This window comes from Salmo salar, chromosome ssa05 (assembly GCF_905237065.1).
Source record: "Salmo salar chromosome ssa05, Ssal_v3.1, whole genome shotgun sequence".
NCBI classification, from domain to species: domain Eukaryota; kingdom Metazoa; phylum Chordata; class Actinopteri; order Salmoniformes; family Salmonidae; genus Salmo; species Salmo salar.
The window spans coordinates 1,231,051-1,303,139 of record NC_059446.1 but is presented as its reverse complement, the minus strand read 5'-3'; the positions used below and the strand labels follow the sequence as shown (position 1 = coordinate 1,303,139).

The following is a 72,089-nucleotide window of genomic DNA, read 5'->3' as shown; positions in this document are numbered from 1 at the left end:
TAGTTCATACTCTCCCCAGTTTATGGTTCATATTCTCCCCATATTCTCCCCAGTTTATAGTTCATATTCTCCCCAGTTTATAGTTTATATTCTCCCCATAGTCTCCCCATATTCTCCCCAGTTTACAGTTCATATTCTCCCCATAGTCTCCCCATATTCTCCCCAGTTTATAGTTCATACTCTCCCCAGTTTATAGTTCATATTCTCCCCAGTTTATAGTTCATATTCTCCCCATAGTCTCCCCAGTTTATAGTTCATATTCTCCCCTGTTTATTGTTCATATTCTCCTCAGTTTATAGTTCATATTCTCCAAAGTTTATAGTTCATAGTCTCCCCAGTTTATAGTTCATAGTCTCCCCAGTTTATAGTTAATATTCTCCCCAGTTTATAGTTCATATTCTCCCCAGTTTATAGTTCATATTCTCCCCATAGTCTCCCCAGTTTATAGTTCATATTCTCCCCAGTTTATAGTTCATAGTCTCCCCAGTTTATAGTTCATATTGTCCCCAGTTTATAGTTCATATTCTCCCCAGTTAATAGTTCATATTCCCTCCAGTTTATAGTTCATATTCTCCCCAGTTTATATTTCATATTCTCCCCATATTCTCCCCAGTTTATAGTTCATATTCTCCCCAGTTTATAGTTCATATTCTCCCCATAGTCTCCTCATATTCTCCCCAGTTTATAGTTCATATTCTCCCCATGGTCTCCCCATATTCTCCCCAGTTTATAGTTCATATTCTCCCTATATTCTCCTCAGTTTATAGTTCATAGTCTCCCCAGTTTTTAGTTCATATTCTCCCCAGTTTATAGTTCATATTCTCCCCAGTTTATAGTTCATATTCTCCCCAGTTCATAGTTCATAGTCTCCCCAGTTTATAGTTCATATTCTCCCCATAGTCTCCCCAGTTTATAGTTCATATTCTCCCCAGTTAATAGTTCATATTCTCCCCAGTTTATAGTTCAAAGTCTCCCCAGTTTATAGTTCATATTCTCCCCAGTTTATAGTTCATATTCTCCTCAGTTTATAGTTCATATTCTCCCCAGTTTATAGTTCATTTTCTCCCCATAGTCTCCCCAGGTTATAGTTCATATTCTCCCAAGTTTATAGTTCATACTCTCCCCAGTTTATGGTTCATATTCTCCCCATATTCTCCCCAGTTTATAGTTCATATTCTCCCCAGTTTATAGTTTATATTCTCCCCATAGTCTCCCCATATTCTCCCCAGTTTACAGTTCATATTCTCCCCATTGTCTCCCCATATTCTCCCCAGTTTATAGTTCATACTCTCCCCAGTTTATAGTTCATATTCTCCCCAGTTTATAGTTCATATTCTCCCCATAGTCTCCCCAGTTTATAGTTCATATTCTCCCCTGTTTATTGTTCATATTCTCCCCAGTTTATAGTTCATATTCTCCAAAGTTTATAGTTCATAGTCTCCCCAGTTTATAGTTCATAGTCTCCCCAGTTTATAGTTAATATTCTCCCCAGTTTATAGTTCATATTCTCCCCAGTTTATAGTTCATATTCTCCCCATAGTCTCCCCAGTTTATAGTTCATATTCTCCCCAGTTTATAGTTCATAGTCTCCCCAGTTTATAGTTCATATTGTCCCCAGTTTATAGTTCATATTCTCCCCAGTTAATAGTTCATATTCCCTCCAGTTTATAGTTCATATTCTCCCCAGTTTATAGTTCATATTCTCCCCATATTCTCCCCAGTATATAGTTCATATTCTCCCCAGTTTATAGTTCATATTCTCCCCATAGTCTCCTCATATTCTCCCCAGTTTATAGTTCATATTCTCCCCATGGTCTCCCCATATTCTCCCCAGTTTATAGTTCATATTCTCCCTATATTCTCCTCAGTTTATAGTTCATAGTCTCCCCAGTTTTTAGTTCATATTCTCCCCATAGTCTCCGCAGTTTATAGTTCATATTCTCCCCAGTTTATAGTTCATATTCTCCCCAGTTTATAGTTCATATTCTCCCCAGTTTATAGTTCATAGTCTCCCCAGTTCATAGTTCATAGTCTCCCCAGTTTATAGTTCATATTCTCCCCAATTTATAGTTCATATTCTCCCAAGTTTATAGTTCATATTCTCCCCATAGTCTCCCCGGTTTATAATTCATATTCTCCCCAGTTTATAGTTCATATTCTATCCAGTTTATAGTTCATAGTCTCCCCAGTTTATAGTTCATATTCTCCCCAGTTTATAGTTCATATTCTCCCCATATTCTCCCCAGTTTATAGTTCATATTCTCCCCAGTTCATAGTTCATATTCTCCCCATAGTCTCCCCATATTCTGCCCAGTTTATAGTTCATATTCTCCCCATAGTCTCCCCAGTTTATAGTTCAAATTGTCCCCAGTTTATAGTTCATATTCTCCCCAGTTTATAGTTCATAGTCTCCCCAGTTTATAGTTCATATTCTCCCCAGTTTATAGTTCATATTCTCCTCAGTTTATAGTTCATATTCTCCCCAGTTTATAGTTCATTTTCTCCCCATAGTCTCCCCAGGTTATAGTTCATATTCTCCCAAGTTTATAGTTCATACTCTCCCCAGTTTATAGTTCATATTCTCCCCATATTCTCCCCAGTTTATAGTTCATATTCTCCCCAGTTTATAGTTTATATTCTCCCCATAGTCTCCCCATATTCTCCCCAGTTTATAGTTCATATTCTCCCCAGTTTATAGTTCATTTTCTCCCCATAGTCTCCCCAGTTTATAGTTCATATTCTCCCCAGTTTATAGTTCATAGTCTCCCCAGTTTATAGTTCATATTCTCCCAGTTATAGTTCATATTCTCCCAGTTTAAAGTTCAATTCCCAGTTTATAGTTCATATTCTCCCCCAGTTTATAGTTCATATTCTCCCCAGTTTATAGTTCATATTCTCCCCAGTTTATAGTTCATATTCTCCCCAGGTTATAGTTCATATTCTCCCAAGTTTATAGTTCATACTCTCCCCAGTTTATGGTTCATATTCTCCCCATATTCTCCCCAGTTTATAGTTCATATTCTCCCCAGTTTATAGTTTATATTCTCCCCATAGTCTCCCCATATTCTCCCCAGTTTACAGTTCATATTCTCCCAATAGTCTCCCCGGTTTATAATTCATATTCTCCCCAGTTTATAGTTCATATTCTATCCAGTTTATAGTTCATAGTCTCCCCAGTTTATAGTTCATATTCTCCCCAGTTTATAGTTCATATTCTCCCCATATTCTCCCGTTTATAGTTCATATTCTCCCCAGTTCATAGTTCATATTCTCCCCATAGTCTCCCCATATTCTCCCCAGTTTATAGTTCATATTCTCCCCATATTCTCCCCAGTTTATAGTTCATAGTCTCCCCAGTTTATAGTTCATATTCTCCCCATAGTCTCCCCAGTTTATAGTTCAAATTCTCCCCAGTTTATAGTTCATATTCTCCCCAGTTTATAGTTCATAGTCTCCCCAGTTTATAGTTCATATTCTCCCCAGTTTATAGTTCATATTCTCCTCAGTTTATAGTTCATAGTCTCCCCAGTTCATAGTTCATAGTCTCCCCAGTTTATAGTTCATATTCTCCCCAATTCATAGTTCATATTCTCCCAAGTTTATAGTTCATATTCTCCCAATAGTCTCCCCGGTTTATAATTCATATTCTCCCCAGTTTATAGTTCATATTCTATCCAGTTTATAGTTCATAGTCTCCCCAGTTTATAGTTCATATTCTCCCCAGTTTATAGTTCATATTCTCCCCATATTCTCCCCAGTTTATAGTTCATATTCTCCCCAGTTCATAGTTCATATTCTCCCCATAGTCTCCCCATATTCTCCCCAGTTTATAGTTCATATTCTCCCCATATTCTCCCCAGTTTATAGTTCATAGTCTCCCCAGTTAATAGTTCATATTCTCCCCATAGTCTCCCCAGTTTATAGTTCAAATTCTCCCCAGTTTATAGTTCATATTCTCCCCAGTTTATAGTTCATAGTCTCCCCAGTTTATAGTTCATATTCTCCCCAGTTTATAGTTCATATTCTCCTCAGTTTATAGTTCATATTCTCCCCAGTTTATAGTTCATTTTCTCCCCATAGTCTCCCCAGGTTATAGTTCATATTCTCCCCAGTTTATAGTTCATATTCTCCCCATATTCTCCCCAGTTTATAGTTCATATTCTCCCCAGTTTATAGTTTATATTCTCCCCATAGTCTCCCCATATTCTCCCCAGTTTACAGTTCATATTCTCCCCATAGTCTCCCAATATTCTCCCCAGTTTATAGTTCATATTCTCACCAGTTTATAGTTCATATTCTCCCCAGTTTATAGTTCATATTCTCCCCAGTTTATAGTTCATAGTCTCCCCAGTTTATAGTTCATATTCTCCCCAGTTTATAGTTCATATTCTCCCCAGTTTATAGTTCATAGTCTCCCCAGTTTATAGTTCATAGTCTCCCCAGTTTATAGTTCATATTTTCCCAAGTTTATAGTTCATATTCTCCCCAGTTTATAGTTCATATTCTCCCCATAGTCTCCCCAGTTTATAGTTCATATTCTCCCCAGTTTATAGTTCATAGTCTCCCCAGTTTATAGTTCATATTCTCCGCAGTTTATAGTTCATATTCTCCCCAGTTTAAAGTTCATATTCTCCCCAGTTTATAGTTCATATTCTCCCCAATTTATAGTTCATATTCTCCCCAGTTTATAGTTCATATTCTCCCCATATGCTCCCCAGTTTATAGTTCATATTCTCCCCAGTTCATAGTTCATATTCTCCCCATAGTCTCCCCATATTCTTCCCAGTTCATAGTTCATATTCTCCCCATAGTCTCCCCATATTCTCCCCAGTTTATAGTTCATATTCTCCCCATATTCTCCCCAGTTTATAGTTCATAGTCTCCCCAGTTTATAGTTCATATTCTCCCCATAGTCTCCCCATAGTCTCCCCAGTTTATAGTTCATATTCTCCCCAGTTTATAGTTCATATTCTCCCCAGTTTATATTTCAAAGTCTCCCCAGTTTATAGTTCATATTCTCCCCAGTTTATAGTTCATATTCTCCCCAGTTTATAGTTCATATTCTCCCCAGTTTATAGTTCATATTCTCCCCATAGTCTCCCCAGTTTATAGTTCATATTCTCCCCGGTTTATAGTTCATATTCTCCCCAGTTTATAGTTCATATTCTCCGCAGTTTATAGTTCATATTCTCCCCAGTTTAAAGTTCATATTCTCCCCAGTTTATAGTTCATATTCTCCCCAATTTATAGTTCATATTCTCCCCAGAATATAGTTCATATTCTCCCCATATTCTCCCCAGTTTATAGTTCATATTCTCCCCAGTTCATAGTTCATATTCTCCCCATAGTCTCCCCATATTCTCCCCAGTTCATAGTTCATATTCTCCCCATAGTCTCCCCATATTCTCCCCAGTTTATAGTTCATATTCTCCCCATATTCTCCCCAGTTTATAGTTCATAGTCTCCCCAGTTTATAGTTCATATTCTCCCCATAGTCTCCCCAGTTTATAGTTCATATTCTCCCCAGTTTATAGTTCATATTCTCCCCAGTTTATAGTTCAAAGTCTCCCCAGTTTATAGTTCATATTCTCCCCAGTTTATAGTTCATATTCTCCTCAGTTTATAGTTCATATTCTCCCCAGTTTATAGTTCGTTTTCTCCCCATAGTCTCCCCAGGTTATAGTTCATATTCTCCCAAGTTTATAGTTCATACTCTCCCCAGTTTATGGTTCATATTCTCCCCATATTCTCCCCAGTTTATAGTTCATATTCTCCCCAGTTTATAGTTTATATTCTCCCCATAGTCTCCCCATATTCTCCCCAGTTTACAGTTCATATTCTCCCCATAGTCTCCCCATATTCTCCCCAGTTTATAGTTCATACTCTCCCCAGTTTATAGTTCATATTCTCCCCAGTTTATAGTTCATATTCTCCCCATAGTCTCCCCAGTTTATAGTTCATATTCTCCCCTGTTTATTGTTCATATTCTCCTCAGTTTATAGTTCATATTCTCCAAAGTTTATAGTTCATAGTCTCCCCAGTTTATAGTTCATAGTCTCCCCAGTTTATAGTTAATATTCTCCCCAGTTTATAGTTCATATTCTCCCCAGTTTATAGTTCATATTCTCCCCATAGTCTCCCCAGTTTATAGTTCATATTCTCCCCAGTTTATAGTTCATAGTCTCCCCAGTTTATAGTTCATATTGTCCCCAGTTTATAGTTCATATTCTCCCCAGTTAATAGTTCATATTCCCTCCAGTTTATAGTTCATATTCTCCCCAGTTTATATTTCATATTCTCCCCATATTCTCCCCAGTTTATAGTTCATATTCTCCCCAGTTTATAGTTCATATTCTCCCCATAGTCTCCTCATATTCTCCCCAGTTTATAGTTCATATTCTCCCCATGGTCTCCCCATATTCTCCCCAGTTTATAGTTCATATTCTCCCTATATTCTCCTCAGTTTATAGTTCATAGTCTCCCCAGTTTTTAGTTCATATTCTCCCCAGTTTATAGTTCATATTCTCCCCAGTTTATAGTTCATATTCTCCCCAGTTCATAGTTCATAGTCTCCCCAGTTTATAGTTCATATTCTCCCCATAGTCTCCCCAGTTTATAGTTCATATTCTCCCCAGTTAATAGTTCATATTCTCCCCAGTTTATAGTTCAAAGTCTCCCCAGTTTATAGTTCATATTCTCCCCAGTTTATAGTTCATATTCTCCTCAGTTTATAGTTCATATTCTCCCCAGTTTATAGTTCATTTTCTCCCCATAGTCTCCCCAGGTTATAGTTCATATTCTCCCAAGTTTATAGTTCATACTCTCCCCAGTTTATGGTTCATATTCTCCCCATATTCTCCCCAGTTTATAGTTCATATTCTCCCCAGTTTATAGTTTATATTCTCCCCATAGTCTCCCCATATTCTCCCCAGTTTACAGTTCATATTCTCCCCATTGTCTCCCCATATTCTCCCCAGTTTATAGTTCATACTCTCCCCAGTTTATAGTTCATATTCTCCCCAGTTTATAGTTCATATTCTCCCCATAGTCTCCCCAGTTTATAGTTCATATTCTCCCCTGTTTATTGTTCATATTCTCCCCAGTTTATAGTTCATATTCTCCAAAGTTTATAGTTCATAGTCTCCCCAGTTTATAGTTCATAGTCTCCCCAGTTTATAGTTAATATTCTCCCCAGTTTATAGTTCATATTCTCCCCAGTTTATAGTTCATATTCTCCCCATAGTCTCCCCAGTTTATAGTTCATATTCTCCCCAGTTTATAGTTCATAGTCTCCCCAGTTTATAGTTCATATTGTCCCCAGTTTATAGTTCATATTCTCCCCAGTTAATAGTTCATATTCCCTCCAGTTTATAGTTCATATTCTCCCCAGTTTATAGTTCATATTCTCCCCATATTCTCCCCAGTTTATAGTTCATATTCTCCCCAGTTTATAGTTCATATTCTCCCCATAGTCTCCTCATATTCTCCCCAGTTTATAGTTCATATTCTCCCCATGGTCTCCCCATATTCTCCCCAGTTTATAGTTCATATTCTCCCTATATTCTCCTCAGTTTATAGTTCATAGTCTCCCCAGTTTTTAGTTCATATTCTCCCCATAGTCTCCGCAGTTTATAGTTCATATTCTCCCCAGTTTATAGTTCATATTCTCCCCAGTTTATAGTTCATATTCTCCCCAGTTTATAGTTCATAGTCTCCCCAGTTCATAGTTCATAGTCTCCCCAGTTTATAGTTCATATTCTCCCCAATTTATAGTTCATATTCTCCCAAGTTTATAGTTCATATTCTCCCCATAGTCTCCCCGGTTTATAATTCATATTCTCCCCAGTTTATAGTTCATATTCTATCCAGTTTATAGTTCATAGTCTCCCCAGTTTATAGTTCATATTCTCCCCAGTTTATAGTTCATATTCTCCCCATATTCTCCCCAGTTTATAGTTCATATTCTCCCCAGTTCATAGTTCATATTCTCCCCATAGTCTCCCCATATTCTGCCCAGTTTATAGTTCATATTCTCCCCATAGTCTCCCCAGTTTATAGTTCAAATTGTCCCCGGTTTATAGTTCATATTCTCCCCAGTTTATAGTTCATAGTCTCCCCAGTTTATAGTTCATATTCTCCCCAGTTTATAGTTCATATTCTCCTCAGTTTATAGTTCATATTCTCCCCAGTTTATAGTTCATTTTCTCCCCATAGTCTCCCCAGGTTATAGTTCATATTCTCCCAAGTTTATAGTTCATACTCTCCCCAGTTTATAGTTCATATTCTCCCCATATTCTCCCCAGTTTATAGTTCATATTCTCCCCAGTTTATAGTTTATATTCTCCCCATAGTCTCCCCATATTCTCCCCAGTTTATAGTTCATATTCTCCCCAGTTTATAGTTCATTTTCTCCCCATAGTCTCCCCAGTTTATAGTTCATATTCTCCCCAGTTTATAGTTCATAGTCTCCCCAGTTTATAGTTCATATTCTCCGCAGTTTATAGTTCATATTCTCCCCAGTTTAAAGTTCATATTCTCCCCAGTTTATAGTTCATATTCTCCCCAGTTCATAGTTCAAAGTCTCCCCAGTTTATAGTTCATATTCTCCCCAGTTTATAGTTCATATTCTCCTCAGTTTATAGTTCATATTCTCCCCAGTTTATAGTTCATTTTATCCCCATAGTCTCCCCAGGTTATAGTTCATATTCTCCCAAGTTTATAGTTCATACTCTCCCCAGTTTATGGTTCATATTCTCCCCATATTCTCCCCAGTTTATAGTTCATATTCTCCCCAGTTTATAGTTTATATTCTCCCCATAGTCTCCCCATATTCTCCCCAGTTTACAGGTCATATTCTCCCCATAGTCTCCACATATTCTCCCCAGTTTATAGTTCATACTCTCCCCAGTTTATAGTTCATATTCTCCCCAGTTTATAGTTCATATTCTCCCCATAGTCTCCCCAGTTTATAGTTCATATTCTCCCCTGTTTATTGTTCATATTCTCCCCAGTTTATAGTTCATATTCTCCAAAGTTTATAGTTCATAGTCTCCCCAGTTTATAGTTCATAGTCTCCCCAGTTTATAGTTAATATTCTCCCCAGTTTATAGTTCATATTCTCCCCAGTTTATAGTTCATATTCTCCCCATAGTCTCCCCAGTTTATAGTTCATATTCTCCCCAGTTTATAGTTCATAGTCTCCCCAGTTTATAGTTCATATTGTCCCCAGTTTATAGTTCATATTCTCCCCAGTTAATAGTTCATATTCCCTCCAGTTTATAGTTCATATTCTCCCTAGTTTATAGTTCATATTCTCCCCATATTCTCCCCAGTTTATAGTTCATATTCTCCCCAGTTTATAGTTCATATTCTCCCCATAGTCTCCTCATATTCTCCCCAGTTTATAGTTCATATTCTCCCCATGGTCTCCCCATATTCTCCCCAGTTTATAGTTCATATTCTCCCTATATTCTCCTCAGTTTATAGTTCATAGTCTCCCCAGTTTTTAGTTCATATTCTCCCCATAGTCTCCGCAGTTTATAGTTCATATTCTCCCCAGTTTATAGTTCATATTCTCCCCAGTTTATAGTTCATATTCTCCCCAGTTTATAGTTCATAGTCTCCCCAGTTCATAGTTCATAGTCTCCCCAGTTTATAGTTCATATTCTCCCCAATTTATAGTTCATATTCTCCCAAGTTTATAGTTCATATTCTCCCCATAGTCTCCCCGGTTTATAATTCATATTCTCCCCAGTTTATAGTTCATATTCTATCCAGTTTATAGTTCATAGTCTCCCCAGTTTATAGTTCATATTCTCCCCAGTTTATAGTTCATATTCTCCCCATATTCTCCCCAGTTTATAGTTCATATTCTCCCCAGTTCATAGTTCATATTCTCCCCATAGTCTCCCCATATTCTGCCCAGTTTATAGTTCATATTCTCCCCATAGTCTCCCCAGTTTATAGTTCAAATTGTCCCCAGTTTATAGTTCATATTCTCCCCAGTTTATAGTTCATAGTCTCCCCAGTTTATAGTTCATATTCTCCCCAGTTTATAGTTCATATTCTCCTCAGTTTATAGTTCATATTCTCCCCAGTTTATAGTTCATTTTCTCCCCATAGTCTCCCCAGGTTATAGTTCATATTCTCCCAAGTTTATAGTTCATACTCTCCCCAGTTTATAGTTCATATTCTCCCCATATTCTCCCCAGTTTATAGTTCATATTCTCCCCAGTTTATAGTTTATATTCTCCCCATAGTCTCCCCATATTCTCCCCAGTTTATAGTTCATATTCTCCCCAGTTTATAGTTCATTTTCTCCCCATAGTCTCCCCAGTTTATAGTTCATATTCTCCCCAGTTTATAGTTCATAGTCTCCCCAGTTTATAGTTCATATTCTCCGCAGTTTATAGTTCATATTCTCCCCAGTTTAAAGTTCATATTCTCCCCAGTTTATAGTTCATATTCTCCCCAGGTTATAGTTCATATTCTCCCCCAGTTTATAGTTCATATTCTCCCCATATTCTCCCCAGTTTATAGTTCATATTCTCCCCAGTTTATAGTTCATATTCTCCCCATAGTCATATTCTCCCCAGTTTATAGTTCATATTCTCCCCTTCCCCAGTTTATAGTTCATAGTCTCCCCAGTTTATAGTTCATATTCTCCCCATAGTCTCCCCAGTTTATAGTTCATATTCTCCCCAGTTTATAGTTCATATTCTCCCCAGTTCATAGTTCATAGTCTCCCCAGTTTATAGTTCATATTCTCCCCAGTTTATAGTTCATACTCTCCCCAGCTTATAGTTCATATTCTCCCCAGTTTATAGTTCATATTATCCCCATAGTCTCCCCAGTTTATAGTTCATATTCTCCCAAGTTTATAGTTCATACTCTCCCCAGTTTATGGTTCATATTCTCCCCATATTCTCCCCAGTTTATAGTTCATATTCTCCCCAGTTTATAGTTTATAGTCTCCCCATAGTCTATAGTCCATATTCTCCCCAGTTTATAGTTCATATTCTCCCCTATAGTCTCCCCATATTCTCCCCAGTTTATAGTTACTCTCCCCAGTTTATAGTTCATATTCTCCCCAGTTTATAGTTCATAGTCTCCCCAGTTTATAGTTCATATTCTCCCCAGTTTATAGTTCATATTCTCCCCAGTTAATAGTTCATATTCCCTCCAGTTTATAGTTCATATTCTCCCCAGTTTATAGTTCATATTCTCCCCATATTCTCCCCAGTTTATAGTTCATATTCTCCCCAGTTTATAGTTCATATTCTCCCCATAGTCTCCTCATATTCTCCCCAGTTTGTAGTTCATATTCTCCCCATGGTCTCCCCATATTCTCCCCAGTTTATAGTTCATATTCTCCCTATATTCTCCTCAGTTTATAGTTCATAGTCTCCCCAGTTTTTAGTTCATATTCTCCCCATAGTCTCCGCAGTTTATAGTTCATATTCTCCCCAGTTTATAGTTCATATTCTCCCCAGTTTATAGTTCATATTCTCCCCAATTTATAGTTCATATTCTCCCAAGTTTATAGTTCATATTCTCCCCATAGTCTCCCCGGTTTATAATTCATATTCTCCCCAGTTTATAGTTCATATTCTATCCAGTTTATAGTTCATAGTCTCCCCAGTTTATAGTTCATATTCTCCCCAGTTTATAGTTCATATTCTCCCCATATTCTCCCCAGTTTATAGTTCATATTCTCCCCAGTTCATAGTTCATATTCTCCCCATAGTCTCCCCATATTCTGCCCAGTTTATAGTTCATATTCTCCCCATATTCTTCCCAGTTTATAGTTCATAGTCTCCCAGTTTATAGTTCATATTCTCCCCATAGTCTCCCCAGTTTATAGTTCAAATTGTCCCCAGTTTATAGTTCATATTCTCCCCAGTTTATAGTTCATAGTCTCCCCAGTTTATAGTTCATATTCTCCCCAGTTTATAGTTCATATTCTCCTCAGTTTATAGTTCATACTCTCCCCAGTTTATAGTTCATTTTCTCCCCATAGTCTCCCCAGGTTATAGTTCATATTCTCCCCAGTTTATAGTTCATATTCTCCCCATATTCTCCCCAGTTTATAGTTCATATTCTCCCCAGTTTATAGTTTATATTCTCCCCATAGTCTCCCCATATTCTCCCCAGTTTATAGTTCATATTCTCCCCGATAGTCTCCCCATATTCTCCCCAGTTTATAGTTCATATTCTCCCGTTTATAGTTCATATTCTCCCCAGTTTATAGTTCATATTCTCCCAAGCTCCCAGTTTATAGTTCATATTCTCCCCAGTTCATAGTTCAAAGTCTCCCCAGTTTATAGTTCATATTCTCCCCAGTTTATAGTTCATATTCTCCTCAGTTTATAGTTCATATTCTCCCCAGTTTATAGTTCATTTTATCCCCATAGTCTCCCCAGGTTATAGTTCATATTCTCCCAAGTTTATAGTTCATACTCTCCCCAGTTTATGGTTCATATTCTCCCCATATTCTCCCCAGTTTATAGTTCATATTCTCCCCAGTTTATAGTTTATATTCTCCCCATAGTCTCCCCATATTCTCCCCAGTTTACAGTTCATATTCTCCCCATAGTCTCCCCATATTCTCCCCAGTTTATAGTTCATACTCTCCCCAGTTTATAGTTCATATTCTCCCCTGTTTATAGTTCATATTCTCCCCATAGTCTCCCCAGTTTATAGTTCATATTCTCCCCTGTTTATTGTTCATATTCTCCCCAGTTTATAGTTCATATTCTCCAAAGTTTATAGTTCATAGTCTCCCCAGTTTATAGTTCATAGTCTCCCCAGTTTATAGTTAATATTCTCCCCAGTTTATAGTTCATATTCTCCCCAGTTTATAGTTCATATTCTCCCCATAGTCTCCCCAGTTTATAGTTCATATTCTCCCCAGTTTATAGTTCATAGTCTCCCCAGTTTATAGTTCATATTGTCCCCAGTTTATAGTTCATATTCTCCCCATATTCTCCCAGTTTATAGTTCATATTCTCCCCAGTTTATAGTTCATATTCTCCCCATAGTCTCCCCATATTCTCCCCAGTTTATAGTTCATATTCTCCCCATGGACTCCCCATATTCTCCCCAGTTTATAGTTCATATTCTCCCTATATTCTCCCCAGTTTATAGTTCATAGTCTCCCCAGTTTTTAGTTCATATTCTCCCCATAGTGTCCGCAGTTTATAGTTCATATTCTCCCCAGTTTATAGTTCATATTCTCCCCAGTTTATAGTTCATATTCTCCCCAGTTTATAGTTCATAGTCTCCCCAGTTCATAGTTCATAGTCTCCCCAGTTTATAGTTCATATTCTCCCCAATTTATAGTTCATATTCTCCCAAGTTTATAGTTCATATTCTCCCCATAGTCTCCCCGGTTTATAATTCATATTCTCCCCAGTTTATAGTTCATATTCTATCCAGTTTATAGTTCATAGTCTCCCCAGTTTATAGTTCATATTCTCCCAGTTTATGTTCATATTCTCCCCAGTTTATAGTTCATATTCTCCCCATATTCTCCCCAGTTTATAGTTCATATTCTCCCCAGTTCATAGTTCATATTCTCCCCATAGTCTCCCCATATTCTCCCCAGTTTATAGTTCATATTCTCCCCATAGTCTCCCCAGTTTATAGTTCAAAGTCTCCCCAGTTTATAGTTCATATTCTCTCCCCAGTTTATAGTTCATATTCTCCCCAGTTTATAGTTCATATTCTCCCCAGTTTATAGTTCATAGTCTCCCCAGTTTATAGTTCATATTCTCCCCAGTTTATAGTTCATATTCTCCCCAGTTTATAGTTCATATTCTCCCAAGTTTATAGTTCATACTCTCCCCAGTTTATAGTTCATATTCTCCCCATATTCTCCCCAGTTTATAGTTCATATTCTCCCCAGTTTATAGTTTATATTCTCCCCCATAGTCTCCCCATATTCTCCCCAGTTTATAGTTCATATTCTCCCCAGTTTATAGTTCATATTCTCCCCAGTTTATAGTTCATATTCTCCCCAGTTTATAGTTCATAGTCTCCCCAGTTTATAGTTCATTTCTGTTTATAGTTCATAGTCTCCCCAGTTTATAGTTCATATTCTCCCCAGTTTATAGTTCATATTCTCCCCAGTTCATAGTTCAAAGTCTCCCCAGTTTATAGTTCATATTCTCCCCAGTTTATAGTTCATATTCTCCTCAGTTTATAGTTCATATTCTCCCCAGTTTATAGTTCATATCTCTCCCCAGGTTATAGTTCATATTCTCCCAAGTTTATAGTTCATACTCTCCCCAGTTTATGGTTCATATTCTCCCCATATTCTCCCCAGTTTATAGTTCATATTCTCCCCAGTTTATAGTTTATATTCTCCCCATAGTCTCCCCATATTCTCCCCAGTTTACAGTTCATATTCTCCCCATAGTCTCCACATATTCTCCCCAGTTTATAGTTCATACTCTCCCCAGCTTATAGTTCATATTCTCCCCAGTTTATAGTTCATATTCTCCCCATAGTCTCCCCAGTTTATAGTTCATATTCTCCCCTGTTTATTGTTCATATTCTCCCCAGTTTATAGTTCATATTCTCCAAAGTTTATAGTTCATAGTCTCCCCAGTTTATAGTTCATAGTCTCCCCAGTTTATAGTTAATATTCTCCCCAGTTTATAGTTCATATTCTCCCCAGTTTATAGTTCATATTCTCCCCATAGTCTCCCCAGTTTATAGTTCATATTCTCCCCAGTTTATAGTTCATAGTCTCCCCAGTTTATAGTTCATATTGTCCCCAGTTTATAGTTCATATTCTCCCCAGTTAATAGTTCATATTCCCTCCAGTTTATAGTTCATATTCTCCCCAGTTTATAGTTCATATTCTCCCCATATTCTCCCCAGTTTATAGTTCATATTCTCCCCAGTTTATAGTTCATATTCTCCCCATAGTCTCCTCATATTCTCCCCAGTTTATAGTTCATATTCTCCCCATGGTCTCCCCATATTCTCCCCAGTTTATAGTTCATATTCTCCCTATATTCTCCTCAGTTTATAGTTCATAGTCTCCCCAGTTTTTAGTTCATATTCTCCCCATAGTCTCCGCAGTTTATAGTTCATATTCTCCCCAGTTTATAGTTCATATTCTCCCCAGTTTATAGTTCATATTCTCCCCAGTTTATAGTTCATAGTCTCCCCAGTTCATAGTTCATAGTCTCCCCAGTTTATAGTTCATATTCTCCCCAATTTATAGTTCATATTCTCCCAAGTTTATAGTTCATATTCTCCCCATAGTCTCCCCGGTTTATAATTCATATTCTCCCCAGTTTATAGTTCATATTCTATCCAGTTTATAGTTCATAGTCTCCCCAGTTTATAGTTCATATTCTCCCCAGTTTATAGTTCATATTCTCCCCATATTCTCCCCAGTTTATAGTTCATATTCTCCCCAGTTCATAGTTCATATTCTCCCCATAGTCTCCCCATATTCTGCCCAGTTTATAGTTCATATTCTCCCCATATTCTTCCCAGTTTATAGTTCATAGTCTCCCCAGTTTATAGTTCATATTCTCCCCATAGTCTCCCCAGTTTATAGTTCAAATTGTCCCCAGTTTATAGTTCATATTCTCCCCAGTTTATAGTTCATAGTCTCCCCAGTTTATAGTTCATATTCTCCCCAGTTTATAGTTCATATTCTCCTCAGTTTATAGTTCATATTCTCCCCAGTTTATAGTTCATTTTCTCCCCATAGTCTCCCCAGGTTATAGTTCATATTCTCCCCAGTTTATAGTTCATATTCTCCCCATATTCTCCCCAGTTTATAGTTCATATTCTCCCCAGTTTATAGTTTATATTCTCCCCATAGTCTCCCCATATTCTGCCCAGTTTACAGTTCATATTCTCCCCATAGTCTCCCCATATTCTCCCCAGTTTATAGTTCATATTCTCACGTTTATAGTTCATATTCTCCCCAGTTTATAGTTCATATTCTCCACATAGTCTCCCAAGTTTATAGTTCATATTCTCCCCAGTTTATAGTTCAAAGTCTCCCCAGTTTATAGTTCATATTCTCCCCAGTTTATAGTTCATATTCTCCTCAGTTTATAGTTCATATTCTCCCCAGTTTATAGTTCATTTTCTCCCCATAGTCTCCCCAGGTTATAGTTCATATTCTCCCAAGTTTATAGTTCATACTCTCCCCAGTTTATAGTTAATATTCTCCCCATATTCTCCCCAGTTTATAGTTCATATTCTCCCCAGTTTATAGTTTATATTCTCCCCATAGTCTCCCCATATTCTCCCCAGTTTACAGTTCATATTCTCCCCATAGTCTCCCCATATTCTCCCCAGTTTATAGTTCATACTCTCCCCAGTTTATAGTTCATATTCTCCCCTGTTTATAGTTCATATTCTCCCCATAGTCTCCCCAGTTTATAGTTCATATTCTCCCCTGTTTATTGTTCATATTCTCCCCAGTTTATAGTTCATATTCTCCAAAGTTTATAGTTCATAGTCTCCCCAGTTTATAGTTCATAGTCTCCCCAGTTTATAGTTAATATTCTCCCCAGTTTATAGTTCATATTCTCCCCAGTTTATAGTTCATATTCTCCCCATAGTCTCCCCAGTTTATAGTTCATATTCTCCCCAGTTTATAGTTCATAGTCTCCCCAGTTTATAGTTCATATTGTCCCCAGTTTATAGTTCATATTCTCCCCATATTCTCCCCAGTTTATAGTTCATATTCTCCCCAGTTTATAGTTCATATTCTCCCCATAGTCTCCCCATATTCTCCCCAGTTTATAGTTCATATTCTCCCCATAGCCATATCTCCCCAGTTTATAGTTCATATTCCTATATTCTCCCCAGTTTATAGTTCATATTCTCCCCAGTTTATAGTTCATAGTCTCCCCAGTTTATAGTTCATATTCTCCCCAGTTTATAGTTCATATTCTCCTCAGTTTATAGTTCATATTCTCCCCAGTTTATAGTTCATTTTCTCCCCAGTTTATAGTTCATATTCTCCCAAGTTTATAGTTCATACTCTCCCCAGTTTATAGTTCATATTCTCCCCATATTCTCCCCAGTTTATAGTTCATATTCTCCCCAGTTTATAGTTTATATTCTCCCCATAGTCTCCCCATATTCTCCCCAGTTTATAGTTCATATTCTCCCCAGTTTATAGTTCATTTTCTCCCCATAGTCTCCCCAGTTTATAGTTCATAGTCTCCCCAGTTTATAGTTCATATTCTCCGCAGTTTATAGTTCATATTCTCCCCAGTTTAAAGTTCATATTCTCCCCAGTTTATAGTTCATATTCTCCCCAATTTATAGTTCATATTCTCCCCAGAATATAGTTCATATTCTCCCCATATTCTCCCCAGTTTATAGTTCATATTCTCCCCAGTTCATAGTTCATATTCTCCCCATAGTCTCCCCATATTCTCCCCAGTTTATAGTTCATATTCTCCCCATATTCTCCCCAGTTTATAGTTCATAGTCTCCCCAGTTTATAGTTCATATTCTCCCCATAGTCTCCCCAGTTTATAGTTCATATTCTCCCCAGTTTATAGTTCATATTCTCCCCAGTTCATAGTTCAAAGTCTCCCCAGTTTATAGTTCATATTCTCCCCAGTTTATAGTTCATATTCTCCTCAGTTTATAGTTCATATTCTCCCCAGTTTATAGTTCATTTTATCCCCATAGTCTCCCCAGGTTATAGTTCATATTCTCCCAAGTTTATAGTTCATACTCTCCCCAGTTTATGGTTCATATTCTCCCCATATTCTCCCCAGTTTATAGTTCATATTCTCCCCAGTTTATAGTTTATATTCTCCCCATAGTCTCCCCATATTCTCCCCAGTTTACAGTTCATATTCTCCCCATAGTCTCCCCATATTCTCCCCAGTTTATAGTTCATACTCTCCCCAGTTTATAGTTCATATTCTCCCCAGTTTATAGTTCATATTCTCCCCATAGTCTCCCCAGTTTATAGTTCATATTCTCCCCAGTTTATAGTTCATATTCTCCCCAGTTAATAGTTCATATTCCCTCCAGTTTATAGTTCATATTCTCCCCATATTCTCCCCAGTTTATAGTTCATATTCTCCCCAGTTTATAGTTCATATTCTCCCCATAGTCTCCTCATATTCTCCCCAGTTTGTAGTTCATATTCTCCCCATGGTCTCCCCATATTCTCCCCAGTTTATAGTTCATATTCTCCCTATATTCTCCTCAGTTTATAGTTCATAGTCTCCCCAGTTTTTAGTTCATATTCTCCCCATAGTCTCCGCAGTTTATAGTTCATATTCTCCCCAGTTTATAGTTCATATTCTCCCCAGTTTATAGTTCATAGTCTCCCCAGTTCATAGTTCATAGTCTCCCCAGTTTATAGTTCATATTCTCCCCAATTTATAGTTCATATTCTCCCAAGTTTATAGTTCATATTCTCCCCATAGTCTCCCCGGTTTATAATTCATATTCTCCCCAGTTTATAGTTCATATTCTATCCAGTTTATAGTTCATAGTCTCCCCAGTTTATAGTTCATATTCTCCCCAGTTTATAGTTCATATTCTCCCCATATTCTCCCCAGTTTATAGTTCATATTCTCCCCAGTTCATAGTTCATATTCTCCCCATAGTCTCCCCATATTCTGCCCAGTTTATAGTTCATATTCTCCCCATATTCTTCACAGTTTATAGTTCATAGTCTCCCCAGTTTATAGTTCATATTCTCCCCATAGTCTCCCCAGTTTATAGTTCAAATTGTCCCCAGTTTATAGTTCATATTCTCCCCAGTTTATAGTTCATAGTCTCCCCAGTTTATAGTTCATATTCTCCCCAGTTTATAGTTCATATTCTCCTCAGTTTATAGTTCATATTCTCCCCAGTTTATAGTTCATTTTCTCCCCATAGTCTCCCCAGGTTATAGTTCATATTCTCCCCAGTTTATAGTTCATATTCTCCCCATATTCTCCCCAGTTTATAGTTCATATTCTCCCCAGTTTATAGTTTATATTCTCCCCATAGTCTCCCCATATTCTCCCCAGTTTACAGTTCATATTCTCCCCATAGTCTCCCCATATTCTCCCCAGTTTATAGTTCATATTCTCACGTTTATAGTTCATATTCTCCCCAGTTTATAGTTCATATTCTCCACATAGTCTCCCAAGTTTATAGTTCATATTCTCCCCAGTTTATAGTTCAAAGTCTCCCCAGTTTATAGTTCATATTCTCCCCAGTTTATAGTTCATATTCTCCTCAGTTTATAGTTCATATTCTCCCCAGTTTATAGTTCATTTTCTCCCCATAGTCTCCCCAGGTTATAGTTCATATTCTCCCAAGTTTATAGTTCATACTCTCCCCAGTTTATAGTTCATATTCTCCCCATATTCTCCCCAGTTTATAGTTCATATTCTCCCCAGTTTATAGTTTATATTCTCCCCATAGTCTCCCCATATTCTCCCCAGTTTACAGTTCATATTCTCCCCATAGTCTCCCCATATTCTCCCCAGTTTATAGTTCATACTCTCCCCAGTTTATAGTTCATATTCTCCCCTGTTTATAGTTCATATTCTCCCCATAGTCTCCCCAGTTTATAGTTCATATTCTCCCCTGTTTATTGTTCATATTCTCCCCAGTTTATAGTTCATATTCTCCAAAGTTTATAGTTCATAGTCTCCCCAGTTTATAGTTCATAGTCTCCCCAGTTTATAGTTAATATTCTCCCCAGTTTATAGTTCATATTCTCCCCAGTTTATAGTTCATATTCTCCCCATAGTCTCCCCAGTTTATAGTTCATATTCTCCCCAGTTTATAGTTCATAGTCTCCCCAGTTTATAGTTCATATTGTCCCCAGTTTATAGTTCATATTCTCCCCATATTCTCCCCAAGTTTATAGTTCATATTCTCCCCAGTTTATAGTTCATATTCTCCCCATAGTCTCCCCATATTCTCCCCAGTTTATAGTTCATATTCTCCCCATAGACTCCCCATATTCTCCCCAGTTTATAGTTCATATTCTCCCTATATTCTCCCCAGTTTATAGTTCATAGTCTCCCCAGTTTTTAGTTCATATTCTCCCCATAGTGTTCGCAGTTTATAGTTCATATTCTCCCCAGTTTATAGTTCATATTCTCCCCAGTTTATAGTTCATATTCTCCCCAGTTTATAGTTCATAGTCTCCCCAGTTCATAGTTCATAGTCTCCCCAGTTTATAGTTCATATTCTCCCCAATTTATAGTTCATATTCTCCCAAGTTTATAGTTCATATTCTCCCCATAGTCTCCCCGGTTTATAATTCATATTCTCCCCAGTTTATAGTTCATATTCTCCCCAGTTTATAGTTCATAGTCTCCCCAGTTTATAGTTCATATTCTCCCCAGTTTATAGTTCATATTCTCCCCAGTTTATAGTTCATATTCTCCCCATATTCTCCCCAGTTTATAGTTCATATTCTCCCCAGTTCATAGTTCATATTCTCCCCATAGTCTCCCCATATTCTCCCCAGTTTATAGTTCATATTCTCCCCATATTCTCCCCAGTTTATAGTTCATAGTCTCCCCAGTTTATAGTTCATATTCTCCCCATAGTCTCCCCAGTTTATAGTTCAAATTCTCCCCAGTTTATTGTTCATATTCTCCCCAGTTTATAGTTCATAGTCTCCCCAGTTTATAGTTCATATTCTCCCCAGTTTATAGTTCATATTCTCCCCAGTTTATAGTTCATATTCTCCTCAGTTTATAGTTCATATTCTCCCCAGTTTATAGTTCATTTTCTCCCCATATTCTCCCCAGTTTATAGTTCATATTCTCCACAGTTTATAGTTCATATTCTCCCCATTGTCTCCCCATCTTCTCCCCAGTTTATAGTTCATATTCTCCCAATAGTCTCCCCAGGTTATAGTTCATATTCTCCCCAGTTTACAGTTCATATTCTCCCCAATTTATAGTTCATATTCTCCCCAGTTTATAGTTCATGTTTATAGTTCATATTCTCCCCAGTTTATAGTTCATATTCTCCCCATATTCTCCCCAGTTTATAGTTCATATTCTCCCCAGTTTATAGTTCATATTCTCCCCATAGTCTCCCCAGTTTATAGTTCATATTCTCCCCAGTTTATAGTTCATATTCTCCCCAGTTTATAGTTCATAGTCTCCCCAGTTTATAGTTCATATTCTCCCCAGTTTATAGTTCATATTCTCCCCAGTTTATAGTTCATATTCTCCCTTGTTTATAGTTAATATTCTCCCCATATTCTCCCCAGTTTATAGTTTATATTCTCCCCATAGTCTCCCCATATTCTCCCCAGTTTACAGTTCATATTCTCCCCATAGTCTCCCCATATTCTCCCCAGTTCATAGTTCATATTCTTCCCAGTTTATAGTTCATATTCTCCCCAGTTTATAGTTCATATTCTCCCCATAGTCTCCCCAGTTTATAGTTCATATTCTCCCCAGTTTATAGTTCATATTCTCCCCAGTTTATAGTTCATATTCTCCCTAGTTTATAGTTAATATTCTCCCCATATTCTCCCCAGTTTATAGTTCATATTCTCCCCAGTTTATAGTTTATATTCTCCACATAGTCTCCCCATATTCTCCCCAGTTTACAGTTCATATTCTCCCCATAGTCTCCCCATATTCTCCCCAGTTCATAGTTCAATTCTTCCCAGTTTATAGTTCATATTCTCCCCAGTTTATAGTTCATATTCTCCCCATAGTCTCCCCAGTTTATAGTTCATATTCTCCCCATTTTATAGTTCATATTCTCCCCAGTTCATAGTTCATATTCTCCCCAGTTTATAGTTCATAGTCTCCCCAGTTGTCAGTTCATAGTCTCCCCAGTTTATAGTTCATATTCTCCCCAGTTTATAGTTCATAGTCTCCCCAGTTTATAGTTCATATTCTCCCCAGTTCATAGTTCAAATTCTCCCCAGTTTATAGTTCATATTCTCCCCAGTTTATAGTTCATATTCTCCCCAGTTTATAGTTCATAGTCTCCCCAGTTTATAGTTTATATTCTCCCCATAGTCTCCCCATATTCTCCCCAGTTTACAGTTCATATTCTCCCCATATTCTCCCCAGTTAATAGTTCATATTCTCCCCAGTTTATAGTTTATATTCTCCCCAGTTTATAGTTCATATTCTCCCCATATTCTCCCCAGTTTATAGTTCATATTCTCCCCAGTTTATAGTTCATATTCTCCTCAGTTTATAGTTCATAGTCTCCCCAGTTTATAGTTCATATTCTCCCCAGTTTATAGTTCATATTCTCCCTAGTTTATAGTTCATAGTCTCCCCAGTTTATAATTCATAGTCTCCTCAGAATATACAGTGAGGGGAAAAAAGTATTTGATCCCCTGCTGATTTTGTACGTTTGCCCACTGACAAAGAAATGATCAGTCTATAAATGTAATAGTATGTTTATTTGAACAGTGAGAGACAGAATAACAACAAAAACCCAGAAAACCACATGTCAAAAATGTTATAAATTGATTTGCATTTTAATGAGGGAAATAAGTATTTGACCCTATCTCAATCAGAAAGATTTCTGGCTCCCAGGTGTCTTTTATACAGGTAACGAGCTGAGATTAGGAGCACACTCTTAAATTGGATGCAGTCTATCACAGTGCCATCCGTTTTGTCTCCAAAGCCCCATATACTACCCACCACTGCGACCTGTATGTTCTCGTTGGCTGGCCCTCACTTCATATTTTTTTATTTCACCTTAATTTAACCAGGTAAGCTAGTTGAGAACAAGTACTCATTTACAACTGCGACCTGGCCAAGATAAAGCAAAGCAGTGCGACACAAACAACAACACAGAGTTACACATGGAATAAACAAGCTTACAGTCAATAACACAATAGAAAAGTCTATATACAGTGTGTGCAAACAGCATGAGGAGGTAAGGCAATGAATAGGCCATAGTAGCAAAGTTATTACAATTTAGCAGATTAACACTGGAGTGATAGATGAGCAGATGATGATGAGCAGATGATGGTGTGTAAGTAGTAATACTGGTGTGCAAAAAGAGCAGCAAAGTAAATAAAAACAATATGGGGATGAGGTAGGTAGATTGGAATTTATTGAAATTTTCGATTATCATGGATTTATCGGTGGTGACCGTGTTACCTAGCCTCAGTGCAGTGGGCAGCTGGGAGGAGGTGCTCTTGTTCTCCATGGACCTTACAGTGTCCCAAAACTTTTTGGAGTTAGAGCTACAGGATGCAAATTTCTGTTTGAAAAAGCTAGCCTTTGCTTTCCTGACTGACTGCGTGTATTGGTTCCTGACTTCCCTGAACAGTTGCATATCACGGGGACTATTCGATGCTAGTACAGTACGCCACAGGATGTGTTTGTGCTGATCGAGGGCAGTTTGGAGTGAACCAAGGGCTATATCTGTTCTTAGTTCTACATTTTTTAAATGGGGCATGCTTATTTAAGATGGTGAGGAAAGCACTTTTAAAGAACGACCAGGCATCCTCAACTGACGCGATGAGGTCAATATCCTTCCAGGATACCTGGGCCAGGTCGATTAGAAAGACCTGCTTGCAGAAGTGTTTTAGGGAGCGTTTGACAGTTATGAGGGGTAGTCGTTTGGCCGCAGACCCATATGGGATGCTGGCAATGAGGCAGTGATCGCTGAGATCTTGGTTGAAAACAGCAGAGGTGTATTTGGAGGGCAAGTTGGTCAGGATAATATCTATGAGGGTGCCTGTGTTTACGGATTTAGGATTGTAGCTGGTGGTTTCCTTGATAATTTGTGTGAGATTGAGGGCATCTAGCTTAGATTTTAGGACTGCTGGGGTGTTAAGCATATCCCAGTTTAGGTCACCTAACAGTACGAACTCTGGAGATAGATGGGGGGCAATCAATTCACATATGGTGTCCAGGGCACAGCTGGGAGCTGAGGGGGGTCTATAACAGTGTGAGACTTATTTCTGGAGAGATTCATTTTTAAAATTAGAATCTCAAATTGTTTGGGCATAGACCTGGAAAGTATGACAGAACTCTGCAGGCTAACTCCTCCCCCTTTGGCAGTTCTATCTTGACGGGAAAAGTTGTAGTTGGGTATGGAAATCTCAGAATTTTTGGTGGACTTCCTAAGACAGGATTCAGACACGGCAAGGACATCAGGGTTGGTGGAGTGTGCTAAAGCAGTGAGAAAAACAAACTTAGGGAGGAGGCTTCTGATGTTAACATGCATGAAACCAAGGCTTTTTCGATTACAGAAGTCAACAAATGAGAGTACCTGGGGACACGCAGGCCCTGGGTTAACCTCCACATCGCCCGAGGAACAGAGGAGGAGTAGAATGAGGTTACGGCTAAAGGCTAGCAAAACTGGTCGTCTAGTACGTTGGGGACAGAGGAGCAAAAAGGAGCAGATTTCTGGGCATGGTAGAATAGATTCAGGGCATAATGTACAGACAGGGGTATGGTGGGGTGCGGGTACAGCGGAGGTAAACCCAGGCACTGAGTGATGATAAGAGAGGTTGCATCTCTGGACATGCTGGTTATACTGGGTGAGGTCACTGCATGTGTGGGAGGTAGGACAAAGGAGGTATCTGAGGCATGTACAGTGGGACCAGGGGCTCTGCAGTAAAATAAAACAATGATAACTATCCTAAACAACAGTATACAAGGCATATTGGCATTAGAGAGAGACATAAAGCGAGGCATAAAGCAATCACAGGTGTTGATTGGGAGAGCTAGCTAGGACAACAACAGCTAATCAGCTAAGACAACAACAACAGGTAAAATGGCGATGAATGGGCAGAGAGGGTCGGTTAACTACACACAGGGCCTGAGTTCGGGGCCGAAAGATAAACAAAGGTGAACAAAGTGGAGTACTGTGATAAATGAACAGTCCAGCAGGCATCAGCTATGTAGCCAAGTGATCATAGGGTCCAGTGAACAGCAACAGATGGAACAGGGAAGCCGCGGTGTAGTCGTTGCTACGCTAGCACGTGGGAGACGTGCCGTTTAAAGTTATCAGGCCGGGGTAAGTAGAAGCGTCTGCTCTGACGTCCGGCAAAGGCCGGTTGAAGGCACAGCTGATGGAATTACGTCTGCGGACCAGTCGTGGTGGTACGGCGAGGCGCCGTGTCGACGAAGGGACCGGGCCAGATGGCGAAAGAGGTATTGCAGTTGTGGTAATTTAGTTTGCTAGTTCGGAGATGCGCCTGGCTCAGGGCTAGCTTCGGGGCTGGGTCACTTAGTGGCAGCTCGCTAGCTGTGATGATCAATGGTCCAGGGGCTGGCAGGTATTATCCAGGCTAAAAAACGGCTGGTGCCTGTGCAGAGGGTAAAGGCCGACTAGCGGTGGCTAATAATGACTAAAGAACTAGTAGCTAATTAGCTGGCTAGCTTCTGATGGAGGTTATGGCTATAAGGTCTAAATAAATAGTGGATCTGTGTCACATTGGGTGAGGCGGGTTACTGGAAGGTATATTTAATAAAAAAAATGGAAAAAGAGATTGAAAAAGAAATTGGAATATATACAAAAAAGACGCAAAATACAAAAAGTAAACGAAAGGACGACAAACCATGTCTGCACTGCTACACCATCTTGAAAAAAACATTCCCTCGTAAAACTGACTATCCTACCGATCCTAGACTTTGCCGATGTCATTTACAAAATAGCCTCCAACACTCTACTCAACAAATTGGATGCAGTCTATCACAGTGCCATCCGTTTTGTCACCAAAGCCCCATATACTACCCACCACTGCGACCTGTACGCTCTCGTTGGCTGGCCCTCGTTTCATACTCGTCGCCAAACCCACTGGCTCCAGGTCATCTATTAGTCTTTGCTAGGTAAAGCCCCGCCTTATCTCAGCTCACTGGTCACCATAGCAGCACCCACCCGTAGCACGCGCTCCGGCAGGTATATTTCACTGGTCACCCCCAAAGCCAATTCCTCCTTTGGCAACCTTTCCTTCCAGTTCTCTGCTGCCAATGACTGGAACGAATTGCAAAAATCACTGAAGCTGGAGACTCATATCTCCCTCACTAACTTTAAGCATCAGCTGTCAGAGCAGCTCACAGATCATTGCACCTGTACACAGCCCATCTGTAAATAGCCCATCTGTAAATAGCCCATCTGTAAATAGCCCATCTGTAAATAGCCCGTCTGTAAATAGCCCGTCTGTAAATAGCCCGTCTGTAAATAGCCCGTCTGTAAATAGCCCGTCTGTAAATAGCCCGTCTGTAAATAGCCCGTCTGTAAATAGCCCATCTGTAAATAGCCCATCTGTAAATAGCCCATCTGTAAATAGCCCATCTGTAAATAGCCCATCTGTAAATAGCCCATCTGTACATAGCCCATCTGTAAATAGCCCGTCCAACTACCTCATCCCTAATTGTTTTTTGTTGTTGTTATCTTGCTCCTTTGCACCCCAGTATCTCTACTTGCACATTCATCTTCTGCACATCTATCACTCCAGTGTTTAATTGCTAATGTTAAGGCTTGGTAATTGTGGAGGAGGAATGAGGCGCAGGAAGCAGCGAACACGGGGTAGTGGTGTTTTTAATATACACTCACAAAAAACAAATGTTCCCACACACAGGGGAGAAAATACATGCGGCGTACAACAACGTCGACATGAACACAAGCCGTCACACAAGAAACAATCATTAATCCCGCACGAACAGGAGCGGGCCAGCTAAACTAAATAGCCCCTCTAATGGCTAATTGACCACAGGTGTCACAAAATAAAAAAAGGGAAAAGCAAAAGGGAATCAGTGGTAGCTAATAGGCCGGTGACGACGACCGCCGAGCGCCACCCGAGCAGGAGGGGCGCCACCGTCGGTGGGAATCGTGACAGTACCCCCCTCCTGACGCGCGGCTCCCGCAGCGCGCCGACACCGGCCTCGAGGTCGACCCGGAGGGCGAGGGGCAGGGCGATCCGGACGGAGGTGGTGGAACTCCCTCAACATAGATGGGTCCAGGACGTCCGCCGCCGGCACCCAGCACCTCTCCTCCGGGCCGTACCCCTCCCAGTCCACGAGGTACTGTAGGCCTCTCGCCCGGCGTCTCGAGTCCAGAATGGCCGTACGCTGTACGCCGGGGACCCCCCGATGTCCAGAGGGGGCGGAGGGACCTCCGGCACCTCATCTTCGTGAAGGGGACCAGCTACCACCGGCCTGAGGAGAGACACATGAAACGAGGGGTTAATACGGTAATAGGAAGGGAGTTGCAACCGATAACACACCTCGTTTATCCTCCTCAGGACTTTGAAGGGCCCCACACACTGCGGCCCCAGCTTCCGGCAGGGCACGCGGAGGGGCAGGTTCCGGGTCGAGAGCCAGACCCTGTCTCCCGGTGCGAACACGGGCGCCTCACTGCGGTGGCGGTCAGCACTCCTCTTCTGCCGCGCACTGGCCTCCTTTAGTGAGTCCTGGACGGCTCTCCAGGTCTCCTTGGAGTGCTGGACCCAGTCCTCCACCGCAGGAGCCTCGGTCTGACTCCGGTGCCATGGTGCCAGGACCGGCTGGTAACCTAACACACACTGAAAGGGTGATATGTTAGTAGAGGAGTGGCGAAGTGAGTTCTGGGCTAACTCAGCCCAGGGAATATACCTCGCCCACTTCCCTGGCCGGTCCTGGCAATACGACCTCAGGAACCTGCCCACCTCCTGGTTCACCCTCTCCGCCTGCCCATTGCTCTCGGGGTGATAACCGGAGGTCAAACTGACCGAGACCCCCAGCCGCTCCATAAACGCTCTCCAGACCCTGGATGTGAACTGGGAACCTCGATCAGAGACAATGTCCTCCGGCACCCCGTAGTGCCGGAAGACGTGGGTAAATAGGGCCTCCACAGTCTGCAGGGCCGTAGGGAGACCGGGCAATGGGAGGAGACGGCAGGACTTAGAGAACCAATCCACAACCACCAGAATCGCCGTGTTCCCCTGAGAGGGGGGAAGATCTGTCAGGAAGTCAATGGACAGGTGCGACCATGGTCGTTGTGGAACGGGGAGGGGCTGTAACTTCCCTCTTGGTAGATGCCTAGGAGCCTTACTCTGGGCACACACCGAACAGGAAGAGACATAGGACCTCACGTCCTTAGCTAAGGTGGGCCACCAGTACTTCCCCCTTAGACTCCCCACTGTCCTCGCCTCACCAGGATGACCCGCAGTAGGTAGCGTGTGCGCCCACCGAATCAAACGATCACGAACACCGAGCGGCACATACATGCGCCCCACGGGCACCTGCGCAGGCGCAGGTTCCAACACCAATGCCCGCTCGATGTCCGCGTCCACCTCCCACACCACAGGTGCCACCAGCCTAGACGCTGGAATGATGGGAGTTGGATCGATGGGCCGGTCCTCCGTGTCATAGAGACGGGACAGCGCGTCGGCCTTAGTATTTAGGGAACCCGGTCTATAGGAGATGGTAAACCTAAACCGGGCGAAGAACATGGCCCACCTCGCCTGACGTGGATTCAGTCTCCTCGCTGCCCGGATGTACTCCAGGTTTCGGTGGTCGGTCCAGATGAGAAAGGGGTGTTTTAGCCCCCTCAAGCCAGTGCCGCCACACCCTCAAAGCTTTAACCACTGCTAGCAACTCCCTGTCCCCCACATCGTAGTTACGCTCCGCCGAACTGAGCTTCTTCGAAAGAAAGCGCAGGGGCGGAGTTTCAATGGCGCACCCGAGCGCTGTGATAGCACGGCACCCACCCCAGCCTCGGATGCGTCCACCTCCACTACGAACGCTAAAGACGGGTCCGGGTGCGCCAACACGGGTGCGTCGGTGAACAGCGTCTTCAATTTCTTGAAGGCTCCGTCCGCCTCCGTCAACCATCGCAAACGCACCGGCCCCCCCTTCAGCAGTGAGGTAATGGGAGCCGCTACCTGGCCAAAACCCCGGATAAACCTCCGGTAGTAATTGGCAAAGCCTAAAAACCGCTGCACCTCCTTCACCGTTGTTGGAGTCGGCCAATTACGCACGGCCTTAACGCGGTCACACTCCATCACCACCCCGTGGTGGAAATGCGATAACCCAGAAAGGAGACGGCTCGTTTGGAAAACTCACACTTCTCAGCCTTAACGTATAGGTCATGCTTCAGCAGTCTACCAAGCACCTTGCGCACCAGGGACACATGCGCGGAGCGGGTGGCGGAATATATCAGAATGTCATCGATATATACAATCACGCCCTGCCCGTGCAGGTCCCTGAGAATCTCGTCAACAAAGGATTGAAAGACGGCTGGAGCATTTTTCAACCCATACGGCATGACGAGGTACTCATAATGGCCCGATGTGGTACTAAAGGCGGTTTTCCACTCGTCTCCCTTCTTGATACGCACCAGGTTATACGCGCTCCTGAGATCCAGTTTTGTGAAGAACTGAGCTCCGTGAAATGATTCCACCGCCGTAGCGATGAGAGGTAGTGGGTAACTAAACCCCCACCGTAATAGCGTTTAGACCTCGGTAATCAATGCACGGACGCAGACCTCCCTCCTTTTTCTTCACAAAAAGAAACTCGAGGAAGCGGGTGAGATGGAGGGCCGAATGTACCCCTGTCCCAGGGATTCCGTGACATATGTCTCCATAGCCGCCGTCTCCTCCTGTGACAAGGGGTACACGTGACTCCTGGGAAGTGCAGCGTTAACCTGGAGATCTATCGCACAATCCCCTGTCGATGGGGTGGTAATTTAGTCGCCCTCTTTTTTACAAAAAGCGATCGCCAAATCGGCGTATTCGGGGGAATGCGCACGGTGGACACCTGGTCTGGACTCTCCACCGACGTGGCACCTATGGAAACTCCTAGACACCTACCTGAACACTCCTCTGACCACCCCTGGAGAACCCCCTGTTTCCACGAAATACGGGGATTGTGACCAGCCAGCCAGGGGACCCCCAGCACCACCGGAAACGCAGGCGAGTCAATAAGGAAAAAACGAATGCGTTCCTTATGATTCCCCAGCGTTACCATGTCCAGTGGCACCGTAGACTCCCTGACTAGCCCTGACCCTAATGGTCGGCTATCAAGGGAGTGCACGGGGAAAGGGGAATCTATCGGCACCCGCGGAATGCCCAGCTTAATGGCAAGTCCACGGTCCATAAAATTCCCAGCTGCGCCTGAATCGACTAGCGCCCTATGCTGGGAAGAGGGAAAAAATTTAGTAAACAAAACAGGTAAAAACACATGACCAACAGGGGGTTCTGGGTGAATCTGGTGCTGACTCACCTGAGGTAACCGAGAAGTGTTCTGCCTACCATCTCAACTCCCAGACTGGCTCCTCCGGCACCGGTCGGCCGTGTGTCCTCTCCAACCACAGCTGGTGCAGGAGGAGCCACCTCCTCCGGTGCCCCTTGGCACGGCCCCCCTACCTCCATAGGGGTAGGGGCGGGGGTGCACGGGGGTGGAACGGGCAGGACCCTCTCCGAACGCCCGCGGGCAGCCAGCAAGTTGTCCAGTCATATGGACATATCTATCAGTTCGTCCAGGGACAGAGCTGTGTCCCGACAGGCCAGCTCCCTGCGGACGTCCGCCCGGAGACTGCAGCGGTAGTGGTCTATGAGGGCCCTGTCGTTCCACCCCGCCCCAGCAGCCAAGGTCCTGAAGTCCAGCGCGAAGTCCTGGGCACTCCTCGTCTCCTGCCTGAGGTGGAACAGCCGTTCACCCGCCGCTCTTCCTTCCGGAGGGTGGTCGAACACGGCCCGAAAGCGGCGGGTGAACTCCGGGTAGTGGTCCCTCGCCGAGTCTGGACCTTTCCAGACCGCATTAGCCCACTCCAGAGCTCTGCCCGTCAGGCAGGAAACGAGGGCACTCACGCTCTCCTCCCCCGTGGGAGCAGGTCTGACGGTGGCCAGGTACAGCTCAAGCTGGAGCAAAAACCCCTGGCACCCAGCCGCCGCCCCATCGTACTCCCTCGGGAGCGCCAGACGAAGCGCGCCAGAGCCAGACGTCATGGGAGGCGAAGATGGCTGTATCGGGGGAGGTGGAGGTGGAGAGAGGATACCACTTCTCTCCCATCTGTCCATCCTCTCCTTCATCTGGTCCATTGCCGATCCGATGCGATGGAGGACTGTCGTGTGGTGGAGTACGCGTTCCTCCATCGAGGGCAGAGGAGTGGCCGCTGCTCCCGCTGATTCCATGCCTTCTATCGTGGTGCGGGATTCTGTTAAGGCTTGGTAATTGTGGAGGAGGAATGAGGCGCAGGAAGCAGCGAACACGGGGCAGTGGTGTTTTTAATATACACTCACAAAAAACAAATGTTCCCACACACAGGGGAGAAAATACATGCGGCGTACAACAACGTCGACATGAACACAAGCCGTCACACAAGAAACAATCATTAATCCCGCACGAACAGGAGCGGGCCAGCTAAACTAAATAGCCCCTCTAATGGCTAATTGACCACAGGTGTCACAAAATAAAAAAAGGGAAAAGCAAAAGGGAATCGGTGGTAGCTAATAGGCCGGTGACGACGACCGCCGAGCGCCACCCGAGCAGGAGGGGGCGCCACCGTCGGTGGGAATCGTGACAGCTAAATTGTAATTACTTCGCCACTATGGCCTATTTATTGCCTTACCTCCCTAATCTTACCTCATTTGCACACACTGTATATATACTTTTAGTTTTCTTTTGTTCTACTGTATTATTGACTGTATGTTCTGTTTATTCCATGTGTAACTCTGTGTTGTTGTTTGTGTCGAACTGCTATGCTTTATCTTGGCCAGGTCACAGTTGTAAATGAGAACTTGTTCTCAACTGGCCTACCTGGTTAAATAAAGGTGAAATAAAAAAATAAAATAAAATGAGTTGTGGTAGTAGTAGTAATTGTAGTATTTATAGTAGTAGTAATTGTAATAGTGGTAGTAGCCTAGAAGTTGTTACATTGGTAATATTGCATTTACATTATCACACCCCCCTCACATTTTTCAACATGTTTTTTTTTTACATAAGGATAGATTTGGAGTTAGATAAACTTTGATTTTTCGGTAGGTACGTATTCAGGATGCTCCACAACATGGCCTTCACTCCAGATCAAAACCTCCAAACCTACAACCTAATTTTAACCATAATGAACCGGAGAGATTACTGCATCCAAGGTTTCCTTTTCCCAAGCTATAGCTCTAGCAAACAAACAGCAGAGACCTGGGGACACCATCCAACCTGGAACTGAGTGAGTAGTGTTTGGTCTGATGCTATTTTGAAAGCCAAGAAGAAGAAAAATAAAATAATACAAAAATACAAACATAAGGTACATTACTAATTAATTTTAATGGGACTGAACGCTGAGTTAAGGCTCCCCGGCTTGGACAGACCAGATACAAATTCAATCAGCACTAAGGTGTAAAGGAATATGTGTCGAGGCCTTTGGGCCCAAAAAGTGGCAGGAGTCTTTGAACCTCCTGCTGTTCACAGACCATCCACTGGCATTACCTACAAGAAATCTGCCTCCAGAAATAAAAGCTTCTCCCAAGTGGGTGTGACACCTACTCCAGTTGCCTGCTACACTGCTGCTTGGATTCCACCTGGCGATCTGTTCACTGTCTGGTACAGGTACCCCCCCCCCTCTCTGTTCACCGTCTGTCCTGGCCTGTCTCCCCCTCTCTGTTCACCGTCTGCCCTGGCCTGTCTCCCCCTGTCTGGTACAGGTACCCCCACCACACTCACCCCTCTCTGTTCACCGTCTGCCCTGGCCTGTCTCCCCCTCTCTGTTCACTGTCTGCCCTGACCTGTCTCCCCCTGTCTGGTACAGGTACCCCCACCACACTCACCCCTCTCTGTTCACCATCTGCCCTGGCCTGTCTCCCCCTCTCTGTTCACTGTCTGCCCTGGCCTGTCTCCCCCTGTCTGGTACAGGTACCCCCACCACACTCACCCCTCTCTGTTCACCGTCTGCCCTGGCCTGTCTCCCCCTCTCTGTTCACTGTCTGCCCTGGCCTGTCTCCCCCTGTCTGGTACAGGTACCCCCACCACACTCACCCCTCTCTGTTCACCGTCTGTCCTGGCCTGTCTCCCCCTGTCTGGTACAGGTACCCCCACCACCCTCCCCCTTCTCTCCCGAGCTTTCTCTCTCCTCCAGCAGTCACGCATTGTTGGGGCGAGTGACTCTGAACTTTATTTTTTTTCTTGTGCATTTTGCTATTTTGCCTCATGACTCCTGCATGCTTTGTTGACTACAAACTTTCTGTCCCAACCGTGGGACAGACTATATTTGTTCCCACCACTCGGGACTCTGACTCTCTATTGGTTAAACTGACTTTTGGCCTCCTATTCTAACCACCTCTCGCCGGCTTTGTGTTCATGTTACCTGATGAAATTGCTGTACAATATGATCTTGTTGCCATCTGATGCACATTCAGATGTCATAAATCAGCACTGCAGAGCTCTCCCTGTCCTCTGCCGTGCCCTGATTGGATTACTGCTGATGATATCTGGAAATTTGGTTTCCGCTCAGGTTATGGATGTGTCACTGCAACCTTAAAGGTCCTCAATGATGTCACCATTGCCCTTGATTCTAAGCAATGTTGTGCTGCTATTTTTATTGACTTGGCCAAAGCTTTTGATACGGTAGACCATTCCATTCTTGTGGGCCGGCTAAGGAGTATTGGCGGCTCTGAGGGGTCTTTGGCCTGGTTTGCTAACTACCTCTCTCAAAGAGTGCAGTGTATAAAGTCAGAACATCTGCTGTCTCAGCCACAGCCTGCCACCAAGGGAGTACCCCAAGGCTAGATCCTAGGCCCCATGCTCTTCTCAATTTACATCAACAACATAGCTCAGGCAGTAGGAAGCTCTCTCATCCATTTATATGCAGATGATACAGTCTTATACTCAGCACGCCCCTCCCTGGATTTTGTGTTAAATGCTCTTCAACAAAACTTTCTTAGTGTCCAACAAGTTTTCTCTACCCTTAACCTTGCTCTGAACACCTCCAAAACAAAGGTCATGTGGTTTGGTAAGAAGAATGCCCCTCTCCCCACAGGTGTGATTACTACCTCTGAGGGTTTAGAGCTTGAGGTAGTCACCTCATACAAGTACTTGGGAGTATGGCTAGATGGTACACTGTCCTTCTCTCAGCACATATCAAAGCTGCAGGCTAAAGTTAAATCTAGACTTGGTTTCCTCTATCGTAATCGCTCCTCTTTCACCCCAGCTGCCAAACTAACCCTGATTCAGATGACCATCCTACCCATGCTAGATTACGGAGACATAATTTATAGATCGGCAGGTAAAGGTGCTCTCAAACGGCTAGATGTTCTTTACCATTCGGCCATCAGATTTGCCACCAATGTTCCTTAAAGGACACGTCACTGCACTCTATACTCCTCTGTAAACTGGTCATCTCTGTATACCCGTTGCAAGACCCACTGGTTGATGCTCATTTATAAAACCCTCTTAGGCCTCACTCCCCCCTATCTGAGATATCTACTGCAGCCCTCATCCTCCACATACAACACCCGTTCACTCCCCCCTATCTGAGATATCTACTGCAGCCCTCATCCTCCCATACAACACCCGTTCACTCCCCCCCTATCTGAGATATCTACTGCAGCCCTCATCCTCCACATACAACACCTGTTCTGCCAGTCACATTCTGTTACAGGTCCCCAAAGCACTCACATCCCTGGGTCGCTCCTCTTTTCAGTTCGCTGCAGCTAGCGACTGGAACGAGCTGCAACAAACACTCAAACTGGACAGTTTTATCTCAATCTCTTCATTCAAAGACTCAATCATGGACACTCTTACTGACAGTTGTGGATGCTTTGTGTGATGTATTGTTGTCTCTACCTTCTTGTCCTTTGTGCTGTTGTCTGTGCTCAATAATGTTTGTACCATGTTTTGTGCTGCTGCCATGTTATATTGCTACCATGTTGTTGTTATGTTGTGTTGCTACCATGCTGTGTTGTCATGTGTTGCTGCCATGCTATGTTGTTGTCTTAGGTCTCTCTTTATGTAGTGTTGTGTTGTCTCTTGTTGTGATGTGTGTTTTGTCCTATATTTTTATATATATATATATATATATATTTTTTTTTTTATCCCAGGCCCCTGTCCGCGCAGGGGGTATTTTGCCTTTTGGTAGGCCCGTCATTGTAAATAAGAATTTGTTCTTAGCTGGCTTGCCTAGTTAAATAAAGGTTAAATAAAATGAAATAAAAAAATAATGTTGCATGTAATAATGTATCTGTTTTTCTGGGAATTCCACCTCTCACCACGGCGTGGCGCTGCAGTCAAAGTACAGACCAAAAACAAACATCCTACTTCCGTCTCATGCTCCCCCTGTTTCCGGGAAAATCCCTGAGAAAATGGAATCCTGAGGCCGTACCCAAATAGTTCAGCGATTTTGTTAGAATAAAACTACGTCCGTAATAAGGAATAACGACACAAATACAAGACAGGTACTGTGAAAGGATGACACATTTAGATTTTTGTTAACTCCGTCTTTTGAAATATAAACTGAGTCGTTAAATTGTGCTAACCTGTTAGTTAGCTGTTAGCTGACCGCTAAAGTTGGCTGTTTAACAGTAACTGTCGTAGCGGTTTCGGGAAGGTGTTCGCTAACTGACTAGATTGCTTCATCAGCTAGCCGACGAAGTCATTCATGTTGATTATAGTTAACGTTAGTTAGCTAACAACGTCAAAAACATATATATATTTTTTGAAAGGGACCATGTTAACTAGCGAGACAGCCAACGTTATTCGAACCTTACTGGCTTAGTTTCGTGTTGGTGGAAAAAAAATATGTCAGTCCTGTTCCTGATGTCATGTAGCTAACGTTTAGTTAGCATTGTTTCGAGGTCTTCATTTATTTACTTACTAACTAACTAGCCAGCTGCAAACAACACAAAAACGTCAAGTTTGTTTTTCTATAGCGGATAGCATAAATACATTTTTAGTGTAAGTGGATGTCCGTATTTAGTGTACACAAAATACATCACAAGAGCTAGCTAACGTTAGCTTGCTAATTCCACAAATGACTGCAATGTAAAAGTTTGTCGTTAGCCTGCTAGCCAACGTTAGCAGGTCCGCTAGCTAGCCAAATGTTTATCTTGCGTTAACAAACTATTTAGTCTTGCCAACTTGAAATGTTTGCTATGGTCACAACTTGAAATCATAAAATAATATTGTTAGTATATTGTTATCTAGTTTTGGCTTTGAAACGGTAAATGTTGAGATGTAACTAGCTGTGTTGCCTGTCCATCGTTTTAGATGCCATTTTCTGCTAAGCTAGTTAGCATGCTAATTGTTAGCTCGCCAGATGATTCCATTTTGTTTTTCTCGACTTTGGTCTGACTGGCTAGCTGCTGATTTGTAATCAAAACAAGGGACTCCGTTTTAGATGAGACTTTTTTAAAGGATGTGACATGTTGCATCAGGGTAAAGGATGACCACCGAGCCATCAATCTTTTTCCTTGATGTCTGAAATGTCCTCATTACGTTAACAGCAGTTTACTGATCGCTAGCTAACTTGGTAGCTAATAAGGTAATCGGTCTAATTCAATTTCTCGATGAATGTAATTTAGGGGTGACTTGCTCTGTTTTAATCTTACCTTCTATAACAATAACATAAAAAATATTCACTGTTATTAAAATCTGCTGCCAGTCTCCTCTCTGTGGCCATCCCCACCACCACCCAGCCAGTGTGTCTCCTGTCTGTGGCCATCCCCACCACCACCCAGCCAGTGTGTCTCCCATCTGTGGCCATCCCCACCACTACCCAGCCAGTGTGTTTGACCTGCTCACCCTTTGCTGTGTCGGTGTGTTGAAGGTGCACCTGGGCATTTCTATTGTCGACCCGGTACTGCGAGAAAAGGAGGGCGATGGCCCACTTCTCTGAGCCTGCTTCCTCTCGAAGTTTCTTCCTTCTAGGGACGTTTTCCTAGCTCTTGTGCTCATGCTTCTGCCTTAATTGTGCTTAGGCCGGGCTACTGTAAAAGCACGTTTTTGACAATTGCTAATGTAAAAAAAAATATATATTTGATTATCCCTAGCAACTGGATCGTGGGGGACTCAAAGACAGACGGCGTTTTTATCTCCAGCTTCGCTCCCTTCGACACCTGATGGAGGGCTCCGACAGTTCCGAGCCGGGCGCCGGTGACCAACCAGAGGTCCAGCGCAGGCGGCAGCGGGACCGGCTAGACCGGGAGGAGGCCTTCTACCAGTTTGTCAACAACCTGAGTGAGGCAGACTACCGGCTGATGAGAGACAACAACCTGCTGGGTACCCCAGGTAACTGACTCTCCTTTAATACACCTGTTATAAACCTATAACACACCTCATTACACAACAACCTGCTGGGTACCCCAGGTAACGGACTCTCACACCTGTAATACATATCTCAGAGGGTTAACGGAGCAGCGTAGAGATGGATTTTCAATCTCATAGAAAAGATGGATGTTTTCACTTCCTGTTTCATGTAGTCCTTATTTTTCTATTGCAAAAATTGTGGGTTGAATGACTTTTCTCAGTCAGGTTTTTAGATTGGCTATCTAAGGTTCGTTGTCTAAGGTTTGAGTTTTTCTTATCATGATGTGCTGGAAAAACCAAAGCCTACGGACAACTGAAGATACCACATCAGGCCAGTGAAGTGGGCAGTATGTTTGGTGGAGCATCTTTCCCATGGAAGAGCAGTGAGAGGACAGGGCCTGTCCTGGTAAGTCTGGTGGTTCTTAGTACTGTCCTGTTGCTGTGTAACCAGGAGAGAAACTACAGCTTTATGGGCAAATACTAGTGACTTTCCAGTAGTAAATGAAGGCAGTTAGAGTCAGTGTACTGAGTTGTAGTTTCATCCCTCCTAGGTGAGATCACAGCAGAGGAGTTATTGAGTCGGCTGCAGCAGATTAAGGATGGACCAGAGCAGCAGCAGCAGCCTAGCATCAACACCAGCGAGACTGGAGAAGCTACAGGAGGTAAGGCTCCTCTGTACTTTTCATTATGTCATTCAAGCAGAAATTCAAAGTTGGCTACTTTTATAAATGTAGTCTTTAATGGTGAAATTGCCAGAACAATAGTCACTGCAAACAACAAACTGTTTTTTTAGCCATTAGAATGTTGACGCGTTCTCTCTGTTCCATTTAGAATGTTGATGCGTTCTCTCTGTTCCGTTTAGAATGTTGACGCGTTCTCTCTGTTCCGTTTAGAATGTTGACGCGTTCTCTCTGTTCCGTTTAGAATGTTGACGCGTTCTCTCTGTTCCGTTTAGAATGTTGACGCGTTCTCTCTGTTCCGTTTAGAATGTTGACGCGTTCTCTCTGTTCCGTTTAGAATGTTGACGCGTTCTCTCTGTTCCGTTTAGAATGTTGACGCGTTCTCTCTGTTCCGTTTAGAATGTTGACGCGTTCTCTCTGTTCCGTTTAGAACCGACAGAACCAGCGGAAGGTCCAGAGGACCCGTCTAATGGCGACACCCTCTTGGATTGGCTGAACACCGTCAGGCGGACAGGCAACACCACCCGCAGTGGTCACCGAGGCAACCAGTCGTGGCGGGCAGTGAGCCGGACCAACCCAAACAGCGGAGACTTCCGGTTCAGTCTTGAGATCAACGTTAACCGTAACCTGGCCGAGCAGCAGGCCCGCACCGATGTGGAGACTGGGGAGGCTCCGGAGGAAGCCCCAGCAGGAGCACCTGGCGATGGGGTGGAGGCAGTGGTCGGAGTGGAGGTCCAGACTGAGGCAGGGGCGGAGGCAGGGGCGGAGGCAGTGGTCGGAGTGGAGGTCCAGACTGAGGCAGGGGCAGAGGCAGGGGCGGAGGCAGTGGTCGGAGTGGAGGTCCAGACTGAGGCAGGAGCACCTGGCGATGGGGCGGAGGCAGTGGTCGGAGTGGAGGTCCAGACTGAGGCAGGGGCGGAGGCCGGGGCGGAGGCAGTGGTCGGAGTGGAGGTCCAGACTGAGGCAGGGGCGGAGGCAGGGGCGGAGGCAGGGACTGTGGTGCCCATGGAGACGGGAGAGGTGCTGGAGGAACCAGTTGTGGAGGAGCTGGCTGTCATAGTGGAACCAGAAGCAGAGATGGAGCCAGAGGCTGAAGTAGAAGCTGAGCCAGAACTAGAAGCAGAGATGGTCCCAGAGTTAGTAGTAGAGGTAGTCCCACAGCCGCCCAGCCCTGTCCCCACCACCCCTCCGGTCTCCAGACCAGCCAGTCCCCTGGTGCAGGCCACACTGGCCCCCGCCCCTCCCAGCCCTCCCCCTGAGGAGCCTCCACGACGTGGCCAGAGACGAGCCCGCAGCCGTAGCCCCGAGCAACGCCGGACCAGGGCTCGCACCACACGGAGCCGTTCACCCCTCACCCTGGACCGACTGGACGGCCTCCCCCGCCAAGTGCCCAACGCCGCCTCCTCACACAGCCCCCCGACTCTGCCCCCCCAGGCCCCCGTAGAGGGAAGCTCACGGACTCGACAGCATGTTCTGTCCCGGCAAAGCACCGCAGAGTACGAGGTCCAGTCAGCCGGAACAGGGTCCGGGACCGCCCCAGAGCCCGTTACCGCCCCACCCCAGGAGGGAGAGGCCGCCGGTGGGGATGGAGCGGCAGGACGACGTCCTCCCACCATCATGCTAGACCTGCAGGTGCGTCGCGTTCGTCCAGGTGAGTACCGCCAGAGGGACAGCATCGCTAACAGAACCCGCTCACGCTCCCAGAACTCCAACAACACCTTCCTGTACGAGAGCGAGAGGGGTGGATTCCGCCGGACCTTCTCCCGGTCCGAGCGTGCGGGCGTGAGGACGTACGTCAGCACCATCAGGATCCCCATCAGGAGGATCAGCGACGCAGGGTTGGGAGAGGCCACCTCTATGGCTCTGCAGACCATGATACGACAGATCATGACCGGATTCGGAGAGCTCAGCTACTTCATGGACTCGGACTCTGATTCCTCGGATTCAAACCGTGGAGCCGGTAACCCTTCCGGCGCTGCCGACCTGGCCGAGGCGCTCAACACTCCCGACAGGGGAGTAGCCGGTATGGCGGAGGTGGGGGAGCCTCCTGTCTCAGTGGGTGGGCCTAGTGTGGGAGGAGCCGGTGAGGCAAGGACAGAGGAAGGGGAAGAGGGGGTTGGTGTTGGTCTGGCCCCAGGGATAGGTTTAGGGGTGGGGGGCACCCCCAGGGAGGGGCGAGGTCGGCCACGTGCCCCCATCAGCCTGGAGGAACCAGGGTCACTACCCTTCCTCCGCCTTGCTCACTTCTTCCTCCTGAATGATGAGGATGAGGAACAGCCCAGAGGACTCACCAAGGAGCAGATCGACAACCTCTCCACCAGGAACTTTGGGGAGAGTGACGCTCTGAAGACCTGCAGTGTGTGCATCACAGAGTACGCCGAGGGGAACAAGTTGAGGAAGTTGCCCTGTTCTCACGAGTACCATGTTCACTGTATCGACCGCTGGCTGTCTGAGAACTCTACCTGTCCTATCTGCCGCAGGGCCGTGTTGGTGTCTGCTAACCGGGAGAGTGTGGTCTAAGCCGGAGAGCTGAAGGACAGGGGTCAACGCTGCTCCTGGCAGCTCCAGTATATAACCACGGTGTCAGTTCCGCAGGCCTTTCTCCTAGTCAGACCATTTACATTGTTCATGTTTTCATTCTTAAGACGTCACTGACCTTTTTATCTAACTGACATTTCCGGTGTTTGGAGAGACAGACGGGACGGACGAGACGGTGGTGTCCTCATAGTGTAGTAAGAGATATTAGAGATGCCACTGTCCCATTGGCCAACAGACCCCACTCTCCCTTACCTACCCTGAGAGGACCAACAGACAGACCCCACTCTCTCTTACCTACCCTGAGGAGACCAACAGACCCCACTCTCCCTTACCTACCCTGAGAGGACCAACAGACAGACCCCACTCTCCCTTACCTACCCTGAGAGGACCGACAGACAGACCCCACTCTCCCTTACCTACCCTGAGGGGACCAACAGACCCCACTCTCCCTTACCTACCCTGAGAGGACCAACAGACCCCACTCCCCCCTACCTACCCTGAGAGGACCAACAGACAGACCCCACTCTCCCTTACCTACCCTGAGAGGACCGACAGACAGACCCCACTCTCCCTTACCTACCCTGAGAGGACCAACAGACCCCACTCTCCCTTACCTACCCTGAGAGGACCAACAGACACACCCCACTCTCCCTTACCTACCCTGAGAGGACCAACAGACACACCCCACTCTCCCTTACCTACCCTGAGAGGACCAACAGACACACCCCACTCTCCCTTACCTACCCTGAGAGGACCAACAGACCCCACTCTCCCTTACCTACCCTGAGAGGACCAACAGACACACCCCACTCTCCCTTACCTACCCTGAGAGGACCGACAGACAGACCCCACTCTCCCTTACCTACCCTGAGAGGACCGACAGACAGACCCCACTCTCCCTTACCTACCCTGAGAGGACCAACAGACAGACCCCACTCTCCCTTACCTACCCTGAGAGGACCAACAGACACACCCCACTCTCTCTTACCTACCCTGAGAGGACCAACAGACAGACCCCACTCTCCCTTACCTACCCTGAGAGGACCAACAGACACACCCCACTCTCCCTTACCTACCCTGAGAGGACCAACAGACCCCACTCTCCCTTACCTACCCTGAGAGGACCAACAGACACACCCCACTCTCCCTTACCTACCCTGAGAGGACCAACAGACACACCCCACTCTCCCTTACCTACCCTGAGAGGACCAACAGACCCCACTCTCCCTTACCTACCCTGAGAGGACCAACAGACAGACCCCACTCTCCCTTACCTACCCTGAGAGGACCAACAGACACACCCCACTCTCCCTTACCTACCCTGAGAGGACCAACAGACACACCCCACTCTCCCTTACCTACCCTGAGAGGACCAACAGACCCACCCCACTCTCCCTTACCTACCCTGAGAGGACCAACAGACAGACCCCACTCTCCCTTACCTACCCTGAGAGGACCAACAGACACACCCCACTCCTCCCTTACCTACCCTGAGAGGACCAACAGACAGACCCCACTCCTCTCTTACTTGTCTTACACCAAATGGGACTCCACTGTCCCCACCTGACCCTGCTCTCCACCTGAAAGACTTAACTGCATTTATCAATACTCTGGAACCGGTCCACAGTCTGTCAGTGTGTCAAAGCTCGCTGAATTAGTTTTTAAGTTAAAACTGTAGAGTGTTGTACAGGCTTTAATGGGGAGAACAAGATGTGACGTGCTCGGATTCCGTTGGGAATTCTTAGCTATCAGTTTATTTGGAATCGTATCGCATCATATTCAGGACATCGGAATCAATGGTACTGATTATTGATTATGAATTGTGTTGAACCGTCGTTGAGATGGGATGTAAGTATTTTGTTGACTGATGCTAGTATGTAGTCTAACTTTAGCCCATCGACATGAAGCATTTTCTGTTTCTGCCCTCTGACAGGGTTTCATCATGACATCTCAGAGTAGGAGTGGTGACCTAGGATCAGTGGTGACCTAGGATCAGTGGTGACCTAGGATCAGTGGTGACCTAGGATCAGTCCATCAGTGGTGACCTAGGATCAGTCCATCAGTGGTGGTCTAGGATCAGTCCATCAGTGGTGGTCTAGGATCAGTGGCGGTCTAGGATCAGTCCATCAGTGGGGGTCTAGGATCAGTGGGGGTCTAGGATCAGTGGGGTCTAGCATCAGTGGGGGTCTAGGATCAGTGGGGGTCTAGGATCAGTCCATCAGTGGTGGTCTAGGATCAGTGGGGGTCTAGGATCGATCAGTGGGGGTCTAGGATCAGTGGGGCTCTAGGATCAGTGGGGGTCTAGGATCAGTCCATCAGTGGTGGTCTAGGATCAGTGGGGGTCTAGGATCAGTCCATCAGTGGGGGTCTAGGATCAGTGGGGGTCTAGGATCAGTCCATCAGTGGTGGTCTAGGATCAGTGGGGGTCTAGGATCAGTGGGGCCATCAGTGGGGGTCTAGGATCAGTCCATCTGGTGGTCTAGGATCAGTGGGGGTCTAGGATCAGTGGGGGTCTAGGATCAGTCCATCAGTGGGGGTCTAGGATCAGTGGGGGTCTAGGATCAGTTCATCAGTGGGGGTCTAGGATCAGTGGGGGTCTAGGATCAGTGGGGCTCTAGGATCAGTGGGGGTCTAGGATCAGTGGGGATCTAGGATCAGTCCATCAGTGGGAGTCTAGGATAAGTGGGAGTCTAGGGATCAGTGGGGATCTAGGATCAGTGGGGATCTAGGATCAGTGGGGGTCTAGGATCAGTCCATATAATATTTTTCATTAAACCTAAGAAGCCCAACTGATCCTAGATCCTCACTCCTACTCTGGGACACTGTGGATACGGGCCCTGAATGATAACAACAACCTAGTGATCCTAGCCTTGTGATGTCACCATGACAACCTGTTGATTCTGCTACAATATGACCAGGAAGTAAACAGAGGGCTGCATTATGGCTCCGTCTCAAACTCCACCCTATCTCTATATAGTGCACTACCCATAGGACTCTGGTCAGAAGTACTGCTCTATATAGGGAATAGTGACATTTGGGAATCACATTTATTATGAGTTCCATGTGTTGGTTAGAGCCGGGCCGGGTTAGAGCCGGGCCGGGTTAGAGCCGGGCCGGGTTAGAGCCGGGCCGGGTTAGAGCCGGGCCGGGTTAGAGCCAGGCCAGGTTGCTGCCTCTGTCCTGTGTTTTGGTCTGAGAGATGTCTTCATATCTGGAACACCAGTGCAATAACTACAAAGTGGGAAAACTGAGAAAAAAAATAAAATAGGAAAAACAAAGCATAATATTCTAAACTTGTATATTATTTCTAAAATATTGTAGACTGAATATTCACAGTTACAAATGAAGACTTGGTCCCTTTTATTATTATTATTATTATATTTTTAAAATGTGTTAAGCTTTTTATTTTCTAGGTTCTTTCTGTCCTTTCTGACAGCGCTGTTCATTGGTGGGACTGTAGGATGCTGTTCATTGGTGGGACTGTAGGATGCTGTTCATTGGTGGGACTGTAGGATGCTGTTCATTGGCTTATCACAGAGACGGAGGGAGGGACTGTTCCATGCCATGACGACGCCACATTATTCTCTAGGTTCCGCGTGTTCTCACGGTTTGCCGTCATTACCTCCTCCCTGTATAAATAAAGTTTTGGGTGGTTGAAGCTCTGTTATTGTTGATAACGACTAGTTGTAAATGAAATGTATTGTGTCTTTCTGACAGTGCTTCCTTACTAACCTGGCTGTCTTCATCATGGCTTCCTACTGCACTATATGTTGCATGGGTCCCCAATGGCTCCCTATATGCACTATAAAGGGAATAGGGAGCCAGACCAGTCCTGTAGTTTTATCATGTTCATCAAGGGCACCCCTCTTTATCATTAAATATATTCTGCCATCTCTACTTGTTGTTTGACCTTAGAGGAACTGTTTTATTACTGATGATCCATGCAGAAGATGTGGGTATTTCAGGTCACAGGGTGGCGATGTTGAGAGGGCCACGTTGTTACAACTAGCCTCGTCGTGTAACCTGGCTTCTCCGAGGGAGGTGTGACCACTTGATTTCGGAGGTAAAGCAAATCAGTGAGCTGTTTTAACTGCCAGCTGGAGCACCTCTACAGACCTGATCAATAGGCTTGATCAGAGTTAATAACCAGGTGGGAAGGTGGTAATTACCAGGTGCATCGGGGTCACGGGATATGATCTCGTTGAGAAACGCCGATTGGCTAATGGCCAGCAAGCTGCCTCATCCAGGGAAACCCTGAAACCCTGCTGACTCATCCAGGGAAACCCTGCTTCATCCAGGGAAACCCAACCCCCCTTCATCCAGGGAAACCCTGCTGCATCATCCAGGGAAACCCTGCTGACTCATCCAGGGAAACCCTGCCTCATCCAGGGTAAATTGTCAAATAATATTGAGTAGTTATTTAAGATAGAAGGTGATTTGTACATGAGTCTCGGTTCCAATGTGGAACTATGTGTCTGACCGCCTGGCCTCATAGAACCTGAATGTTTTATACAAACACACTGAAGAAAAATATAAACGCAAAATGTTGGTCCCATGTTTCATGAGCTGAATTAAAAAGATCCCAGAAATGTTCCATACGCACAAAAAGCTAATTTCTCTCATTTTGTACAAAAATGTGTTTTCATCCCTGTTAGTGAGCATTTCTCTGCCAAGATAATCCATCCACCTGACAGGTGTGGCATATCAAGAAGCTGATTAAACAGCAAGATCATTACATAGGTGCACCTTGTGCCGTGGGCAAATGGCCACTGCTAGGGGGTGCTGAGGAGTATTTATTTCTGTAATAAATCAATTTTGTGCGGAAAAACGTATTCTGATTGACTGGGCCCGTCTGCCCACGCCCTCCCACACCTGCCATCATCTGAAATCCATAGATTAGGGCCTCGTTTATTTTTAATGGACTGATTTCCTTATATGAACTGTAAAATCTTTGAAATTGTTGCATGTTGTGTTTATATTTCTCTTCAGTATATATTACAATAAAGATATGTGCATCGACACCTTCATGGGATCACTTCAATTTAGAGTGGCAAACATGGACAATAAAATCTATATCAAGGTAAGCATTATGTTCAGATGAAGCACATATGATTTCACCCCATGTTTTTACACGAATATTGTGTTGATACATCAAGCTGCCCATAATGTGTTATAGGCAAAATACTCCAGCAATTACGGTATTATGGTCAAGTTAAGTATGTGGGGAATTAAGGAAATGAAGGCTGACATTTCCTCCGTTTGTTTTTCAACTACAAAGGAACGATGTTTCTCCGGACTTTAGGTTGTCACTCGGTGCGTTGTTACCGCCGTGAAACACCTGGAGAATAAAACATGTCACCGGTTCTCAGTTCCCCGTTTTCAGAAAACACTTTTATTAACGAGGGGCATGTGTAGTCGTCTACAGTACAACTTCTGTATTAAATTGTAAGCTATTAACCTGTATCTAGACTGTAATGAATATCGTATTTTATATAAATGGAGAAAATGACATCGACTACATTGGTTTCTGTTTACCGATATACCGTAATTACCTGAATACAGGGTACCGTGAATGTTGGTTGATTTTTATCATAGTACTACTTCATTTGTCCACGTCGGGACGCTGTCTACGCGTTCATGTGAGTAGTTTATTTTACATGCATGATTTTTTTTTTTGCACACCTTCATGGTCTCTGGCCATGTCGTCCCAGCTACAGCCCAGGTCCTGCGGGCTACCTGTTGTGTCGGTGGGGGTGAGATGTAAGAGCTCCAGCCCTGTACAGGTGAGTCACCTGGACCACCTGGTGTTGACCGTGAAGAGTGTTCCTGCACCTTCTACTCGTCTGTCCTGGGCATGGAGGTCATCACCTTTAAGGTACATTCTGAGTACAGAACACAGACTGCATAATCAATGATTAGTCTATTGATCACTTTTTACTGAGACGTTAATTATTCTACTTTGGATAAAACATGGGTTGTCTAGACATTTTCTGCTGTTCTGACACGGGGTAGTTTCCACAGCTAAGTGCCCATCCATCCATCAGGCCTCGGTCCTAACTTCCTGTTGGTCCTGCCCATCCATTCATCAGGCCTCGGTCCTAACTTCCTGTTCTTCCTGCCCATCCATCCATCAGGCCTCGGTCCTAACTTCCTGTTTGTCCTGCCCATCCATCCTTCAGGCCTCGGTCCTAACTTCCTCTTTGTCCTGCCCATCCGTCCTTCAGGCCTCGGTCCTAACTTCCTGTTCGTCCTGCCCGTCCATCCATCCATCAGGCCTCGGTCCTAACTTCCTGTTCGTCCTGCCCGTCCATCCATCCATCAGGCCTCGGTCCTAACTTCCTGTTCGTTCTGCCCATCCATCCATCGGGCCTCGGTCCTAACTTCCTGTTCGTCCTGCCCGTCCATCCATCCATCAGGCCTCGGTCCTAACTTCCTGTTCGTCCTGCCCATCCATCCATCGGGCTAGGGTAGAACGACTGCCCCCTCTCTTTGAAGCCACGGAAATTCAAGGCCGACCATGTTACTGCAAGCATTGTAATCAGAAAACAGGATCCCCCATTATATTGAATGGAAAAATGAAAATCTTTACCGTCAATCTTTGTGTAAAAAAATAAATAAACGGTACCAATAATTGCTTCTTATACACCAGATGTATGTCCTTGAACGGATTATTTAAAAAATACAGAAGGATTAGGATATAAGGATAATTGAGTTGCTAATGGCAGCCATTTAAAATAGTTGTGAAAATGTTCAGTATGGAAGATTGTAGATGATCAGTTTCCTCAACAGGAGGAGGTGGTGGAGGGATGAGAGGAGGGATGAGAGGAGGGTAAAGGAGGGATGAGAGGAGGGTAAAGGAGGGATGAGAGGAGGGATGAGAGGAGGGTAAAGGAGGGATGAGAGGAGGGTAAAGGAGGGATGAGAGGAGGTGGTGGAGGGATGAGAGGAGGGTAAAGGAGGGATGAGAGGAGGGTAAAGGAGGGATGAGAGGAGGGTAAAGGAGGGATGAGAGGAGGGTAAAGGAGGGATGAGAGGAGGGTTAAAGGAGGGATGAGAGGAGGGTAAAGGATGGATGAGAGGAGGGTAAAGGAGGGATGAGAGGAGGGAAAGGAGGGATGAGAGGAGGGTAAAGGAGGGATGAGAGGAGGGTAAAGGAGGGATGAGAGGAGGTGGTGGAGGGATGAGAGGAGGGATGAGAGGAGGGTAAAGGAGGGATGAGAGGAGGGATGAGAGGAGGGTAAAGGAGGGATGAGAGGAGGGTAAAGGAGGGATGAGAGGAGGGTAAAGGAGGGATGAGAGGAGGGTAAAGGAGGGATGAGAGGAGGGTAAAGGAGGGATGAGAGGAGGGATGAGAGGAGGAGAGGTTTCCAGGAGAAGGGAGCAGCAGTATATCATTCTGCTGGACTATTGTTTCACCGAGCACTTTGTGGTTTATTTCATGGAACACACAGTGCCTTCAGAAAGTATGCACAATTCAATCCATTTTAATCATAATTTGTAACACATCAAAATGTGGAAAAATCAAGGTGTGTCAAAAAATTCTAACATTTTTAAAAGATGAATGACAAATGTAACACTAATACCTTGATTAGATCAGTATTCAACTCTGAGTCAATACATGTTACAATCACCTTTGGCAGTGATTACAGCTGTGAGTCTTTCTGGGTAAGTCTGTAAGAGTGGATTGTACAACATTTGCATAATATTATCTTCAAAATTCTTCAAGCTCTGTCAAGTTGGTTGTTGATCATTGCTAGTCAGCCATTTTCTAGTCTTGCCCTACATTTTCAAACCCATTTATGTCAAAATTGTAACTCTGCCACCCAGGAACATTCAATGTTGTCTTGGTAATCAGCTCCAGTATATATTTGTCCTTGAGTATAGGAGACAAATGTTATCTAGGATATTGCCCTAAAGAAAACTCCCTCATTGCTGATGACGAGCATATCCATAACATGATGCAGCCACCACCATCCTTGAAAATATTAAGAGTGGTACTCTGTGTTGGATTTGCCCCAAACATAATGCTTTGTATTCAGGACAAAAAGTTAATTTCTTTGCCACATTTTAGCTGCTGCCTTGGCAGGAACTAATGGGGATCCATAATAAACCCCAGGAAGAGTAGCTGCTGCCTTGGCAGGAACTAATGGGGATCCATAATAAACCCCAGGAAGAGTAGCTGCTGCCTTGGCAGGAACTAATGGGGATCCATAAGAAACCCCAGGAAGAGTAGCTGCTGCCTTGGCAGGAACTAATGGGGATCCATAATAAACCCCAGGAAGAGTAGCTGCTGCCTTGGCAACAGGAACTAATGGGGGATCCATAATAAACCCCAGGAAGAGTAGCTGCTGCCTTGGCAGGAACTAATGGGGGATCCATAATAAACCCCAGGAAGAGTAGCTGCTGCCTTGGCAACAGGAACTAATGGGGATCCATAATAAACCCCAGGAAGAGTAGCTGCTGCCTTGGCAACAGGAACTAATGGGGATCCATAATAAACCCCAGGAAGAGTAGCTGCTGCCTTGGCAGGAACTAATGGGGATCCATAATAAACACCAGGAAGAGTAGCTGCTGCCTTGGCAGGAACTAATGGGGATCCTTAATAAACCCCAGGAAGAGTAGCTGCTGCCTTGGCAACAGGAACTAATGGGGATCCATAAGAAATATCTGAGCTCTAAGGAAAGTCCTGCTTTGTCACTAGTTCTAGATGGAGAGATAGAAATTAACAGGATCAGATGAAGGTGACAGGAACATAGATGATCAGATGAAGGTGACAGGAACATAGAGGATCAGATGAAGGTGACAGGAACATAGAGGATCAGATGAAGGTGACAGGAACATAGATGATCAGATGAAGGTGACAGGAACATAGAGGATCAGATGAAGGTGACAGGAACATAGAGGATCAGATGAAGGTGACAGGAACATAGAGGATCAGATGAAGGTGACAGGAACATAGAGGATCAGATGAAGGTGACAGGATCATAGAGGATCAGATGAAGGTGACAGGAACATAGAGGATCAGATGAAGGTGACAGGAACATAGAGGATCAGATGAAGGTGACAGGAACATAGAGGATCAGATGAAGGTGACAGGAACATAGAGGATCAGATGAAGGTGACAGGATCATAGAGGATCAGATGAAGGTGACAGGATCATAGAGGATCAGATGAAGGTGACAGGAACATAGAGGATCAGATGAAGGTGACAGGAACATAGAGGATCAGATGAAGGTGACAGGAACATAGAGGATCAGATGAAGGTGACAGGAACATAGAGGATCAGATGAAGGTGACAGGAACATAGAGGATCAGATGAAGGTGACAGGAACATAGAGGATCAGATGAAGGTGACAGGATCATAGAGGATCAGATGAAGGTGACAGGAACATAGAGGATCAGATGAAGGTGACAGGATCATAGAGGATCAGATGAAGGTGACAGGAACATAGAGGATCAGATGAAGGTGACAGGAACATAGAGGATCAGATGAAGGTGACAGGAACATAGAGGATCAGATGAAGGTGACAGGAACATAGAGGATCAGATGAAGGTGACAGGAACATAGAGGATCAGATGAAGGTGACAGGAACATAGAGGATCAGATGAAGGTGACAGGATCATAGAGGATCAGATGAAGGTGACAGGAACATAGAGGATCAGATGAAGGTGACAGGATCATAGAGGATCAGATGAAGGTGACAGGAACATAGAGGATCAGATGAAGGTAACAGGAACATAGAGGATCAGATGAAGGTGACAGGATCATAGAGGATCAGATGAAGGTGACAGGAACATAGAGGATCAGATGAAGGTGACAGGTTCATAGAGGATCAGATGAAGGTGACAGGAACATAGAGGATCAGATGAAGGTGACAGGATCATAGAGGATCAGATGAAGGTGACAGGATCATAGAGGATCAGATGAAGGTAACAGGAACATAGAGGATCAGATGAAGGTGACAGGAACATAGAGGATCAGATGAAGGTGACAGGAACATAGAGGATCAGATGAAGGTGACAGGATCATAGAGGATCAGATGAAGGTGACAGGAACATAGAGGATCAGGGTGTGTCAGCTGTGTTAGAATGTTTCTTTGTTCTGGTTTTTCCTCTGTCCATCAGCGTTATTGTTCTGTCCAGTATATGGGAAACCCTCAGGTCTTTCCTCTGTCCATCAGCGTTATTGTTCTGGTTCATTGTAGTGGTCCATCCATCTGGGTTTGTTCCCTCCATTACATTATCTTCTCTGCTTATGTATTTGTGCTCTCTGGGAAGGTGTCACTACAAAGTCCTGCTGGTAGAGTTACACTCTCTAGGAAGTTTTACGGTTCAACTGTTTAGATGGTCGACTCTGAATCTATCCTTACTGGAAAATTAGGTATTTCCTCCTTAGGGTTGTGTTTCTGTTCTGCATTCCTTTACCAGGCCTCATTTTACAACAACCTCACTATGACCCCTGTGTATATCTGTGTGTGTGTGTGTGTGTGTGTGTGTGTGTGTGTGTGTGTGTGTGTGTGTGTGTGTGTGTGTGTGTGTGTGTGTGTATCTGGTTGTGTGTGTGTGTGTGTCTAGGAGAGGTCTGGGTATTCCCCTGACGTTCCTTGTTATTTGAAGTGGAACTAAGTTAATATGGATGGGAGGAAACGAACTGAACGGGTTCGCTGTTGACGGTCCGGAGGCCCAGAGGGGGGCTCAGCCCTGTGTGTTTGCCCAGCTCAGCCCTACCTTGGCTGGGGAAGAACCAACACGCTTACAGGCAGCAGGCCCAGCCCTCCACTCCCCCCTGGCATAGTACCAATTGCTAACATTGCCATGTCCACAGAGTTGAATTAGTAGGATTCACATGAGGCCGTGTTAACAAGTTTGATTAGTATGTGCCTAACACATACAACACAATAAAGTATGTAGGTAACACATCTCACAGTGAGGTAAAGGTAACACGTCTCACAGTGAGGTAAAGGTAACACGTCTCACAGTGAGGTAAAGGTAACACGTCTCACAGTGCGGTAAAGGTAACACGTCTCACAGTGAAGGTAACACGTCTCACAGCGAGGTAAAGGTAACACGTCTCACTGTGAAGGTAAAGGTAACACGTCTCACAGTGAGGTAAAGGTAACACGTCTCAGAGTGAGGTAAAGGTAAGACGTCTCACAGTGAGGTAAAGGTAACAAGTCTCACAGCGAGGTAAAGGTAACACGTCTCACAGTGAAGGTAACACGTCTCACAGTGAGGTAAAGGTAACACGTCTCACAGTGAAGGTAACACGTCTCACAGCGAGGTAAAGGTAACACGTCTCACAGTGAGGTAAAGGTAACACGTCTAACAGTGAGGTAAAGGTAACATGTCTCAGAGTGAGGTAAAGGTAACACGTCTCACAGTGAGGTAAAGTTAACATGTCTCAGAGTGAGGTAAAGGTAACACGTCTCACAGTGAAGGTAACACGTCTCACAGCGAGGTAAAGGTAACACGTCTCACTGTGAAGGTAACACGTCTCACAGTGAAGTAAAGGTAACAAGTCTCACTGTGAAGGTAACACGTCTCACAGTGAAGTAAAGGTAACACGTCTTACTGTGAAGGTAACACGTCTCACAGTGAAGTTAACACGTCTCACAGCGAGGTAAAGGTAACACGTCTCACAGTGAGGTAAAGGTAACACGTCTCAGAGTGAGGTAAAGGTAACACGACTCACAGTGAGGTAAAGGTAACACGTCTCACTGTGAAGGTAACACGTCTCACAGTGAAGTAAAGGTAACACGTCTTACTGTGAAGGTAACACGTCTCACAGTGAAGGTAACACGTCTTACTGTGAAGGTAACACGTCTCACAGTGAGGTAAAGGTAACACGTCTAACAGCGAGGTAAAGGTAACACGTCTCACAGCGAGGTAAAGGTAACACGTCTCACAGTGAAGGTAAAGGTAACACGTCTCAGAGTGAAGGTAACACGTCTCACAGCGAGGTAAAGGTAACACGTCTCACTGTGAAGGTAACACATCTCACAGTCAGGTAAAAGTAACACGTCTCACAGCGAGGTAAAGGTAACACGTCTCACAGTGAGGTAAAGGTAACACGTCTCACTGTGAATGTAACACGTCTCACAGCGAGGTAAAGGTAACACGTCTCACAGTGAGGTAAAGGTAACACGTCTCACAGCGAGGTAAAGGTAACACGTCTCACTGTGAATGTAACACGTCTCACAGTGAGGTAAAGGTAACACGTCTCACAGTGAGGTAAAGGTAACACGTCTCACAGTGAGGTAAAGGTAACACGACTCACAGTGAGGTAAAGGTAACACGTCTCACTGTGAAGGTAACACGTCTCACAGTGAAGTAAAGATAACACGTCTTACTGTGAAGGTAACACGTCTCACAGCGAGGTAAAGGTAACACGTCTCACAGTGAGGTTAAAGTAACACGTCTCACAGCGAGGTAAAGGTAACACGTCTCACAGTGAGGTTAAAGTAACACGTCTCACAGTGAGGTAAAGGTAACACGTCTCACAGCGAGGTAAAGGTAACACGTCTCACAGCGAGGTAAAGGTAACACGTCTCACAGTGAAGGTAAAGGTAACACGTCTCACAGTGAGGTAAAGGTAACACGTCTAACAGCGAGGTAAAGGTAACACGTCTCACAGCGAGGTAAAGGTAACACGTCTCACAGTGAAGGTAAAGGTAACACGTCTCACAGTGAAGGTAACACGTCTCACAGCGAGGTAAAGGTAACACGTCTCACTGTGAAGGTAACACATCTCACAGTCAGGTAAAAGTAACACGTCTCACAGCGAGGTAAAGGTAACACGTCTCACAGCGAGGTAAAGGTAACACATCTCACTGTGAAGGTAACACGTCTCACAGTGAGGTAAAGGTAACACGTCTCACAGTGAGGTAAAGGTAACACGTCTCACAGTGAGGTAAAGGTAACACGTCTCACAGTGAGGTAAAGGTAACACGTCTCACAGTGAGGTAAAGGTAACACGACTCACAGTGAGGTAAAGGTAACACGTCTCACTGTGAAGGTAACACGTCTCACAGTGAAGTAAAGATAACACGTCTTACTGTGAAGGTAACACGTCTCACAGTGAAGCTAACACGTCTCACAGCGAGGTAAAGGTAACACGTCTCACAGTGAGGTTAAAGTAACACGTCTCACAGTGAGGTAAAGGTAACACGTCTCACAGCGAGGTAAAGGTAACTTGTCTCACAGTGAGTTAAAGGTAACACGTCTCACAGCGAGGTAAAGGTAACACGTCTCACAGCGAGGTAAAGGTAACACGTCTCACAGTGAAGGTAAAGGTAACACGTCTCACAGTGAGGTAAAGGTAACACATCTCACTGTGAAGGTAACACGTCTCAAAGCGAGGTAAAGGTAACACGTCTCACAGTGAGGTAAAGGTAACTTGTCTCACAGTGAGGTAAAGGTAACACGTCTCACAGCGAGGTAAAGGTAACACGTCTCACAGCGAGGTAAAGGTAACACGTCTCACAGCGAGGTGAAGGTAACACGTCTCACAGCGAGGTAAAGGTAACACGTCTCAGAGTGAGGTAAAGGTAACACGTCTCACAGTGCGGTAAAGGTAACACGTCTCAGAGTGAGGTAAAGGTAACACGTCTTAGAGTGAGGTAAAGGTAACACATCTCACTGTGAAGGTAACACGTCTCACAGTGAGGTAAAGGTAACACGTCTCACAGTGCGGTAAAGGTAACACATCTCACAGTGAGGTAAAGGTAACACGTCTCACAGCGAGGTAAAGGTAACACGTCTCACAGTGAGGTAAAGGTAACACGTCTCACAGCGAGGTAAAGGTAACACGTCTCACAGCGAGGTAAAGGTAACACATCTCACTGTGAAGGTAACACGTCTCACAGCGAGGTAAAGGTAACACATCTCACTGTGAAGGTAACACGTCTCACAGGGAGGTAAAGGTAACACGTCTCACAGCGAGGTAAAGGTAACACGTCTCACAGCGAGGTAAAGGTAACACATCTCACTGTGAAGGTAACACGTCTCACAGCGAGGTAAAGGTAACACATCTCACTGTGAAGGTAACACGTCTCACAGGGAGGTAAAGGTAACACGTCTCACAGTGAGGTAAAGGTAACACGTCTCACAGTGAGGTAAAGGTAACACGTCTCACAGCGAGGTAAAGGTAACACGACTCACTGTGAAGGTAACACGTCTCACAGTGAAGTAAAGGTAACACGTCTTACTGTGAAGGTAACACGTCTCACAGTGAAGGTAACACGTCTCACAGCGAGGTAAAGGTAACACGTCTCACAGTGAGGTAAAGGTAACACGTCTAACAGTGAGGTAAAGGTAACATGTCTAACAGTGAGGTAAAGGTAACACGTCTCACAGTGAGGTAAAGGTAACACGTCTCACAGCGATGTAAAGGTAACACGTCTCACAGTGAGGTAAAGGTAACACGTCTCACAGCGAGGTAAAGGTAACACGTCTCACTGTGAAGGTAACACGTCTCACAGTGAAGTAAAGGTAACACGTCTCACTGTGAAGGTAACACGTCTCACAGTGAAGTAAAGGTAACACGTCTTACTGTGAAGATAACACGTCTCACAGTGAAGGTAACACGTCTCATAGCGAGGTAAAGGTAACACGTCTCACAGTGAGGTAAAGGTAACACATCTCACTGTGAAGGTAACACGTCTCACAGCGAGGTAAAGGTAACACGTCTCACAGCGAGGTAAAGGTAACACGTCTCACAGCGAGGTAAAGGTAACACGTCTCACAGTGAAGGTAAAGGTAACACGTCTCACAGTGAGGTAAAGGTAACACGTCTCACTGTGAAGGTAACACGTCTGACAGCGAGGTAAAGGTAACACGTCTCACAGTGCGGTAAAGGTAACACGTCTCACAGCGAGGTAAAGGTAACACGTCTCACAGTGAGGTAAAGGTAACACATCTCACTGTGAAGGTAACACGTCTCACAGCGAGGTAAAGGTAACACGTCTCACAGTGAGGTAAAGGTAACACGTCTCACAGTGAGGTAAAGGTAACACGTCTCAGAGTGAGGTAAAGGTAACACGACTCACAGTGAGGTAAAGGTAACACGTCTCACAGTGAAGTAAAGGTAACACGTCTCACTGTGAAGGTAACACGTCTCACAGTGAAGTAAAGGTAACACGTCTTACTGTGAAGGTAACACGTCTCACAGCGAGGTAAAGGTAACACGTCTCACTGTGAAGGTAACACATCTCACAGTGAGGTAAAGGTAACACGTCTCACAGCGAGGTAAAGGTAACACGTCTCACAGTGAGGTAAAGGTAACACGTCTCACAGTGAGGTAAAGGTAACACGTCTCACAGTGAGGTAAAGTTAACACGTCTCACTGTGAAGGTAACATGTCTCACAGCGAGGTAAAGGTAACACGACTCACAGTGAGGTAAAGGTAACACGTCTCACAGTGTGGTAAATGTAACACGTTTCACAGTGAGGTAAAGGTAACACATCTCAGAGTGAGGTAAAGGTAACACGACTCACAGTGAGGTAAAGGTAACACGTCTCACAGTGAGGTAAAGGTAACACGTCTCACAGTGAGGTAAAGGTAACACATCTCACTGTGAAGGTAACACGTCTCACAGCGAGGTAAAGGTAACACATCTCACAGTGAGGTAAAGGTAACACGTCTCACAGTGAGGTAAAGGTAACACGTCTCACAGTGAGGTAAAGGTAACACGTCTCAGAGTGAGGTAATGGTAACACGTCTCACAGTGAGGTAAAGGTAACACGACTCACAGTGAGGTAAAGGTAACACGTCTCACTGTGAATGTAACACGTCTCACAGTGAAGGTAACACGTCTCACAGTGAAGTAAAGGTAACACGTCTTACTGTGAAGGTAACACATCTCACAGTGAGGGTAACACGTCTCACAGCGAGGTAAAGGTAACACGTCTCACTGTGAAGGTAACACGTCTCACAGAGAGGTAAAGGTAACACGTCTGACAGTGAGGTAAAGGTAACACGTCTCAGTGTGAAGGTAACACGTCTCACAGTGAGGTAAAGGTAACACGTCTCACAGCGAGGTAAAGGTAACACGTCTCACAGTGAGGTAAAGGTAACACGTCTCACAGTGAGGTAAAGGTAACACGACTCACAGTGAGGTAAAGGTAACACGTCTCACAGTGAGGTAAAGGTAACACGTCTCACAGTGAGGTAAAGGTAACACGTCTCACAGCGAGGTAAAGGTAACACGTCTCACAGCGAGGTAAAGGTAACACGTCTCACAGTGACGTAAAGGTAACACATCTCACTGTGAAGGTAACACGTCTCACAGCGAGGTAAAGGTATCACGTCTCACAGCGAGGAAAAGGTAACACGTCTCAGAGTGAGGTAAAGGTAACACGACTCACAGTGAGGTATCACGTCTCACAGTGATGTAAAGTTAACACGTCTCACTGTGAAGGTAACACGTCTCACAGAGAGGTAAAGGTAACACGTCTGACAGTGAGGTAAAGGTAACACGTCTCAGAGTGAGGTTAAAGGTAACACGACTCACAGTGAGGTAAAGTTAACACGTCTCACAGTGAGGTAAAGGTAACACATCTCACTGTGAAGGTAACACGTCTCACAGAGAGGTAAAGGTAACACGTCTCACAGCGAGGTAAAGGTAACACGTCTCACAGCGAGGTAAAGGTAACACGTCTCACAGTGAGGTAAAGTTAACACGTCTCACTGTGAAGGTAACACGTCTCACAGCGAGGTAAAGGTAACACGACTCACAGTGAGGTAAAGGTAACACGTCTCACAGTGAGGTAAATGTAACATGTCTCAGAGTGAGGTAAAGGTAACACGTCTCACAGTGAGGTAAATGTAACATGTCTCAGAGTGAGGTAAAGGTAACACGTCTCACAGTGAGGTAAAGGTAACACGTCTCACAGTGAGGTAAAGGTAACACGTCTCACAGTGAGGTAAAGTTAACACGTCTCACAGTGAAGGTAACATGTCTCACAGCGAGGTAAAGGTAACACGTCTCAGAGTGAGGTTAAAGGTAACACGACTCACAGTGAGGTAAAGGTAACACGTCTAACAGTGAAGGTAAAGGTAACACGTCTCACAGCGAGGTAAAGGTAACACGTCTCACAGTGAGGTAAATGTAACATGTCTCAGAGTGAGGTAAAGGTAACACGTCTCACAGCGAGGTAAAGGTAACACGTCTCACAGCGAGGTATATAGGACCTCGGCTCCCCGCTAGCATGTTGGGCAGCGGGTCATGTTGGGCAGCGGCCATTTCTCCATCTCCAAGATTCTTAGCCCCTCTGCTGTTTGTCTTCTGTTGCCCCGTACCCTCCGTTTATATCCCAGCCTTTCATGTGTTTAGGATTATGTCTCACAGGCCTTTGTCTCCTGCCGTTCTCTACCTTGAGACACTAGCTGGATTACTGACCTCTGCCTGACCCTGACCCTGACCCTGACCCTGACCCTGAGCCTGACCCTGACCCTGACCCTGACCCTGACCCTGAGCCTGCCCTGACCCTGACCTCTGCCTGACCCTGACCCTGACCCTGAGCCTGACCCTGAGCCTGACCCTGACCCTGAGCCTGACCCTGACCCTGAGCCTGACCCTGACCCTGACCCTGAGCCTGCCCTGACCCTGACCTCTGCCTGACCCTGACCCTGACCCTGCCTGCCCTGACCCTGACCCTGCCTGCCCTGACCCTGCCCTGAACCTGACCCTGACCCTGCCTGCCCTGACCTGACCCTGACCCTGACCCTGCCTGCCCTGACCCTGAGCCTGACCCTGCCTGCCCTGACCCTGAGCCTGAGCCTCTGCCTGCCCTGACCCTGAGCCTGCCCCTGACCCTGCCTGCCCTGACCCTGACCCTGAGCCTGACCCTGACCTCTGCCTGCCCTGACCCTAACCCTGCCCCTGAGCCTGCCCCTGAGCCTGACCCTGACCCTGCCTGCCCTGACCCTGAGCCTGAGCCTGCCCTTGACCTGTCATTTTACTTCCCCGTTTTTTGAAATAAACTTTTGTTACTTCGAACTGTCTGCATCCTGAGCCGTAATAGTCTCATATTTGTCGGTGATCAGGCCTGTTGTGTCGTCAGCAAACTTAATGATAGTATTGGAGTCATGTTTGGCCACGCAGTCATGGGTGAACAGAGAGTACAGGAGGGGACTGAGCACACACCCCTGAGGGGCCCCAGTGTTGAGGATCAGAATGGCAGGCGCTGTAACGGTCGTCGTACGTAGTGGACCAAGGCGCAGCGGGTTGAGTGCTCATCTTAACTTTATTTGAACACGTAACATACAAAACAAGAAAACGATCGAACGCACAGTATTGCAGGCTAACACACACAGCAGTACAACAACAACTTCCCACAAAGGGACAGGTGAAACAGGGCCACCTAAGTATAACTCTCAATCAGCAACAACGATGTACAGCTGTTCCTGATTGAGAGCCATACCAGGCCAACACAAAGAAATACACAACATAGAAAACCATAGAAATACAAAACATAGAACATAACCAAAAACCCCGGAATACTCTAAACAAACACCCCTCTACATAAACACATATCCTAACAAACTCCGAACCACATAAAACAAATACCCCTCTGCCACGTCCTGACCAAACTACAATAACCAATAACCCCTTTACTGGTCAGGACGTGACAGGCGTGTTGTTACCTACCCACACCACCTGGGGGCGGCCCATCAGGAAGTCCAGGATCCAGTTGCAGAGGGTGGTGTTTAGTCCCAGGGTCCTTAGCTTACTGATGAGCTTTGAGGGCACTATGGTGTTGAACACTGAGCTGTAGTCAATGAACAGCATTCTCTCATAGGTGTTCCTTTTGTCCAGGTGTGAAAGGGAAGTGTGGAGTGCGATTGAGATTGCGTCATCTGTGGATCTGTTGCTCAGCATATGTGGGGACTCCTTCAAGACAGTTGGAAAAGCATTCCAGGTGAAGCTGGTTGAGAGAATGCCAAGAGTGTGCAAAGCTGTCATCAAGGCGAAGGATGGCTATTTGAATCTCAAATATAAAATGTATTTTGATTTGTTTATCACTTTATTTGGTTACTACATGAATCCATATGTGTTATTTCATAGTTTTGATGTCTTCACTATTATTCTACAATGTAGAAAATAGTAAAAATAAAGAAAAACCCTTAAATTAGTAGGTGTTCTAAAACTTTTGACTGACACTGGATATGTTTCTACACTCTTAGAAAAAAGGGTTCTTCGGCTGTACCCATAGGAGAACCTTTCTTGGTTCCAATTAGAACCCTTTTTTTGTGGACAGGGTTCTACATGGAACCCAAAAGGGTTCTACAAAGGGTTCTCCTATGGGGACAGCCGAAGGACCCTTTTAGGTTCCAGATAGCCATACTCTTAGTAAAAAAGGTTATATCTAGCTCTTCCCCAGCAGTTTCAACATAGCTACATAAATTGCTTTTTTTATAATCGTTATAGATAAAACAAATGTGTGTATATATATATATATATAAAAAATAAAATCTCAACTCTCTCCACACTCGCTCAACATTTGCTTATTTGAAATGTGAGGTGGAAATGATGGCATATGTTTGTCTCATTAAAACAATGCATTTGTTAGGAAAGTGAAAATGGTGTTCGATTTGGTATCACTTTTTATTTCAACCAACTAATGTTGTTATTGTCCGGTAACATTCTGATCTGATTGTTGTTGTTGTTGTGAGAACAGTGCTTCTGATACAGGTGAATGAGCAGGACTAAACAAATTAAGGCTATAATTATTTTTCAATCTTTTAATTTAATGAAGATTTATTAAGTATAGAACTGTCACGCCCTGACCTTTAGAGAGATGTTTTTTTTTGTTCCTCTAGTTTGGTTAGGTCAGGGTGTGATGTGGGGTGGGGCAATCTATGTTTTCTATTTTCTTTGTGTTGGGCCGCGTATGGTTCCTAATCGGAGGCAGCTGGCTATCGGCCCAGAACGCCTCGGTTTCCTCCTGTTTGTTGTTTTGGTGAGTTTCAGTTTCATTTAAAGATGTGGAATTCCATGCACGCTGCGCCTCGGTTTATTTATGATCGGGAGCTCGAAGATAACGAAGGTGACAAGAATAATATACATGTTTGTTAGAATAGAACACAGTTTCTCAAAATAGAAAATAAACAGTTATCCTGGACAACAGACACAGTGATCCTGGACAACAGACACAGTGATCCTGGACAACAGACACCGTTACCCTGGACAACAGACACAGTTACCCTGGACAACAGGCAGAGTTACCCTGGACAACAGACACACAACAGACACCGTTACCCTGGACAACAGACACCGTTACCCTGGACAACAGACACCGTTACCCTGGACAACAGACACAGTTACCCTGGACAACAGACACCATTAGCCTGGACAACAGACACTGTGATCCTGGACAACAGACACCGTTGGTCTGAACAACAGACACTCAACGGACACAGTTAGCCTGGACATCAAAAACACAACAGACACACAACAAACTGTGTTTATAGGAGCCCAGTAGTCCTCATATTCATGACCTGTCTGTCTGTCTGTCTGTCTGTCTGTCTGTCTGTCTGTCTGTCTGTCTGTCTGTCTGTCTGTCTGTCTGTCTGTCTGTCTGTCTGTCTGTCTGTCTGTCTGTCTGTCTGTCTGTCTGTCTGTCTGTCTGTCTGTCTGTATAGGAGCCCAGTAGTCCTCATGTTCACTGGCCCTAGTGATGATCTATTGTAATAACGGTCAGAGTGACTGTGTAGTGACTGTACAGGTCTGTCAGAGTGACTGTGTAGTGACTGTACAGGTCTGTCAGAGTGACTGTGTAGTGAATGTAGAGACCCAGGAATATAATAATTTGTAGCAGGTCTGTCAGAGTGACTGTGTAGTGACTATACAGGCCCAGGAATATCTATTTATGTATTCCACAGCGAGAGGCTCTAAGTTAAGCATCTTATTGGGCACAGAGGGTAGATTGTTTTAACAACAAGGACTTTCTCTCAGTATGTTCTTCAGCCAGTCCACTCTGCTGGACTCCACCCTGCTGACATATCCAGCCTGTTTTGGACATCAGGACTCTAAGCTCTGTTCTAGTGCTGTTTTAGTTCGGACTGAGCTCTGCCAAGGGTGGAGCTAAATGATCTTAGCATGACAAGATGATGGTTTTAATATTTTTACCTCTCTGCTGTCTGTGTCTGTCTCTAACGCTCAGACAGAGCAGGGAAACCCTGGTGAGGTGAGGTGAGGCCAGGGTTTTCATGACTGGCTGCTGTGTGCATTATCATCATCCTCACCGTCTGGCTGAAGTACTGCCATGGCTTTAGAGCACTGTACCCTTATGGTTAATGTTCTGCCTGACCTATATCTATATCTAGCAACGCTCATCCAAATGGTTAATGTTCTACCTGACCTATATCTATATCTAGCAATGCTCATCCAAATGGTTAATGTTCTACCTGACCTATATCTACAGTTGAAGTCGGAAGTTTACATCCACTTAGGTTGGAGTCATTAAAACTCATTTTTCAACCACTCCACAAATTTCTTGTTAACAAACTATAGTTTTGGCAAGTTGGTTAGGACGTCTACTTTGTGCATGACACAAGTAATTTTTCCAATAATTGTTTACAGACAGATTATTTCACTTATAATTCACTGTATCACAATTCCAATGGGTCAGAAGTTTACATACACTAAGTTGACTGTGCCTTTAAACAGCTTGGAAAATTCCAGAAAGTCTGATTCAACCTTGGGAGCAATTTCCAAACGCCTGAAGGTACCACATTCATCTGTACAAACAATAGTACACAAGTATAGACAGCATGGGACAACGCAGCCGTCATACCGCTCAGGAAGGAGACGCGTTATTGGGCACAAAGGACCTTGTGAAGATGCTGGAGGAAACAGGTACAAAAGTATCTTTGTCCACAGTAAAACAAGTCCTATATCGACATAACCTGAAAGGCCTCTCAGCAAGGAAGAAGCCTCTGCTCCAAAACCGCCATAAAAAAGCCAGACTACGGTTTGCAACTGCACATGGGGACAAAGATCGTACTTTTTGGAGAAATGTCCTCTGGTCTGATGAAACAAAAATAGAACTGTTTGGCCATAATGACAATCGTTATGTTTGGAGGAAAAAGGGGGGAGGCTTGCAAGCCAAAGAACACCATCCCAACCGTGAAGCACGGGGGTGGCAGCATCATGTTGTGGGGTTGCTTTGCTGCAGGAGGATCTGATGCACTTCACAAAATAGATGGCTTCATGAGGAAGGAAAATGATGTGGATATATTGAAGCAACATCTCAAGACATCTGTCAGGAAGTTAAAGCTTGGTCGCAAATGGGTCTTCCAAATGCACAATTTCCCCAAGCATACTTCCAAAGTTGTGGCAAAATGGCTTAAGGACAAAGTCAAGGTATTGGAGTGGCCACAACAAAGCCCTGACCTCAAACCTATAGAAAATTTGTGGGCAAAACTGAAAAAGCGAGTGTGAGTAAGGAGGCCTACAAACCTGACTCAGTTACACCAGCTCTGTCAGGAGGAATGGGACAAAATTCACCCTTATTGTGGGAAGCTTGCGGAAGGTTACCTGAAATGTTTGACCCAAGTTAAACAATGTAAAGGCAATGCTACCAAATACTAATTGAGTGTATGTAAACTTCTGACCCACTGGGAATGTGATGAAAGAAATAAAAGCTGAAATAAATCATTCTCTCTAGACAGGGAAGTTTTACTAGGATGAAATGTCAGGAATTGTGAAAAACTGAGTTTAAATGTAATTTGCTGAGGTGTATGTAAACTTCAGACTTCAACTGAAGTTACTGACAGACAGACCCCTTCTGTCTGAACTGAACTGTGAGACAATTACTCACACCGGGCAACCATCATTACTCACACCTGGCAACCATCATTAGCCACACCTGGCAACCATCATTACCCACACCTGCCAACCATCATTACCTACACCTGGCAACCATCATTACCCACACCTGGCAACCATCATTACCCGCACATGGCAACCATCATTGCCCACACCTGGCAACCATCATTACCCGCACCTGGCAACCATCATTACCCCCACATGGCATCCATCATTACCCGGACCTGGCAACCATCATTACCCCCACCTGGCAACCATCATTACCCCCACATGGCAACCATCATTACCCACACCTGGCATCCATCATTACCCGGACCTGGCAACCATCATTACCCCCACATGGCAACCATCATTAACCACGCCTGGCAACCAACACTACACACGCCTAGCAACCATCACTACACACGCCTGGCAACCATCACTACACACGCCTGGCAACCATCATTACACATGCCTGGCAACCATCATTACCCACGCCTGGAAACCATCATTACCCACACCTGGCAACCATCATTCCCCCTACATGGCAACCATCATTAACCACGCCTGGCAACCAACATTACACATGCCTAGCAACCATCACTACACATGCCTGGCAACCATCATTACCTGCACCTGGCAACCATCATTACCCACACCTGGCAACCATCATTACCCCCACATGGCAACCATCATTAACCACGCCTGGCAACCAACATTACACACGCCTAGCAACCATCATTACACATGCCTGGCAACCATCATTACCTGCACCTGGCAACCATCATTACCCACACCTGGCAACCATCATTACCCCCACATGGCAACCATCATTAACCACGCCTGGCAACCAACACTACACACGCCTAGCAACCATCACTACACACGCCTGGCAACCATCACTACACACGCCTGGCAACCATCATTACACATGCCTGGCAACCATCATTACCCACGCCTGGAAACCATCATTACCCACACCTGGCAACCATCGTTACCCACACCTGGCAACCATCGTTACCCACACCTGGCAACCATCGTTACCCGCACCTGGCAACCATCATTACCTGCACCTGGCAACCATCATTACCCACACCTGGCAACCATCATTACCCCCACATGGCAACCATCATTAACCACGCCTGGCAACCAACACTACACACGCCTAGCAACCATCACTACACACGCCTGGCAACCATCACTACACACACCTGGCAACCATCATTACACACGCCTGGCAACCATCATTACCCACACCTGGAAACCATCGTTACCCACACCTGGCAACCATCGTTACCCACACCTGGCAACCACCGTTACCCACGCCTGGCAACCATAGTTACACACGCCTGGCAACCATAGTTACACACGCCTGGCAACCATAGTTACACACGCCTGGCAACCATAGTTACACACGCCTGGCAACCATCGTTACCCACGCCTGGCAACCATCGTTACCCATGCCTGGTACCCATCATTACCCACGCCTGGCAACCATCGTTACCCACGCCTGGCAACCATCGTTTCCCACGCCTGGCAACCATCGTTACCCACGCCTGGCAACCATCGTTTACCACGCCTGGCAACCATCGTTTCCCACGCCTGGCAACCATCGTTACCCACGCCTGGCAACCATCGTTTCCCACGCCTGGCAACCATCGTTTCCCACGCCTGGCAACCATCGTTACCCACGCCTGGCAACCATCATTACACACACTAAATATTTTACCTCTTGGTAATGTCATTCGGAAACATAACGTTAATTTTCACTGCTTTGCAGACGATACACAGCTGTACATTTCGATGAAACATGGTGAAGCCCCAAAATTGCCCTCCCTGGAAGCCTGTGTTTCAGACATAAGGAAGTGGATGGTGGCAAATGTTTTACTTTTAAACTCGGACAAAACAGAGATGCTTGTTCTAGGTCCCAAGAAACAAAGAGATCTTCTGTTGAATCTGACAATTAATCTGGATGGTTGTACAGTCGTCTCAGATAAAACTGTAAAGGACCTCGGCGTTACTCTGGACCCTGATCTCTCTTTTGAAGAACATATCAAGACTGTTTCAAGGACAGCTTTTTTCCATCTGCATAACATTGCATAAATCTGAAACTTTCTGTTCAAAAACGATGCAGAAAAATGTATCCATGCTTTTGTTACTTCTAGGTTAAACTACTGCAATGCTCTACTCTCTGGCTACCCAGATAAAGCACTAAATACAATTCAGTTAGTGCTGAACACGGCTGCTAGGATCTTGACTAGAACCTTGACTTTGGTCCTGCCGTACATACCTACACATACATACCTACTGACGTGATCTTCCTGTCTGGGTTGGCGCCCCCCTTGGGTTGTGCCGTGGCGGAGATCTTTGTGGGCTATACTCGGCCTTGTCTCAGGATGGTAAGTTGGTGGTTGAAGCTTTCCCTCTGGTGGTGTGGGGGCTGTGCTTTGGCAAAGTGGGTGGGGCTATATCATGCCTGGTTGGCCCTGACCGGGGGTATAGTCGGACGGGGCCACAGTGTCTCCCGACCCCTCCTGTCTCAGCCTCCAGTATTTATGCTGCAATAGTTTATGTGTCGGGGGGCTAGGGTCAGTCTGTTATGTCTGGAGTATTTCTCCTGTCTTATCAGGTGTCTTCTGTGAATTTAAGTATGCTTCCTCTAATTCTCTCTCTCGCTTTCTCTCTTTATTTCTCTCTTTCGCTTTCTCTGTCTCTTTCTCTGTCTCTTTCTCTTCTCTCTGAGGACTTGAGCCCTAGGACCATGCCTCAGGACTACCTGGCCTGATGACTCCTTTCTGTCCCCAGTCCACCTGGTTGTGCTGCTGCTCCAGTTTCAACTGTTCTGCCTGCGGCTATGGAACTCTGACCTGTTCACCGGACGTGCTACCTTGTCCTGGATCTGCTGTTCTCGACTCTCTCTCTATACTGCACCTGCTGTCTCTAACTCTGAATGATCGGCTATGAAAAGCCAACTGACATTTACTCCACAACCGATGTGATTATTATTATCTGACCCTGCAGGTCATCTATGAACGATTGAACATGTTGGCCATTTGCTGTTATAATCTCCACCCGGCACAGCCAGAAGAGGACTGGCCACCCCTGTCTGTTGTCCTGTATAATATAGTATTATTCCCCCTGTCCCTGTCCCTGTCTGTTGTCCAGTATAATATAGTATTATTCATCCTGTCCCTGTATAATATAGTATTATCCCCCCTGTCCCTGTATAATATAGTATTATCCCCCCTGTCCCTGTATAATATAGTATTATTCTCCCTGTCTGTTGTCCTGTATAATATAGTATTATTCCCCCTGTCCCTGTATAATATAGTATTATTCTCCCTGTCTGTTGTCCTGTATAATATAGTATTATCCCCCCTGTCCCTGTCTGTTGTCCAGTATAATATAGTATTATTCTCCCTGTCCCTGTATAATATAGTATTATTCCCCCTGTCCCTGTATAATATAGTATTATTCTCCCTGTCTGTTGTCCTGTGTAATATAGTATTATTCTCCCTGTCTGTTGTCCTGTATAATATAGTATTATTCCCCTGTCCCTGTAAATAAGAATCTCCCTGTCTGTTGTCCTGTATAATATAGTATTATCCCCCTGTCCCTGTATAATATAGTATTATTCTCCCTGTCTGTTGTCCTGTATAATATAGTATTATCCCCCCTGTCCCTGTATAATATAGTATTATTCTCCCTGTCTGTTGTCCTGTATAATATAGTATTATCCCCCCTGTCCCTGTATAATATAGTATTATTCTCCCTGTCTGTTGTCCTGTATAATATAGTATTATTCCCCCTGTCCCTGTATAATATAGTATTATTCCCCCTGTCCCTGTATAATATAGTATTATCCCCCTGTCCCTGTATAATATAGTATTATCCCCCCTGTCCCTGTGTAATATAGTATTATTCCCCCTGTCCCTGTCTGTTGTCCTGTATAATATAGTATTATTCTCCCTGTCTGTTGTCCTGTATAATATAGTATTATTCTCCCTGTCTGTTGTCCTGTATAATATAGTATTATTCCCCCTGTCCCTGTATAATATAGTATTATCCCCCCTGTCCCTGTCTGTTGTCCTGTATAATATAGTATTATTCTCCCTGTCTGTTGTCCTGTGTAATATAGTATTATTCTCCCTGTCTGTTGTCCTGTATAATATAGTATTATTCCCCCTGTCCCTGTATAATATAGTATTATTCCCCCTGTCCCTGTCTGTTGTCCTGTATAATATAGTATTATTCCCCCTGTCCCTGTATAATATAGTATTATTCTCCCTGTCTGTTGTCCTGTATAATATAGTATTATTCTCCCTGTCTGTTGTCCTGTGTAATATAGTATTATTCTCCCTGTCTGTTGTCCTGTATAATATAGTATTATTCCCCCTGTCCCTGTATAATATAGTATTATTCCCCTGTCCCTGTCTGTTGTCCTGTATAATATAGTATTATCCCCCTGTCTCCTGTATAATATAGTATTATTCTCCCTGTCTGTTGTCCTGTATAATATAGTATTATTCTCCCTGTCCCTGTATAATATAGTATTATTCCCCCTGTCCCTGTATAATATAGTATTATTCCCCTGTCCCTGTCTGTTGTCCTGTATAATATAGTATTATTCCCCTGTCCCTGTATAATATAGTATTATTCCCCCTGTCCCTGTCTGTTGTCCTGTATAATATAGTATTATTTCCCCTGTCACTGTCTGTTGTCCTGTGTAATATAGTATTATTCCCCCTGTCTGTTGTCCTGTGTAATATAGTATTATTCCCCCTGTCCCTGTATAATATAGTATTATTCTCACTGTCTGTTGTCCTGTGTAATATAGTATTATTCCCCCTGTCCCTGTATAATATAGTATTATTCCCCCTGTCCCTGTATAATATAGTATTATTCTCCCTGTCTGTTGTCCTGTATAATATAGTATTATTCCCCCTGTCCCTGTATAATATAGTATTATTCCCCCGTCCCTGTATAATATAGTATTATCCCCCCTGTCCCTGTGTAATATAGTATTATTCCCCCTGTCCCTGTCTGTTGTCCTGTATAATATAGTATTATTCCCCCTGTCCCTGTATAATATAGTATTATTCTCCCTGTCTGTTGTCCTGTATAATATAGTATTATTCCCCCTGTCCCTGTATAATATAGTATTATTCCCCGTCCCTGTATAATATAGTATTATCCCCCTGTCCCTGTGTAATATAGTATTATTCCCCCTGTCCCTGTCTGTTGTCCTGTATAATATAGTATTATTCCCCTGTCCCTGTATAATATAGTATTATCCCCCTGTCCCTGTATAATATAGTATTATTCTCCCTGTCTGTTGTCCTGTATAATATAGTATTATTCTCCCTGTCTGTTGTCCTGTATAATATAGTATTATTCTCCCTGTCTGTTGTCCTGTATAATATAGTATTTTCCCCCTGTCCCTGTATAATATAGTATTATTCTCCCTGTCTGTTGTCCTGTATAATATAGTATTATTCCCCCCTGTCCCTGTATAATATAGTATTATTCTCCCCTGTCTGTTGTCCTGTATAATATAGTATTATCCCCCTGTCCCTGTATAATATAGTATTATTCTCCCTGTCTGTTGTCCTGTATAATATAGTATTATTCCCCCTGTCCCTGTCTGTTGTCCTGTGTAATATAGTATTATTCCCCCTGTCCCTGTATAATATAGTATTATTCCCCTGTCGTGTCCTGTATAATATAGTATTATCTCTCCCTGTCTGTTGTCCTGTATAATATAGTATTATTCTCCCTGTCTGTTGTCCTGTGTAATATAGTATTATTCCCCCTGTCCCTGTCTGTTGTCCTGTATAATATAGTATTATCCCCCTGTCCCTGTATAATATAGTATTATTCTCCCTGTCCCTGTCTGTTGTCCTGTATAATATAGTATTATCCCCCTGTCCCTGTATAATATAGTATTATTCTCCCTGTCCCTGTCTGTTGTCCTGTATAATATAGTATTATCCCCCCTGTCCCTGTATAATATAGTATTATTCTCCCTGTCTGTTGTCCTGTATAATATAGTATTATTCCCCCTGTCCCTGTATAATATAGTATTATTCTCCCTGTCTGTTGTCCTGTATAATATAGTATTATTCCCCTGTCCCTGTATAATATAGTATTATTCCCCTGTCTGTTGTCCTGTATAATATAGTATTATTCCCACTGTCCCTGTCTGTTGTCCTGTATAATATAGTATTATTCTCCCTGTCTGTTGTCCTGTATAATATAGTATTATCCCCCCCTGTCCCTGTATAATATAGTATTATTCTCCCTGTCTGTTGTCCTGTATAATATAGTATTATTCCCCCTGTCCCTGTATAATATAGTATTATTCTCCCTGTCTGTTGTCCTGTATAATATAGTATTATCCCCCCTGTCCCTGTATAATATAGTATTATTCTCCCTGTCTGTTGTCCTGTATAATATAGTATTATCCCCCTGTCCCTGTATAATATAGTATTATTCTCCCTGTCTGTTGTCCTGTGTAATATAGTATTATTCCCCCTGTCCCTGTATAATATAGTATTATTCCGTAGTATTCCCCTGTCCCTGTATAATATAGTATTATTCTCCCTGTCTGTTGTCCTGTATAATATAGTATTATTCCCCCTGTCCCTGTCTGTTGTCCTGTATAATATAGTATTATCCCCCTGTCCCTGTATAATATAGTATTATTCTCCCTATATGTTGTCCTGTATAATTTAATAGTTTTACTCCTGACCCATTGAGATTGGGGGTCATTCCCAGTTCTGATTGGGGGTCATTCCCAGTTCTGCATTAGTGATGACATACTTTAACTTCTTTTCCAGGCTACTTTTTCTTGGAGAGAGAATTAGTGAGATCCTTACGCAAACACATTGTGAAGTCCCTGCTCCAACGTGAAGCTGTTTTACAGGATGCTGTGGTGTATTGGCAGCTCAGTGAGACAGCAGACAGACACCGGTGTCTGAGAATGTCTGGGAGGCAGGACCAAGGTAGGGAGAGAATCAGACACTTATAGTGAGCACAGACAGACAGACTTGCATGAGCTCTTCCTGTTCCAGTGGGTTATATTCCCCCTAATGTTTTTATTTAACTAGGCAAGTCAGTTAAGAACCATTTTTTATTTTCAATGACAGCCTAGGAACAGTGGGTTAACTGCCTTGTTCAGGTGCAGAACAACATATTTTTACCTTGTCGACTCGGGGATTCGATCTTGCAACACTTTCGGTTACTAGTCCAACGCTCTAACCACTAGGCTACCCTGCCACCCCAGTATAACTAGGGTACCCTGTCTAGTGGTTACACACCGTTCAAAAGTGCGGGGTCACTTAGGAATGTCCTTGTCTTTTAAAGAAAATAAAAAAATTCTGTCCATTAAAATAACATCAAATTGATCAGAAATACAGTGTAGACATTGTTAATGTTATAAATTACTATTGTAGCTGGAAACGGCAGCTTTTTATGGAATATCTACATAGGCGTACAAAGGCCCTAACCAGGGCCTCTGTACGCCTGGCTCTAATCAGAATAGAAAGAGGAGTGGGAGAACAAGAATAGACTGACGAGTTTCAGAAGAAAGTTCTTTATTTCTGGCCATTTTGAGCCTGTAATCGAACCCATAAATGCTGATGCTCCAGATACTCAACTAGTCTAAAGAAGGCCAGTTTTATTGCTTCTTTAAATCAGTATAACCGGTTTCAGCTGTGCTAACATAATTGCAAAACTTGGATTAGCTAACACAACGTGCCATTGGAACACAGGAGTGATGGTTGCTGATAATGGGCCTCTGTACGCCTATGTAGATATTCCATTAAAAATCTGACGTTTCCAGCTACAATAGTCATTTACAACATTAACAATGTCTACACTGTATTTCTGATCAATTTGGTGTTATTTTAATAAACCAAAAATGTGTTTTTCTTTTTTTTTTTAAAGGACATTTCTAAGTGACCCCAAAATTTGGAACGGTTAAATCCAGCGCCGACAGAGATGGCCACCTCGCTTCGCGTTCTCAGGAAACTATGCAGTATTTTCTTTTTTTATGTATTATTTCTGACATTGTTACTCCAGGAAATCTTAAGTTTTATTACATACAGCCGGGAGGAACTATTGGATATAAGAGCAACGTCAACTTACCAACATTACGACCAGGAATACGGCTTTCCCGAAGCGGATCCCCTGTTTGGTCCACCACCCAGGACAATGGATCGGATCCCAGCCGGCGACCCAAAACAACGGCGCCGCAGGAGGGGCAGAAGAAGCGGTCTTCTGGTCAGGCTCCGTAGACGGGCACATCGCGCACCGCTCCCGAGTTTACTACTCACCAACGTCCAGTCTCTTGACAACAAGGTACACGAAATCCGAGCAGGGGTTGCCTTCCAGAGAGACATCAGAGATTGTAACGTTCTTTGTTTCATGGAAACATGGCTCACTCGAGACGCTATCTGAGTCGGTACAGCCACCTGGTTTCTTCACGCATCGTGCCGACAGAAACAAACATCACTCTGGTAAGAAGAAGGGAGGGGGTGTATGCCTTATGATTAACGATACGTGGTGTGATCATAACAACATACAAGTCCTTTTGTTCACCTGACCTAGAATTCCTTACAATCAAATGCCGACCGCATTATCTACCTAGAGAATTCTCTTCGATTATAATCACAGTCGTGTATATCCCCCCCCCCCCAAGCAGACACATCGACGGCCCTGAAAGAACTTCATTTGACTCTATGTAAACTGGAAACCACATATCCTGAGGCTGCATTCATTGTAGCTGGGGATTTTAACAAGGCTAATCTGAAAACAAGACTCCCTAAATTTTATCAGCATATCGAATGCGCTACCCGGGTGTATAAAATCCTGGA

The 72,089-nt window shown here is 44.3% G+C and overlaps 1 protein-coding gene across 3 annotated transcripts; it reads left to right on the top strand.

Moving 5' to 3' along the window:
* The first annotated feature begins 35,197 nt into the window (after window positions 1–35,197).
* LOC106604092 (E3 ubiquitin-protein ligase RLIM) lies at window positions 35,198–44,299 on the top strand. Of its 3 annotated transcripts, none has more exons than XM_014198483.2 (5): window positions 35,215–35,335; window positions 36,929–37,166; window positions 37,736–37,846; window positions 38,295–38,704; window positions 38,816–44,299. In XM_014198483.2, the coding sequence occupies exons 2-5, from the start codon at window positions 36,998–37,000 to the stop codon at window positions 40,382–40,384; spliced, it is 2,259 nt and encodes a 752-aa protein (XP_014053958.1). In that variant the 5' UTR covers window positions 35,215–35,335; window positions 36,929–36,997; the 3' UTR covers window positions 40,385–44,299. The 3 variants fall into 3 exon arrangements, with proteins under 3 accessions (XP_014053954.1, XP_014053958.1, XP_014053956.1); XM_014198481.2 differs by having other exon boundaries at window positions 38,295–38,785; window positions 38,840–44,299; XM_014198479.2 differs by having other exon boundaries at window positions 35,198–35,335; window positions 38,295–44,299.
* Window positions 44,300–72,089: the final 27,790 nt, after the last annotated feature.

What these genes read in the sequence shown, in the direction of transcription:
- LOC106604092 (XM_014198479.2), top strand. Translation starts at nt 36,998, where the DNA reads ATGGAGGGCTCCGACAGTTCCGAGCCGGGCGCCGGTGACCAACCAGAG. An exon ending in CAACCTGCTGGGTACCCCAG is followed by an intron (nt 37,167 to 37,735) that starts GTAACTGACTCT and finishes CATCCCTCCTAG; the next exon opens with GTGAGATCACAGCAGAGGAG. An exon ending in GACTGGAGAAGCTACAGGAG is followed by an intron (nt 37,847 to 38,294) that starts GTAAGGCTCCTC and finishes TGTTCCGTTTAG; the next exon opens with AACCGACAGAACCAGCGGAA.